The 72,089-nt window shown below is 40.8% G+C and overlaps 4 protein-coding genes and 2 long non-coding RNA genes across 6 annotated transcripts; 3 read left to right on the top strand and 3 right to left on the bottom strand.

Moving 5' to 3' along the window:
* The first annotated feature begins 577 nt into the window (after window positions 1-577).
* LOC144706694 (uncharacterized) lies at window positions 578-1,951 on the top strand. The gene is made up of 3 exons (XR_013582308.1): window positions 578-763; window positions 906-1,506; window positions 1,660-1,951. It is a non-coding gene; the product is annotated as an uncharacterized LOC144706694 (long non-coding RNA).
* Window positions 1,952-19,513: 17,562 nt separating this feature from the next.
* Window positions 19,514-23,302, bottom strand: LOC144706715 (transcription initiation factor IIA large subunit-like). Its single transcript, XM_078579716.1, has 11 exons — window positions 22,974-23,302; window positions 22,127-22,291; window positions 21,861-22,004; window positions 21,714-21,768; window positions 21,554-21,612; window positions 21,185-21,310; window positions 20,523-20,603; window positions 20,372-20,429; window positions 20,141-20,295; window positions 19,976-20,059; window positions 19,514-19,747 (listed from the first exon to the last, which is right to left on the bottom strand). The coding sequence occupies exons 1-11, from the start codon at window positions 23,091-23,093 to the stop codon at window positions 19,724-19,726; spliced, it is 1,071 nt and encodes a 356-aa protein (XP_078435842.1). The 5' UTR covers window positions 23,094-23,302; the 3' UTR covers window positions 19,514-19,723.
* Window positions 23,303-25,047: 1,745 nt separating this feature from the next.
* LOC144706849 (uncharacterized) lies at window positions 25,048-27,059 on the top strand. The gene is made up of 2 exons (XR_013582331.1): window positions 25,048-25,220; window positions 25,870-27,059. It is a non-coding gene; the product is annotated as an uncharacterized LOC144706849 (long non-coding RNA).
* Window positions 27,060-42,368: 15,309 nt separating this feature from the next.
* On the bottom strand, window positions 42,369-43,736 carry RHC2A (RING-H2 finger C2A). Its single transcript, XM_078579421.1, has one exon. The coding sequence runs from the start codon at window positions 43,428-43,430 to the stop codon at window positions 42,507-42,509; it is 924 nt and encodes a 307-aa protein (XP_078435547.1). The 5' UTR covers window positions 43,431-43,736; the 3' UTR covers window positions 42,369-42,506.
* Window positions 43,737-46,610: 2,874 nt separating this feature from the next.
* Window positions 46,611-50,800, top strand: LOC144706893 (hsp70 nucleotide exchange factor fes1-like). The gene is made up of 6 exons (XM_078579976.1): window positions 46,611-46,771; window positions 46,860-47,002; window positions 47,954-48,004; window positions 48,438-48,659; window positions 49,834-49,936; window positions 50,208-50,800. Exons 1-6 carry the CDS (start codon window positions 46,686-46,688, stop codon window positions 50,692-50,694), a joined length of 1,092 nt encoding a protein of 363 aa, XP_078436102.1. The 5' UTR covers window positions 46,611-46,685; the 3' UTR covers window positions 50,695-50,800.
* Window positions 50,801-59,212: 8,412 nt separating this feature from the next.
* TOC75-III (translocon at the outer envelope membrane of chloroplasts 75-III) lies at window positions 59,213-64,453 on the bottom strand. Its single transcript, XM_078579297.1, has 8 exons — window positions 63,489-64,453; window positions 62,709-62,984; window positions 61,632-61,853; window positions 61,400-61,507; window positions 61,121-61,312; window positions 60,027-60,275; window positions 59,696-59,950; window positions 59,213-59,552 (listed from the first exon to the last, which is right to left on the bottom strand). The coding sequence occupies exons 1-8, from the start codon at window positions 64,371-64,373 to the stop codon at window positions 59,313-59,315; spliced, it is 2,427 nt and encodes an 808-aa protein (XP_078435423.1). The 5' UTR covers window positions 64,374-64,453; the 3' UTR covers window positions 59,213-59,312.
* Window positions 64,454-72,089: the final 7,636 nt, after the last annotated feature.

A 72,089-nucleotide genomic window follows, 5' to 3' on the forward strand; every position in this document is an offset into this window, starting at 1 on the left:
AGTGCAGTGCCCGTGCTGTACATACACAAAGGCACACACGGGAGATGATGCGGCAACTCCGAATTAGTTGCCGCTGGTAAAAGCACACATTAAGTTGATGGAGGACCATCCAGTTGATCGCATCCCCACTCGTCATTAGCCACGTCGCAGAGTCCAAGCCGACGTGAAGAACCTGCATTTCTGTTACAAGGTTTGAGAAGCAGTGTTCGCGTCCTCTCGGTACGTGTTGTGATCATTTGTGTTCTTTTCTTTTGATGGCTCAATCCTCATATATGGGCCCATCTTTGGTTGTTTTAGTCTCTTATCCTCGTCTTTGGATTGTAGGGAGGCCCCTCCTGCATGAGTACAGGCCTCCCCCTGGTATGTGTTTGCTTGATTAATGTTTTATTTTGCCTCTTTGGGGAGGGGGAGTCCATGTTTGACTTCCCCCCCCTAAAGAACCCCTTTTAAGGGGGAGCCCAATAAACTCTCTGCCTTAAAAGAGGCCCACTAAGACCCCATAACTGACATCTCTTTCATATAAGAAGAGTAGATGGGGGGTGGATGTGGACGAGGCTTGTCTTTCTTTCCAAAGAATCACAAATACTTTTGAACCGGCAGTTATTGTTATTTGTGTTGAAGTATTGTTGTTGTTTAGAAGAAGAAGATTTCGTAGAAGAAGAATAATATTACGTCCAAGAAGAAAGAAGGGATTGGAGGAGTAATCTCCAGTCAGGTCTTCCTGTTCTGCTTGGTTACAAGGGGGCACTCATCTACAACGAAGGTTTGTGTAATCTTCATCCATTCCCAAAGGAACGACGGTGCCCAAACCTAGTTATTTTCAACAGACGAATTGCGAGCATGAGGTTGCCCCTACCAGGAACGGTTTTCGGTTCAGCTTAGAATCTGTATATTTCCTTTTTCAGCAACGTGGGAATGATTCCCAGGAGTTGGCCTTCGTTGAATGATCAGCATCCAACACTAGTCCAGCCGCTAAGATTTGGTGGTTCTGCCGGTTGAATATTCAGCCAGACGATCGTCCACCTCCTTCTAGAACGAGACGGCGAACGATTTCTAAAGGGGACCACGTTGCTGAAGATCTCGAGAGGGTGTTGACTTGCGACTCTAATGATGATAATCCTTTCTATCAGTGAGACTCGAAGGCCCGGAGGAAATCGCCGTCCCGCTGACTGATTGCGGTGAATCATTACCTCTCTCTCTTGTCGACCGTGGAAATCTTCCTACTTGCCCTCCCTCCCTATCCACTTGTTGGACATCGTTGTTCCCCAAAAGGCTGGTTTTTTGCCATTGCTACGTTGATCACCGCTCTAGATTTGAAGAGTCACGGTGACACTAATCGACGCAGTTGCTCCACTGCAAAGCTGTGGAATCTATTCATGTGATTCCTCTCAGCGTGGTTGTGTGGACGTCTACTCCGGACATAATTGACGACTTCCAGAATTGTTTATCAGCTCAACCGACAGCCACGTCCACGCCCGTCCCGGGTGATTGGATCCCGAACCGCAGGTCATATCCTCTTCTCTTCCTCTTTACAGTATGATTTCCGCTTTCAGTGACAGTCTTCCAATGCTCATCGCCCTGAGAGAATTTAAGAGTGTGAAAGGATTAGAGTGGATTCCTTGACAGTATCCGGATTGCTCATTCACGTCAACGGTGCAGATGCTCTTGGATGAAGATCATCCCCCACTTTGTCAGCCTTCGAGTTGATCACATGGATCATTGGGAGCGTGGTCAAGCCTCGACTCCCGTCAGCGTCGTTGATTGCACTAAGTCTCAGATCATCCAACGTCTGACGTACATCTCGTTAATTTTGTAAAACCATATGCGGCATTTCACATCATCATAGCATCTTTTGTGTTTGATCTTTTGTGGTGTAACACAAGTCAAATGATCCCGGTCGTCGTGTTACATCATAACTGCAGATGGATACGTATTTTGTTTATTTTTTATTCTCTTATTTACAAACCTGGGGTGCGTGGCCCGCTGAGAGAATCTGCCAAAATGCACTTAAACTTCGCTAGTGATAACACCCTAAATTATGAGGTTACCTAAAGTAATTAGCACAATTTTATGCATCAAATAGTTTAAAATAGGGTTGTTACAATATATTTACATGTTAATTAATTTTCAGCTAGTTTATGAATTTTATGGAAATTATTTAAGGCGTGAATAAGTCTATTTAAATAAAAATGGCAGGTTTATAAATTAATGTTAATGTTAACTAATGTGGGGATGAATTACTGATTTTTCTAGATTTTTAAAGGATTTTATCAATTTTTTTGGGACTTTAATTGAGAAATAAATTAATTTTTAAATAGAAAAAGGATATATTTAGAAGGAAAATAGGAGTTTTACAGAAATTTCTGAAGTTTTAAATAAATTTCCAGAAATTTACAAATTTCTAAATTTCTAAATTTTTAGAAATTTCTAAGAAATTTCTAAATTTCTGGAAATATTTTGGTTTGTCAATTTGCCCATAAAACAGCTCTCGCTTGTGTGTTTCAGGCGTAAAAATTCAATACAAATATTTCAAGGATTTTATTGGACTAATCGGAATATTTCTATGATTTGTCTATGGTTTGTCTATGAAATATAGAGAGAAAAAGCAGAGGGTCATATACATAAATACTTTTGGGTGGCGTAATAAGCCTAAAATTGGTGTGTAAAATATGTCGTTGTTTTAGTTTTTAGACTTCTGCAATAAAGTTTATAATAACCCTTAATCACTAAATACTATGTATAGAGCAAGTAAGGGGTCGAACCACAGGGAGGCATCTGTAATAATTTTTATCCTAATTCAAATGAATTAATTCAAGACTAAATTATTTTGCATTTAACGTGCCTTAATTGAGTTTTAATTTTGTTTGTAATTAAGCAAAAGCTTAATTTTGAGCTTAATATTTTCGGTCTAGACACTAAAGATAGGATAATTTTGATTCTTAAATCAGATTTATTTGGATTACCAATATTCCAATAAATAGGATTTATGAAGACAACTTTTATGTATTAAAATTGGGAATTATTAATCAAGAAAGGGATTTTTAAAATTGGACTTGAAGATGGACATATTTTTGGATGAAATTTTGGATTTAAGTTTTTTATATATTGAATTGAATTTTCAAGCAATCAATTTCTAAATCTAGAGTGATAAAGTAGACGAATTAACCTAGAGAGAGAAAATGGACGCATTTGCGAGAAATTGAATTAAAGATGAAATTCAACCCTAATGGAGAAATCTAAGATGCAAGCTAGGATGAAAACCAATGTATAACTAAGATTTAATAGTCATATTTTGAATCAAAATCAAAATCCAATGCTAATTACAATTCAAATCAACTTCAAGGGCATGTACATTTCGCCCATGCCTTGGCGTTTTCAAATTGTTCAAGAAGAAATTCAAAAACAAATTAGATACTTAAAACTTTCAATGAACCAAGATCTGTCGACTTCCAAAGCATCACCTGTGTCCTTCATGGCCAATTCCTTGTGGAGAGCTTTCAAAAGTGAAATTTCCCTTCTTCTCGACCACTATTTAAAAATCCAATTGTGTGGATTGTAAAGGGTGAAAAGACAAACCTAACCCTCAAAATTTGAGCTCAATCGAACAGCTAGATCTCAAGATATCGCTATTTTACTGGCAATTGATAATGGTCGTTTGATATTTTATCTCTTCTCCAAGAAAATATGAAAGGCTCTTTTTTTATTTATTCGCTGCCTTGATTTTTCCGCCCTCAGATCGCGTTCAGACACGTCGTTGTGCGCTTCCACAAGTCACAATCATTGCGAAAAGGAGATGCCTTTTCAGTGTCTAAAAAAGTGCTATGTCACCCTCGTCATTAAAAGAATAAAATAAGGTGAGCTTACCTCGTATTAAACGCACATGGAGTCGATTGCCGCATGCAATCAATGCACGCGGTTAATCGATTCCGCGTGCAAGGATGTGTCCATAATGGCCAACTAGATTTGGGCAAATTTCCAAATTTTTTCCCCCTTGTCCTGGCTTCATTTAGCAATCCACCCATATGGATGAATAGAGGGGAAAAAACACCTTTAAAATTTCAGGTCTATCCGATAGTCAGATCTCAAGATATCATGGTTTCAAAATTGGTCAACCCTGGACATTTGATTTATTTCATTCCTAACTCTTCAAGTCATTCCCAGTTCATCATGCTTTCTGTTCTATGATTCATCCAAACACAGAAACTAATTCCATAGGTGAAAATTGTACAGATACATAGTTTTACAGGATTACATGTTGTTCCGTCACCTATAAGTTGTTAATTATGCATTTACTCTAACCTAAGATTAGTTGATTATGATTAATTTATGACTTTAGCTTTTATAAAAAAGTTCTTTATGACTGATAACATGATAAATGCATGTATATTTCATACATTTTACATGTTTTTGGTATTATTAATTTAGAATTTATCATGTTATCACTTGAACTAATTACATATTTATGTCCTAGCTATAAATTCTAATTTTTCACATTATGGTTATTTTTTAATAAACTCATTGACTTCTTTGAATTCAAGAAATTGTATTACTAATGAGTATTCTATAGTTAAACATGTGCAGATATTTATAGGAATGAAAAGATGGTAACTCTTAAAGAGTTGGAGAATTTATGGGAGCTTAGCGATTCTACAAAGGGGCTTGAAAGGATCAAGCGGAGTTCTGAACCTTCAAAGAGAAATCTGAGGAAGATCGGACACTACCTGACCTGTCCATTGGGCTCCCAAAAGCCTTAAAAAGAAAGAAGCTAAAGATTACAAGGGGAAGCTCTCAGCCAATGGAGAAAAAGAGGCAAAATGACAAGAAAAGAAAATAGAAAATTCCCAAAGGGGTATTTTAGTAATTATCTCAATGTATAAATAGAATTTTTCTCCCTCATTTCCTATTTTTCTGGACATGCTCTAGCAAGTGGCTGGCCAGCAGGACAAGGCATTTTTTAGAACCTAAGTTGTTCGACCAGCTTAATGTAAGTTTTTTCAAGTTTTCTCATGATCCCATCTCTTGTTTGCATAAAAAAATGCCTGATCATGGAAAAATATAAGGATACAGGCTTGAGAGGAAGAAATGAGGGGTCAGTAAACTTGCATTGAGGTTTTAAGAACTTAGATTTCCATTTCCCCATCATTATCCATCCATTTACCCTTAAAATCCATCATTTTTGCACTCTAAACACTCATTTTCTCTATGTTCTCTCTCTAGAATTGGTTATTTCTCTCTCAATACTTTCATCCATATCCTTAGTTACTCCCCAAAAAATTTCATCAAAAATCTTCTTCATTTGCACCTTCAAATTCTCTCTCAAACCCCTTCTACACTCTCTCTTCATTTTCTCTCTCTAACTCCTCATTTCGGCCTTCTCTCTCTAGAATTTTTATTTCCCTCTCTAGATCTTCATCCATATCCCTTTTTCATACCCTCAAAAGTTCATAAAAAGTCTCTTTCATTCACATCTTCAAATTCCCTCCTAAACTCTCTTTACACCATTTCTTCATTTTCTCTCTCAATCTCTTTATTTTCTCTCTTTATCTTCTCATTTCTACCTTTTCTCTCTCTAAAAATGTTTATTTATCTCTCTAAAATCTAAATAGAGATAGGAAGAGATTTTTGAGAGAGAATTAAACATTTTTAGAGAGAGAAAAGGTGGAAATGAGAAGATAGAGAGAGAAAATAAAGGGATTGAGAGAGAAAATAAAATCTCTTCCTATTTCTACCTTTTCTGCCGCCGCCATCGTGCCCTGCCATTGCTGCTACGACCGCCAGCCGTCTGCCACCGCGCCCTGCCGCCACCGTCGTGCCCTGCCATCGCCCCCGGGCCCAGCCGTCGCCACGCCCGTCACTGCACCTGATATTCTCAGTTTTGGGGTGTTTTTACGGGGTATTTATCAATCTAATCGTGTGAGGACTGAGCTTATCTAACACAATTTATAACCTCACAGCTTTAGGGCAACTGGGGTGTCGATCCACAGGGAGCAGGTAATTTTCCTTTTTTTAATTCGAAGTATATTAAAACTCAGACTACTAAGTTCAGTTCTATAATTCAGTTAAATTGTTATTAGTTAGTTTCTACAAGTAAACTTTATAAAATTTAACTGAGTAGGTCAGTCAGCAGAGAATTTATCTGCTGACCGTGTATCTTTGCCCCTTGGGGCAAATAAGCAAGCACCCTGCGTGCAGGTAGGCCTGAACGCAGGCTCTTACTTGCGCGCAGGCTTGCGCGTTGCCACCCAGCGCAAGCGAGCGTTGCTCGCGGCGCTGCTGCGGGCAGGCAAGCCTGCTCGCGGTGACTCAGCGCGCTGGTGAGCCTGCTGCAGCGCTGCTGCGCGATGGTGAGCCTGCTGCAGCGCTGCTGCGCGCAGGCAAGCTCTGCTCGCTGCGCTGCTGCGCGCGGGCGAGCCTGCTCGCGGCGGTGCTGCGCGCGGACGAGCCTGCTCGCGGCGGTGCTGCGCGCGGACGAGCCTGCTCGGGGCGGTGCTGCGCGCGGACGAGCCTGCTCGCGGCGGTGCTGCGCGCGGGTGAGCTCTGCTCGCTGTGCTACTGCGCGCGGGCGAGCCTGCTGCACGCAGCACTGCTGCGTGCGGCGTTGTTCCCCGCGGCTTGGATTGCTGGAAACCTAGGCTGTTGCCTGGGTTGCTAGCTGCTTGGAAGTTCTGCAGGGATGGATTTCACGATCTGATGTGGAGAACGATGGAATTTTTGCTAGAGCAGAATGGAAAACGATTCAATCAACTATGAGATTCGAAATCTAGCATAACCAGAGGAACAACAGAAATTGGAAATGCTGAAGACACAGCTTGTGATCTTCAGCCCAACTCTGATTGTCTTCGAAGGGAGAAGAAGATTGCACTAAAACTGAAACGCTCACGCCTCCTTGTGTCACTCCTTCCGGCAAGGCGACGATCGTCGTGCTCCAGCTACTCCTCAGCTTGCTTCTCTCCCAGCTCCAATGCTCATCAGCTTTGGAGGGTCTACATAAATCCTTTCTCTCCAAGCCCTAGCTTCCTTGAGAGAAATTCTGGACAACCTACAATGAACTCTTAAAAGAGTATTTATAGGTTCTCTTAAAACATGCCCCGGGGGCATTTTTGGAATTTTCTTCTTCCTGATTTCTCGCCAGCTCCCCCTGATCCATTTCATCTTCCTTTGGCTGCCTTACTCTATTTCTGAACTCATTAATCAAAATTGTCAGATATAATCCACTTGATTCAAAGAATCAAGTGGGGTTAATAAATTTATAAAACAATGCATATGGATGGCAACCAACATGAATTAGATGGATACAATTGATGCTTTTATGCTCAAAAAGTCTAAACATTTGATGACGTATTGATAGTCATCAGCACCCGAAGCCGCACTTCGCCACCGTGCTCGTGGCTACAACCATCGTCGCGCCTCACCGTCGCGCCCATCGCCGCCCTACCTTGCCATCGCGCACCTTGCTATGCCTAGCATCTCCTTGTGTTGCCGCGCCTACTTGCACCATTGCACTTACTTGCGCCTCCACACCTACTTGCACCTCAGGGACTAATTGCGCCGCCATGCCTACTTGTACCGCCGCCTCTACCTTCGCCGTCATCTCACCTACGAGTTGCTCGCCTTCCACGATTGCCGAATCAGACACCTCCCGAACCTATCGTTGCTGGTATGCTCTTCGATTCCCTCTCTGCCTTATATTATTTCTTTCAGTGCCTCCGAACGTTTTGTCTACCGCAGGGTTTAGATTGGTGATAGATAGGATTCACGTTCTAAGGATTAGGATTTCATTTAGTACGTCCTTGGTTGAGACCGCCGAAGGCGTGCGCAAAAGCGGGAGTAGCCGAGCTTGCACCATCGGCCTTCAACCCAACGTCCTGATCATCGGGAGCCTAGTGGCATTCCCAGGTCGCACTTACTGTAGTCTAATGGTCATTGGTGTCCATCGATGCCAGATTTTCACTTATCAGTGATTTCATCGTTGCATCATCATCACTCGCATTACGTCCACATTAGTCGTCTCCACTACATGACGTGACTGTTATCACACTACATGACATGACTGTTATCACTTCGGTCGGTCGCGGGTCGCGGGTCGCGGCAGCCACGGGTCGGCCGTAGGGGGGCGGCATCCTTGAGTCAACCGCGAGTGTGCCGGCCTGAGGTCAGCAACCGCTGGCGGCCCTTTGCGCGGCGCCTGGCAGCCTTAGGAACACCAACTGGATCTTCGACGAAGGCAGTGGCAGCGGTGTTTTTCGGCGAAGACGGCGGTGGGTTCTCGCCAAATTTTGGGTTTTTTTTCTCTCCTAACTTTCTAGTGGCATTTTCATAAATATGATGAAAACTCAAAAAATACTAAAAATAATGGAAAATCACTAAAAAATCACATTTTTCAATCTTTTCTATTCTCTTCTCTTCCTATGGCAGGCCCCACCTTTTATAGGGGAAAATATGGGCCTCCCCCCTTAGCAATAAGGGGGGATAAGGCCCAACTAAAAGTAATTAGGATTCCCTTATAGGAGAGAGAGGCACACGAACATGCCCACCTAACACACGCACAAATGTGTAGGTTCGTACACCGGTCAAAACACATGCAACTAAACAAAAAAAAGCAAACACATATGAGGTCAACATACATGGCGTACTAAACAAGGAAAATGCAAGGAAAGATATTGTCAAACCTTTATGGCCCATTGACAAGGCCGGGCTCTCCGAAGGTTGGGTCTCGCATGTGAGCCCTTGCTTGACGAACTGGTTAGACAGGGTTTTCAAAGCTGGATGGTCCCCCATCAAATTCTTTGCATTAAAAATCAAGATTGAAAACTATAAAATTGATCTCTGATGTTTTCATATTAGTACTGTATTAGATTCATAGATGTACTTCAAATTAGCCTTAAATGTTAATCTTCCACAAGTTTTCATTATCTTATCCCTTTGGAACTATGTCCATATTTCTCTCCCTGATTTTTCATTTTATTTTATAAAATTCAATTCCAAATATATCCTATATTTCTTTAAAAGTCCAACATAAATATTTTATAATCAACTTTAATTCCAATTTATATTGTTCTTCGTAAAAATTTTAAAAGGAACCCATTTAAAATTTAATATAATCCCATTCATTTTTCAGTTAGGTGTTGTTTTCAGCTGAAACTGGGCCATAATGGAAATTCTGAATCTTCCATACTAAAGACTAAAATTGAAAATTGATTTATTTCATTAGTTTATTTACTAAAAGGATCCCAGTTATTTCTATATTTTCTTCAAACTTTTTCAACAAGAAATAAATTCAGATTCTTGTAGAAAATTTCTTCCCTAAGGATTGGAGCCTTTGTCATCCTATGCTTTCTAGATTTTGAAAAAGTGAAATCTTATAAACATTATTATAGACGCTTATTGTTGGCAGTGCAGTTTGACAATCACAAATAACATGCCGTTTTTTATTAATTCCATTTATTTTATTTTGTTTTTATTTTAATATACAATCATCACAAATGTATGTTGTCAGGGCGTAAAGTGATTCTTACATGTTAAAATGAAGTACATATTTTCACAATTTTAAGATATTTTTATATAATTATTTAACAATAATTTCAATAATTACATATTTAGATTTATTTGAAAATATTTTGGGGCTTTATTATATTTTAGAAATGAGATTATGACTTTCCTAATGTTCGGGTTTTTTCTAATTTGATCAATATATTCTTATAGAAATAATGTATAAGTCATAAAATACAATTTTGAATTTATAGTAATTAAGGGGCTTTTTATTTATTATCTTTCTCACTTTTTCTATGCAAGCCTTTCACCATATGGATTATAGAGAGAGAAAATCAGATGAGAGCAAAAATCAGAGGAGAGAGAAAATCAAGTGTCTCTAATTGCTCAAACTTCACTTAAAGTTATCTGACAATCCAAATAAATATTTGAGCTGAAATTTCGAAGATAATTACATATTTACCTCCTCTATATCAGTCCTAAAGATAGATGCACAATACTTCTAAAAAAATAACTCTTGTTTTTCTTTCCTGACTGCAATTAGTAGAATGATTTTCTCATTCAAAATCTCATTTGGTTCCATGCTTGCATTCCAAGAATGAAGGATTGGAGGAGTTACATTCATATATATACTTTTAAACAAAGCGTAACACTCATAGTATTGAGCACATGATGATGAGATTAGTGCTATCGTCATCTTTTTTTACTTACATATTCGTCCTTTCATAGGTTATTATCGTCTATGGTTTTGGTTTTCATTATACCGCATGCAACCACCAAGTACGCTGCTCGTCAATTTATATCCATCTCCATCTCGTGGTCACCAGTGACAATAAATCTGAATCACTTGCCCTGCTTCATCACTTGTCGGAGCATATCGGCCACATCTCCATAGCAATCATCATCTCTGTAGGTATGCCTTTCATCCTTCCAATCCACCCATGACCACCATCGACAATTGTCACCAGCAATGCTGAAGCACAAGCTAAGGTATTTAATTAGAATCAACTAGGAGAGAAAACACCACTCGCCCTTGGGGAAAGTGACATTGAGATTTGTGTGATCTTTTCTTTTTAATTTAAATTTTATATTTATTTTCTCTATGCTAGATTCCAAAGTACATCTAGACGTCTAATGCCGGACATCATCAGTGACATCATACGACGGGTAAATTATGATGCAGGACGTGGTCGGTGATGTCGTCCCGAGGGTACTGAGACGATGCTCAGATACCGGTGTGATGCCAGTCCTCGTCTGATCGGGTATCAAGGCGATGCTCCAATACGGGGTGATCGCAGACGTCGTCGAAGACGTCATCCATTGGGTATGGATCTATGGAGATGCAACTACGTGATGCGAAGACTCCTAGGCAGATGTACGTGCTGACCCCGACTCTTGGGGTTCGCCAAGCTCCAGGCTCTGGGGCGGGCAATCGATGATGGTAATGGTGACCACCTGACCCTCGTCGGAGCAACGACGGTGTCTACGGTGCCGAACGGACTGAGTCCGTGGGTGCTCTCACGTAACGGACGGGCTCGGCCTGTACCTTGGGAAAATGCTCGGTAGGTTCTCTCGTGTATGTTTATCCTCTCACCTATTCTAGCCGGAGCGCGGTGGAGTGCAATCGTAAGATATACGACAAAATATAATTTAAGTAACAGGCGAGGGGAGCGATATACCTCTGTGGTGTCGTCGTCCCAAAGTCGTGGTACTTTTCTATGCAGGAACCGGTGGGTGGAGTCGGTAGAGCTGTGCCAGAGTTGGGCACGGCATCGTCTGACTGGCAGCATTGTCGTGGCTCAGGAGTCGTGACACCGATGCAGAGGAGGAAGGGGCGCGAGGCACAGGGCACGGTGATGGTGGCACGGCGATGGTGCAGGGGCAGCGCGGGCGGTGAGGCAGGGCAAGTGGCGGCGCGGCAACGGCGCGGGCAGTGGCGCGGCAACGGCGCGAGCGGTGACGACACAGAAACAGCACAGGCGGCAGTGGCAGTGCGACAGCAGCGGGGGCGGCGATGGTGGCGGCAACAGCGCAGGCGGCAATGGTGGCGGCAACAGCGCAGGCAGCGGCGGTGCCGCGACAATAGCATGGGTGGCGGCAACAGCGTGATGGCAGCACGGGCAGCGGCGACGGCAGCGCGAGCAGCGGTGTGGGTGGTGTGGGCGGTGTGGGCAGTGTGGGTGGTGTGGGCCGTGTGGGCAGTGTGGACGGTGTGGGCGGTGTGGGCGGTGTGGGCGGTGTAGGCGGTGTGGGCGGTGTGAGCAGTGCGGGCGGCGGTGCCAGCGCGACAACAGCGCAGGCGGGCGGGCGATGGCGGCGCAGTGGAGCTATGTGGCGGCGCCACGGCGCTACGTGGGCGGCGAGGTGGCGCTATGCGGGGGCGAGACAGCGCAGGCGACGGCCTGGCGGCGACATGGGCAGCAGCAGCGACATCAATGACGACAGCGCCAGCGGTGGCAGCGATGGCAATGGCAGCGGCAGCATCGGCACGGTGACGGCGGTGGCCACCGCTCCTTCTCCTCTCTTCCTCTTCTCCTTCCTCTCGTCTCTTCTTCTCCATGTTCTTCTTCCTCTTCTTATTCATGATCAGGATTCTTTCCAAAAATTTAATTTTACTTAGGGCACCCATTCATCCCTTATATAGGGATGGTAATGGGCCCCTTAAAATGGGGCCAACAAGGGGGGCCAATAAACATGGGGGGCCCTTAAAAACAAAAAACAAATACAAAATTTAAAAACAAAGGTTTGGGCTCGAGCCGGCAGCTGTTGTCGACGACAGCATGGGCTTCGGCGTCGTCCTTGATGGAGTGGGATCTCCTGCTCCATCAAATTCCCTAAGGGGATGTAACTACGTGACACGATGAACCCTAGGCGGACGTACGTGCATGCCCCTGACTCGTGGGATTCCCTGAGCTCTGAGGTGGGTGATCGATGATGGTGGCGGTGACCCTCAGACCATCATCAGAGCGACGATAGTGACTACGGCGTCGAATAGAATAATTTCTTTTGACGCTCGCACGTAACTGACAGGCTCGACCCGTAACTAGGAATGCACACAAATCGTAGTTCTTTAGATAAATTCACTCACCTAAACTAACCCGAGCGCAGTGGAGTGCAGTCGAAAGATAACTGACGAGTAAGGGAATGACGTACCTCGTCAATGGGGGAGTTCGTCATCAGTGTCTTCTTAGATGCACGGGTCGGTGCAGGCAGGTAAGCGGAGGCGTGCCGGAGACGAGCGCGACTTTGCTCGACAAGCGGCGGATGGGCATCGGATGCGCGGTGCTGGAGTGTAAGGTTGGAGGTCGGAGGCAAGGACAAGAAGACATGGTCGCGATGACAACGGCGCGCGGGCCACGCTGCAATGCAGCAGTGCGCACGGGAAACTAGCGACGACGGCAGTGTATCGCGCGCGGCTCGGCGCTACGCCCGTGAATCGTGCGGTGGGCGTGAAACTGTGTCGGCAGTGCAAAGCGACCGATTTGATAGGGCTGATGGTGAGGACGCCAACACGTTACCATCGGACGCCAACACATCACCATGGGAAGCGTTGCCACTGTCAACCGGAGTCAACACGCCTGCTATGGACCCAACGGCAAAGTCAATCTAAGTCAACATGCCACAGTCAACTGAAGTCAACACCGAAGTCAACACGTCGCAACCATCGTCAAGCATGTCTCCACCCACGCACGTCCCTACGCGCGTCATGACATGTTGCCAGAGGCAGATCTACAACTGTCCTTTGGCGTAGCACGACGTACGTCTTTAATTTCTCGTCTCTAATTTCTCGTTATTTTCTCTTTCTTCCAAGGCCTATCCTTGTTTTCAAGAAACATTAGGCAGTCATAATTTCAAGAATTGAGTTTTGTTTAACTCTTCTTGGAGGACTGCCTAGCCTCCCCTATCCTTCTTAACCCTAGCCATAGCCGCCGCCGTCGCCGGCAACCAACGTCGTCAAGGCCGTCCAATGGTTCATCGTCGACGCCGCCCATGCTTCGAGCCACGCGCGATACGTACGCGCCGGTGCTCCGCGCACCCTACGCACGCTTCGCGCGTGCGGGTATTTGCCTACGCCTGACTCAGCGACCACGACATCAACTCACTACCGGGGCAGTTCAATGCCCGGAACGCCCAGACTCCTTCGTCCAGTGGGCCGCTCAGCGCCCGGATTTGCCCAGCCTAGTCACGATCGGAATTTCCTGCACCCTCCTCACGCACTACAGTGTCGAGGTACACCTGAACCCTTTGGTGTCGAAAGTGTTCTCCGTCCAGTGTTTCTTGAGAAGTTTCCACCGCCGTCAGAATCAGATTTGGTTTGGATTTACCACTAGTTCTCTATCTTTCTCGAGTGTTTCTTCGAGACGCAAATTCGGATATTGATTTCGGTGCTTAGACATCTTCGCAGTGGGGGAAGACAGTACTCTCGTCCTCGATAAGGGTCGGAGCTGCACCACCAGATTTTCATCAGTTTTAAAGTCAGAATCCGACCGTGTGAATTTCTGTGGACTGTTTTATCCCTCCCTACAAACCCGTCTATCACCATTTACCCGTCATCATCCCATCCATCTCCTTAGTCACCCTTTTCCTTAATCGTCCTACGTCAAGGGCAGCTAGATCAAAAATCCGACATCACGATACGATGGTGGGATGCATCCAGGTGGATTGCAGAACAGTGAGACAGCTGTATTGTGCAAGCATGCTGGCGAGGGGAACTCCCGATGTTGACTCAGACACGTAGGGTAGAGGGAAACTATGCGGACAGGTTGGCGTCACTGATGTCGGGTCCCAGCGTGGGGCGAACAGGCGGTCTGCACGGCGGTGAGCCAACCGGATGGTCCGGCCAAACCAGCGAGGATGCACAGCATCCGGCAGGCAAAATGTCTGGCGAGTCACGCAGGCCACCATGTCCGCAGCGCGTACGCAGGGTGACACGACAGAGCGACGTCGCGCGGCGTCCAGTGGGTTTACACAACGGACGTCGTCGGTCGGAGTTTGACCAATGGGTGTAGCCACCAAGGGGAACGTGGCATCCGGGTGGGTGCAATCGGTGAGAATCCTCACCGTTGCATGCTCGAGCAAACGATGACTGAGGCGCGATTGTGGCGAAGCGTCCGACGACCGAAGAGTTGCACGGCCAGACTTCCTATTCCTTCACACCTCCTTCTTCTTCCTCCCTCCTCTTTCCTCCTTTTCTTCTTCTTACGTGAGATCTGAGACGAAGTGTAACTTCAACAATAGACAATACAGATCTGAAACTCTTTGGTGCCCATCATGGCCTTATGTAGGGTCATGATGGGCCCTTACAAAGGTTCCATTATGGGACCCTTATGATTTGGGGCCCCATTAAAAACAAAAATAAATTTCAGAAAGCACTTGACAGATACGAATATGATAAAACGACTCAAAAACGACACAAGCACGACGAATACGAATTCGATAAAATGACGATCATAGTGAACATGTGCAGATGTGCTCTACCCCAGGTATTTGAATCCGCGTGTCTTCACGTGCGCCTTGGCATGCCGGTCGGGCTGGACGTGAACGGGCGGGGCTGTCGATGATGACAATGGAAACTCCGAAGACGTCTCTGGTGGAACGGGTTGGCACGCTCCATCAACGTCAAGCCCTCCCATGCTGCAGTCTACATACAAAGTTTTTTTTGATCTATATATCATGATACAGAGAATTTGCAACACTTATCGACACCACAGTTCACCACCATCAACCACCACAAACTACCACTCAATGCCTTGGAAAACCTACAGCCAGTGGGTGACCTAATCTCGACCGAAGTGATTTGTAGAGATCAGCAATAATGTCTATCCACTCGGATTCACTTGGTACATGTCGGGTCAACTAAGTCAGCTGTGGCCAACCTTCTGCTAAATGGAAACATTATAAACTAATCCAAACCTATCCAAATCAACCCAAATAGAGCCGAATCAAACCAAACATATTTCCATTTAGTTTTCATGATTTTTTGTTCAAGAAAATTCCTCAAAGTTATCCAAAAATTCTTAAAAGTCATAATTTTTATAATTTAATAAAATAAATAAATATTTCTGTTGTGTTTGGAATTATTTAAATATTTATATCAAATTTTTATTTAAATTATACCAGAAAAGTAGTACAAATACAAACAATGTAAAAACAAATCTAAAAAACTAAAAAATATATCTTAATGAAAAGTTTACCGTTTCATTACGTGCTGCTTCTAGATTGAAGTTTTATCCTATACTAAGCAAAAACAAATTAAAATTATTTCTTGATATATCAGAGCCTTAAATGTCACGTTTTAACCCAATTTCTTTTTTATCAATTATGACAGACTTAAGACTGACAGTTATCATTCAAATCACATGGAAGAAGGATTCTACGTACATGGTTACTAATGACAGAAATTTTCCTCCTACGGATTGATGAACCCCTTTTACCTTCTAGAGCATGCATTGTAGCTTGGCACCTCACATGTTGGTGACCCACGCTATTGATGGGATTTAACTGATCCGACAGTATATAATATATACATCGGAGATAGTTAACTAATTATATTATCCAATAAAGAGTTATTTGGGTTATGCATTCCTTAACTAGACTTTTACATTAGGCTAGAGGTCACTGCGCAATATGTTTATTGAACATCAAAAGATATTCTAAAAGTACAAGATATTTTTATGAAAGTCCATGTTAAGTATAAAATGAAAGAAGCCCCAAAAAAATATGCTTATTCCAGCGATTCTTTGGGGAAACCCTCCTACTTCTCTCCTTGAGTGACTTTCCCCTTCAATGCAATTGGAGTGGTGATAATATCATCCTAGGACAAGGGCAGCACTTATCAAGCAGAAGACAAGGATACTTGATATTCTAAGGATTGGAAAGATATGTCTTGAGGGCCTACGCACCTGGGCCTCATGATGATCATAAGAGAAACCAAAGGAATAGAGCATTTTAGTTCATGCAATGTGATTCAATCCTCAATATTTCTTAGTTTTAAAGTTCTGCTTCTATATATTGTGATTTCTGGTGGGACAAAAATACTCAGATCTTTGATCACAACAACACTAATATTCATTACCTCAATTTTAATTTTTTGCATTTTAGGTTTTTCCCATTAAACTTACTTTAAAATCGATTATCTTTATTTAGAACATATTATGTACCAAATTACTTTGTTTTATCTAAAAATCATTTGTTTCATTAACAGAAGATGTATTGTACGTTACATTGATGAATATATCATTGAAATATATGTGATCTATGTCAGATTGAATTCCCTTGAATAATAACTTCGAACAGTCATTCAAATACTAATGTGTTCCGTGTAAATTTTCCAACATGGATCCAATTTTCCTAAATTTTCAAGACAAATTTGGTTTTCAAGTTTTTTAAAAATTTTATTTCCGTTAAAGAACCAAAAGTGAAAACTTAAATTCATAAGCCATGTTTGGTGTTAGGATCTTTATCTAAATCTATTAAATAATTATTATCCAATGGACCCATCTGACCTCACCCAACACCAGCCTATATTTTTATCGAAATTAATAAAAAAATTTAAATTATTTTAAATAAAATATGATATAACAAATTTAAGCACGAAAATTATAAATATGTTACAAAATAGATAATATGTGTGCATTCAACCTACAAAATATTCATTTTACAAAATAGATAATATGTGTGCATTCAACCTACAAAATATGTTACAAAATAGATAATATGTGTGCATTCAACCTACAAAATATTCATTTTAAAATAAATAATAAATGATTTTAAACATTTCTTCTTCAGATCCAACTCATTTTTTTCCATACTACTCATCCTTAAATACAGATTCACTATTTGTTTTACTTGTGATCTAGTCTTACGTGATAGTACATAGGTTAAAATAATCTGCATACTGATCATTGGTTGTGTTATACAGTTCGTGTTTATAAAAAATAAATCCATCAAATAATATATTGAACATCATTTTAAAAAAAGATGCTAATCATTTGGTATGTTTAGAGAAAATTGGAGGATAAGGTATGAATAGGTATATGTACTTAGAAGGATAATGAGAGGGAATCCAAATCAGATTCTCCCCCCAGAAAAAGGGATTTCATGAAATTTTCAAAATTCATGAAAATGTGATTCAAAATTAAATAAATTGAATAATATGTTAAATCTAATATTAAATATAACTATCTAATCCTTCCCCATCTGATACTAGGGAAAGAGACTAGTGATACGAGAATTTGCAAACAACCAGATATTATTGACAGAAAAATCTATCTGGCACAAAATCCAGGATTCTTGCAATTTTTAAATTGGAAGTGCTCCTTTAATTCATATAATGAGCCAATAAAGAGTCCACGAAAGGGTTTCGTTCAGACATATTGATTTGATATTTTAAAATCCTTTTCTAGAAGAGAGAGAAAAATGTAAAAATAGGGGGAGGGAGATAATATGGATTTTTCCGTCAACTCCCAAATATCATCAATGATAAACCTGAAAAAAATGGTTTTCCTTGTTACAAAGTATTAAAAGCGAGAGATATTTAATGAATGAGGAGAGAGGAGGGAAAGAATGAGATTTTATCCATCACTAGATTTCATATAGATGGAAATCCTACGCCTTAGGAGTTTCCATGAAAATCATGCTAATTCAAATAGATTCATGAAAATCCATGAATATAATTATTAGTGCATTATATAAAATATATTTCTAAATTAAATAAGTTAATTACCATATAAATGACATGATAAATTTTATCCTAAGGAATTTTACCATACCATATTAATAGGACCCCAACATAATACCATTTTCTCTTTCCTCTATTTTATTTATTACTGAAAATGGATTCCATCGAATTCCATTTTCGCCTTCTAATTTGTTGTCCCAAATTACTTTTTCCTTTTGGGACATAATATGCCATGTAGTCTTGTTTGTGTTAGAGTTTTACCAGTCTTCTTTATGATTACTGTGATATTTGCTTGCTATAATCTAGTATTCAAATCATCTCAAACCATTTGGGCATATAATAATGTATAGACTTCTTCAAATTTCACGAATAACGATATTCTAAACAAAAGCAATTATTTTATGATTCTTTTACATGAGGCAAAAAGGAATTAATCTCTTCACTAGTCTTTGCTTTTATTCCATTGACAAGTAGTTGATGCTAACACAGCAATCATGTCTCTACCCAAGATTTACCGATATTTCCTCAACAAAGACATTTTTGTTTAAGACTTCAAATAATTGTAACTTCAGCTATGTTAAGGATGACAATTTTAATGATGGTTTAGCATGGCTCATCTATTGCACTTAATGCATGAACATCGACTTAACTAGTTGGCCTCACTGAAGATTACTGAGTAGGACCCAGCAAAGTGATGGGCCATTTTATCCTGCCTGGACCTCTTTTTCAAACACACTCTTAGTTTTTAATCATCAATTAAAATAATGTAAGGCTGGCCTTAATGTGCCCTGTCAAGATAACTAGATAGGGCAAAGATTAATTCAGAAAAAAACTAGATAGGGCCTAGAAAGGTGATGCATTATGACACATATCTATAGTGCACGGCCACGGACGGGACGGTTTTTTCATTCCGGGTACAAAAAAAACCCAGTGATGGGCGGAACATCCAAGGTGTCGGATGTCCGACAAGATGGAAGTTCGTCGGCATGAAGGCAGCCATGGTTTTTTCATCTCGGGACGAGAACCATCCCCTCCACACGCATTGGACAGGACTGCAACAAAACCTGTACTAAATCTTAAAAATAGAGTAAACTTCCATTTTATGATTTTCACTCAAATTTTAAAACTTCTACGAATCAAAATCTCTAATGCTTTACATTCTCAATGTCATACAGAGTCAGGACACCAGGGGTGCGCCCGTTTCCCAACAGGATGGTTCCCGGACGGGACAGTTCCCAGACAAGAAGGTTCTTGACGGGGTGGTTCTGGGACGGGACGGTTTCAGACGATGTGGGACGAAAACTGCCCCATGTGGGATGATCATGCATTTGACATTTCAACCCAGTCCACCCAGGCAACACATTATATCATATAAAACTGAAGGCAATAGCTCGTGACATTTGCATGAAAAATAATTCGAAGTTGGCATGACTAGATACTGAACAAGCTGCGACAGAGAAGGCCATTATCCATCTCATCATCCCTGCCGAAGCAGGATTTCTCTCTTTCTCTCATCTCTCTCTCTTATCTCCTTCGATATGTTCCATGCTCGGTTCAGAACTCAAATTCCCCATTCGCCTGGACATTGAGCACAAATGTTGAAATGATAACTCATGAGAAACCAGGCAGATGACGTCAATATGACAAATTTTCTTGAAGCGTGGACTGTTGACAGTGACGATGTTGACGTTGACAGAGTTGACATTTTAGATATGGAATATTTATGTCAACAGTCAACGTCAATGCAAGATGAAACGGACCTACCGACATCGAGCCCTACCAATGAGAATGAAAGATGAATCTGACCTTGTTGAACAGTATGTCTCGGTTGTTGAGATGCATGATGCCGTTCTTGAGCATGCACTTCCATCTGTTCTTGGCACGTGTCACCTACAACCAGTGAATGGGTATCAGCAGAGAGACGAGAAGAGGGATGAGGGACAGAGAGAGAGAGATGGTGATGCGCCTCGCCTTGTCAAAAAGCGCGAGGACCAGGTGCTGGGTATTGGGCTCCTCCTCTTCCTGGTCAAGATCATCGAAGTCGTCCTCGTCGTCATCATCATCCTCATTCAGGGGAGGCTCATCATCTCCGATTTCTGCACCTTGCGCCATCCTCGGCGTGCCCGCTGAGGAGAGAAAAAGTTTCATCCACCTTCACATTTGAATCATTAAAAAGAATGTCGACGTGGACAGAGCAGTGACCATTCTCCGGTGGCAAGGTATGATAATCCTCCCCCGCATCTCCATGCGGATTATATGGCTTTGATGGTTGCCAGAGGCCAGAGAGATGACATCAGTTTAGTGTTCAAGATTATGATTCACAGTTTAGGATTCAGGGTTTGGAAGAAATTACAGAGCCGTAGTCATCGTTAATGCCATCAAGTTGGGGGAGGCAAAGACTTCGCGCAGAACTGATGTCATCCTTCTTCATATCCTAAACCAATGTCAGAACAAATTGTCAAGTTTATATGCGGAATCAGTAGAGTGTAAACAAAGTGATCGGTAGAAAAACCTGTCGAAACGAAAATAAATAGCAGAGTAGCACTGATCTCATTGATTCAAAAGAATCTGTTTCGCCTTTTTTATTATAAGATCATTTGTTTAATTTATAAATTAGATTACGCAGAGTATTTAAAGCGAAATCTTCAAATTAAAGCTATATAGATTAATTATGACTGAACTCACTGATTCAACGTGATTTTTTTATTTTAAGCTAAATAGATAGATTACCCATCTGACTTGAAGCAAAAATATTAGCAGAAATATCTGTGGCACGGAAGCAAAATAGATGATCATGGTTGATCTCATTAATTCAAAAGGTTTCGGTTTTCATTTTTTTATTTTAACATCATTTATTTGATTGCATAATTAGATTAAGCACTTCACCAAAAAACTAGAGGTACCAAAAACATTTAACATAGTAATATGAAACTAGTATAGCTTTCTTTCTAGGTTTAAAAAGACACGGTTACCAGATTATAGAAAATGCAGTTTAATAAAAGAATAGTGCAACACCTCTTGCAAGGTAAACTCTATAATGACATCAGATGCTCCATCTTGTTGCGGGATAAACCCATCTGGTGGCAATTGCGAAGGGTAGTCGCCCCTTTTGCGTTTACCAGATGACCCCATGAAGAAATCCTGAGAAAAGATTATAAACAGAGAAAATCGTAAAGATCGAAATTCAAAGCGAATGAAAAAATCAAATTTAAGATGCCTGTCGAGTAATTTTTGTATCAATGAACACTTAAACAAGGTCATTTTGTTACATCATCTCTAGTGAAGAATCAGTTTAAAAAAGAACAACGCAGAAGGAAAAACAGAAGATACAAGAAAAAAACAGAAGAAATTAAGAGAGAATTCTTGGTAGAGAGAGTGAGAGACCTGCGTCCTAGGATGACGAGGCACCCCTCTATCCACCTCATCTTGTACTTCATTATATGCTAACAGCAAAAGAGGACCAAAAATCAAGAACAACAAGAAAACAAGGGAATTCTAAAAATAAGAAATGTTCAAAGATAAATATTATAATTTCATTCCTCACCAATATTAACATCAACACCGAGAGGCCTCTGAGACATCCATGGGGAAGGCGGGGGCTGGAGTCCAAGGAAAAGTAAAACAATACTGGCCCAGATTTTGACCAAAATAAACAATTATTCAGAAGGAAAAAAATAAATAAACCATGTACCATGAACGGGTTAGGTCTCAAAGCTTTGGCATCGCCATCTCTAAGATCTTCAGTGTGTTCAAAATCATTAGGAGTACCCGTTTGGTACAATTGATTCTCCAACAGCCCAGGTAGAGGAGTTGGAATGGGAGTTTGCAAAGGAGTCTACACATTACAACAGAAGAAAGAAAGAAAGAAAGTGAGAAAAAGGTTAAACCTCAGGAATGTCACAATGACGGAAATATTTAAAAATATATGAAAGGAAGAACAAGGGCTGTTCATCCGACCGGAGGAAAAAGCATTTCTGCCGTCGGAGTCTCGTACTCTTCAGTTGGACCTTCGTAGGGCACGTTCAAATCATGAACAGGGGCTAAAACACCATTCGCCTTGGAAACCGTTCTTTCGATATTTCCACTGATCGCTCCGCATTGCATCATTTTCATTTCCCAGAGCTGAAACAACGCAAAGAAGCAACAATGCGTAATGAGTAAGTCCAACCAAAGATACCTAGACTAGAACAAGAGAAAGGGTTACGGATCTTCTAAATTTATGAGGATTTAAATGGTTTCATTAATGGAATTTTTTGGGTATAAAGAGTAGATCGCCAATCGAGAATTCTTGATATGGCAATTTATATCATCCATTCATAGTGTTCTGAATTACAGATTTAAAATTCTTCCATGTTGCAGAACTAGCAGATTTACCCATGTTGCTTAGGTAAGAAAATGGAATAAACAAGAGTTTCCCGGTCAATTCTGCTCCACTCAATCTATTTTTCATGCCAACAGATATTTACACCTAAGGAAACGGAAAACTTTCTCCAGTTCATGAATAAAATGGAACATTTCGTACGGGAAAAGCCATCTCTTTCTCAACAATGTCTTTGTCATTTGATCCGATACACTTGAATTAGACAACAGCATATCTGACAAATGCAAACGGTTTGAAAAACAAAGGGAAATCTTTAATTCCTGTCTCATTTAATCCCACTTCAACCATCTCATTCTCAACAATGTCATCGTCATTCGACCCAACACCCTTCCGTCAGATAAGAACAAATTTTAATAAATACCAACGATTCAAAAACGGAAAATCCAAGCAACGATCAAAGAATCAGCAGAGAACGGGAGCTACCCCTTGGAGCTCGTTGAGGATGTTCTCTCCGACGCCGTAATTCAGAAAATCCTCGCGGACTTTGTTGATAACGTCGTCGACGACGTGGAGATAGACGGAAGCCACGCTGGTAGTCGCCATCGCCTACTACTTGCGAAAGTAGATCGGCGCCTCGTAAATCAACAATCGAGCCAAAAACAGCGTGATCTACAGAAGAAATGCCACTGAAACAGTGGAATCTGGCGCCACGAAAGATCTTCTAGGTATCGAAGAGCGTCGAGATCATGGATCGGAGACGAAGCTTGAGAAGGAGAGGAGAAGAGCGAAAAGAGGGCGGACACGAGAGAAATCGAATTAAGAAGGGAATATAAATAGTTTTGCATCCGTCCGTCTGACGGGGACACGTGTCCTCCCCTACCCGCGCCGCCTCTGGTACGGAAAATCTGGCCCGTTCGTCTTCTTACGAGTGGCCTTACAACCGTCCGATGGACCGCCAGCATAAGTCATCTGTGTATCTCGATCAATCGGCACCGTCCATTCAATAGTCCCCCTTGAAGATATAGTGCTCGGACGCAGACGGGACGGTGATTTCGCCTGTGGACGAAAAGGTCGTCCCGTTCAGGAGTTCGGACGATTGACGGGACGAATAATCGTCTACCTGTCTGCATACAGGACGATTGATTCGTCCATGGACGAAACAACCGTCCCGTCCGGGGCCTTGTAAGGTTGACCGGATGGTTTTTTCGGGGGAGTCATGTATACGCCTGAGAGCTCCAGCTGGAATTTGACATGTGCTGTGCCACGTGTCAAATTCTGAATGGCCTAATGCACTGCCTTGTCCTAGACGTGGGTCGGGACGAGAATGCCTTAGATGGATGGTTTTTGGACGGGATGGAACGAGGCAGGATGTAGATGAAAATATTTGGGACGGGAAGAAGTCTGGACTAGACGATTCGGACGAACTTCAAATAATTAGGATGTAGGACTAACGATCTTCGTCCCATCCTGTCCTTTGTCCACGTCCTGGACGCTCGTGCACCATAGTTGAAGTAGATCCATTTTCTAGGAGCAGCGGCGGTATCAATTATTATCCATCAATTTATCATTCAACATTTGTTGGAATACTTAAATTTTCTAACAATTAAAAATTCTGCTCACCTATGGTCTAAATTCATGAGAAAACTCATAAATTATATTTTCCGATAGTAGTTTAATGACTTTACAAGATCATGCATCGAAAGTATATCGCATGTTGAAATGACGTGAGAAAGGTATTCGGCTAAGTGTAAGTTTGGACTGTTTAATGTGCCTTTGAGATATGGATTAAACAAGTTTAATAAGTTTTATGTAGAGGGATATTTGAAAAGTGCCAAAGGAGGGTTCGCTTCATTGCATTTCATAGTTGTTTTCACACAGATTTGTTTCCTATTTTCAACTTCTATTTTTTTGTTTAGTGTGAAAAAATGTGCAGCAATTGAGTACACAATATTTGAAACAATGTTGAGAGACATGGATAGTGTAAGGGCATAGTTGTGATAGATTACATAAACGAAGCTAAAGAAAAGGAAATCATATAAGATCCTTCAATGGAATGTATATTTTTGACCTGGCTACAGTCATGGGATTTACTGAAAATAAGAAAAACCCTTAATCATGAATTACCATCAGTGGAATTTTTTCTTTGTGGCAACCAATAAATTATTATGGTAAATAAATATATAGTCAAAATTATCTGTATTATTGTACCATTTATTATTATGTTCATCATAAAAAACTACATTTTGTATTTACTTCATTTATACATATACTGGAAAATGAGAAAATAGAAAACTATAATTATAGTGCAGGGACGCGGACGGGACGGGGATGGTTCGGGATGAAATTTGTCCCGTCCTACGTCCAATGTCAGCGTAGGGACGAAGGACTGGACAGTTATTCGTCCACCGACAAGAAAACGTCCCGTCTAATAATCTCGGGACAGTTTTTCGTCCTGTCCAGGCTCAAAACCATTCCCTCCGTCCCGGATGAAAAGTTATAATATAGTAATAATTTTAATTATAAGTTAAAATTATTACTTCTTTGAAATGTACCTCTTTGAAACATATAGTTCCCCGCGCGGCGCAGGACGATCCTCCAAAGGAAGGAAGAAGAAGAAGATTTAGGGCATCCTGTGGAACTCCAAAGGAAGAAGAAGACGGTGAGGTAACCTTACTGAGGTTCTTCTAGGGTTTGGACTGAGGGCGAGATCTTGCATCGGCGTGTGTTCTGGTAAATCTTGTTGCTTAAACCTCTGTTGTTTCGCTGTCTTCTAGTAATCCGGCTGCTTGATAAGGTTTGGGGAAATTTTCAGATGAGTTCTCACGCTAGAAGCTACTGTTTTCTCTTGTTCTCTTTTGGTTTTTACATAATTTTTTGTTTTCATTGGTCTGAACGTATCTACTCTATGGGTCTGAGCTGAAAAGGCATGAGCTCTAGTGTGTTTTTGTTCCTTTTGCGCGGGCTTTTTTACTTTTTCTTCTTCGGATGACCAGTTGCGAGTTCTTATGTCGGACGATGTGGTTCTGTACCGGCCCCAGATGCCAGTTGCGTTCTTAAGCTTTAATGTGGTTCTGTAGGCAGCATCTAGTGGTTATTTTCATGGGTCATCACTAATTCTTTTATTCTCGTTCTCTCTTTCTCAAAGGTTTTCACTCGATCAATTATGGGGATTTTGATAGGGGCGACTGATTAATGACAGGTTTCGTTGGAAGAACATATTTTTTGTTAAATAAAAGGTGTTTGTGAATTTCAGGAGGCATTTAGTCCCTATTCTCATCTGTTTGATCCGCCATTCACTTTTAATTTTCTCTCAGTCATCTAACATTTGTAATCTCTCACCCCGACACCAATTCATTCACTCGATTTGTTTCTGATGCAGGACGGGCGTCTAAGACGGCGTCCCGTCGTCGCCGAGTATGATGGCTCGGTGACGATAAAAGATAATGTATCGGGAGACGGTGGTGTCGTCGTCTGACGGTTAGCCTAACGGCTATGTAACTACGATGCGGGATGACGTCCTACGTGTCGTACGTGCAGGCTCCGACTCGAGGGAGGCGCCGAGCTCCAAGCTTGGACGGGAGTCGCCGGGTGACGGCGACAGGGGGCCTCTCGAACCTCGTCGGAGTGACCAAGGCATCTACGACCGAACGGACTCAGTCCGTAGGGCTCGCACGTAACGTAAAGATTGGTTGTTGAGGAGGGCGACAATGGCGGCAGCGTCGCGGGTTCAACCGGAGGGCGGATCCGCCGGCAGCAAGGACAGGGCAGCGCCAACAAAGGGGCGGCCAATTCAGTCGGATCGGTCAAATGGATCGTCGGACCGGACAGTTCGATTGGCCAGAGTCGGGCAGGCCGGTTGGCTGGGTCGACCGGCTAAGATCCGCGAAGTCGGTCGGTCGGATCTGAGGACCGATCGGATCGGTCGAACGGGTCGGGTCGAACCGGCTAGGCTCGATCGACCAGTCTTCTTAAAAGGATGGGTCGGTCGGGGGGGTCGTTCGATCACGATCGGTCGGCGCGATCGTTCGGCGAGGGGTCAACCGACCGTGAGGTCAGTCGGACCGCGGGCTCTGGCGGCAGCCGGTCAGGGAGGGCGATTCGGGAGGAGGAGCCATCGCCGGTCAGAGGGGCCGACGGGCGGCGTCAGGGCCCTCACGGCGTCGGTGCTAGCGGCGGCGATTGCGGGCGCACGGCCATCGAAGCGGCGGTAGCCGGCGGCGGTCGTGATTGAGCGAGCGGCGGCGGGCGGTGTCGGCTTCCGTGGGGTGCGGCGGCGGCGTCGGCTGCGCTGGCGACGAGGTCTTCTTTCCTCTCCTTCTTGCTCCTCTCTTCTTCTTCTCTCCTCTTCTTCCTTCTCTTTCTTTTCTTCTCAAAACGAGGAAGGAGACCAGCCTTCTGTTCGATAAAATGCTTCAATGTAAAAAACTGGTCTAAACTTTCTTAGGGCGCCGTCTCTTCCCTTATAAGGGGGAAAGGATGGGCCCTAAGTGGGCTACAAAGGTCCCTTTGGGGAACCCTTATAAGTGGGCTCCCCCCATTACAAATAAAAGGGAAAACGCATGAGTAAAAGGGGGAAATTAAGGGGGGAAAAGAGAGGGGAAAGGGCCAAGGGGGGAGGAAGGGTCAACGGTCCGCTCCCCCTTGACGACAAAACATGGACGAACGAAGGCGTCGCGTGCGCGACAAAACATGACAAAAATGAGACGACGAGAACAGAAAAGACAAAACACGAGAGAGAAATAGAGACGAGAAAACAGAGTGGATAACTGAGCACGATCACCAGGTCTTCGACATCGCGGGCGCGAGGCGCGGATGACGTCGATGACGGTCTTTGATGGCGTGCGCCATCAGTTTCTTTTAACATTTGGTTCTTGCTAGTAGAACTTTTGATTGGTTCATTTTTCCCCATGTCACCCAGTTTTTTTGTCAGTTTTTTGTAATATTTGAATTGGTAATCCGAAAAGGAGAAAAAAAAGTTGCAAAACACCTGGGATGATTCTCTCCCGATGCCTTTCGCTTACATATTTATTAACATTGCTCCAACTGATAATTCCTTTCGCTCTCGGACATTTTGTATTAAAATCTTCACTCTCTATATATCTTTCGTTCTGAGATTATCCAGCTCTTCTGCATTTCTGACAAATGACCAAGTTTTTCTCAACTTTCCCCGTACGTGATAGTTCTTCATCAGTCTGAATGCAATTCTCTAATTGATACAATTCGCTATGACTGATTCTGATATGTCCAAACATCTTTCTATCCAACTTATTCTCTACGGAAACAGTTTTATATTGCACTAGATTAGGTTTATTCCCACTATCTTGAGTTCCCATATTCATTTAAACCCCATTTTCTGAGTCAACCTGACTTGTGGACAAAGAGTTCCCCCGATCAACATCACCAACTTCACCCTTTTTTCAGTACTGGCTCCTTGTTCAAAGCTTGTTTTAACTTTGATTTAATTTATAAATTCAGTAAAATAAATGTACCGATGTTGGTTTTATTAGGAAAAAACACAGAGTCTTATGATTTTTATAAGCAATGAGAAATATAGAGTTATCGTGTGTTTGTAATGTGCAATAGGGATGATGAAACAAAGTAATTGGTCATTGGGTATGTGATTACGTACTTGTTGACTGATTATGAAGCTTGGGATAGGAATAATGAAAATTGTTGACTGATTATGTACTTTTCATGGATTTATTTACTTTGGAGAATTGTGTTGTTTAATTTTGATACTATTAGATTTGTTATTCATTGTGGTGTTCTGAAATTTTGAGTTGCATCTATTATCATGAGAAGGAATCTTCAAAATATTTTCTGAAATTCCAGTTTGACAGATTTTAATGTAAGTGACACGTATTTTACAAATGATTGCGTCTTGTTAATTACATTGGTAGAGTAATGGAGTCTAAATGTCGTCGATGTCCGCGGAGTGCATCCATGTAGAGGTTGATGGCAACCTATCAACTTGTAGCGTAAGACACAATCGGTCGAAAGTTTTAGATCAATTTCTTGAAGTTTCCCCGGACGAGTATCAATGCACGCTATGTCAGGCAGAAAACCCCATCCTTAAGGTCATCATAAAGAGGAATAAAGATAAGGGCACAAACATATTTTGGAGACATCTAGAGAGAGTGCATCGTAAATTTCACGAAAAAATTAAGGGACTCAAGCTTAACCAGAGAACCATTCTCCAATACGAACTACTCTCCCACAAGTTGTACTTACGTGGCATCACCATGGAGCAAACGAAAGAATAGTTTGTGAGGTTCATCTGCGACAATGATCTTCCTTGGCTTCTTGTGAAGAAGAAGTCTTACACAAGACTGTGGTTCTACGGGACACAGGTGGTCGGGGACATCCCTGATCCGGATGCGGTGAAGGCAACGACTGAAAGGATGTATAGAGAAGTCCAAGGGAAACTGGTGGAGATGTTTGCCGATGTCTCCAGTGTCTCACTTACCGTGGATGCTTGGACATCCCAAAATAACCTCGCCCTTCTAAGAATCACAGCCCATGGGATCAACAATGACTGGAAGTTATGTGAGTTTCTTCTTGGATTGCGACATATCAAGGGACCCCATAGCAGCTTGAACCTAGCGTTGATTGTCGTGGAAGTTGCATATCAATACGGCATCGAGTCGAAGCTATGTGCCATCACCACAGACAATGTGTCCAACAACAGAACAATGATGGCCTCCATTGTGGATCAACTGAGGACAGTAAACCCCCAATTCACCATGGACTGACATGTACCATGCGTTACCCATGTACTGAACCTCGTAGTCCAGGCCGGACTCAAGGTCATTCGCAATCCAAAACCTCCTAGAGCTAATACGCTACGTGTCCGAGATCTTCACTCAATAGCACCGTTTGACATGGATGACCCAACCGATTCACAGGTCAACAAAGATACTGCGACAACAGCTGCATGTTTGGGAGAAGCAGTTTCATGCGTGAGAGCCATTGTCAATGCCATTCAGGGATCCACACAGCGTTTAGAAAAATATGTTGATATGTGCAAGATGTTTGACCTACCGGATTCGAACAAGATAAAGATCAACTGCCCAAAGCGCTGGAACTCCACTTTCACGATGTTAGAGGGTGCTCTTAATAAGAAAGATGTTTCTGGACCACATGGCTATGAGGTTCCTTTTGACGTCCAACAGAGATTACAGCCTATGTCAGGAGGACTGGGAGTTGTTAGACGAATACATGTGCATCCTTGGCCCACTGTGCCAGGGAACAGACTTTGTGTGCTAGGCGAAGAAATTGCCAATAACTGAAGTAACGTCATTCGTCACGGAGGTGAAGAATCGCCTTAAGCATGCTACGAACAATGCAAGGGGAGCATTGGATGCTAAGCGACGGAATGCCCAGCGGTCAGCATGTGGTGCTATGCATAACAAATTGATACAGTATGCAACAATACTTTGGGGGAATAATACCGTCGCAACAGCGGCAACATTGGATCCATTCTCAAAATTAGAGGTTGTCGATCCGTCATGTTGACAAAGTGTGCTTTCCTATGTTGGTAATCTATTGGATTATGCAGCTATGACAAAAGCAGCTAAATGTGACTCAGAGCAGGGAGTGTTGTCAGTAAGTCGCCGTTTGATACAATATTCGTCCAAGCGGCAATGTACGCGTCCGTGCAATCGTCAACAGCCATGGTCAAAGCCAAGGGAAGAGCTGGATAAGTATCTTAACATCCTATGTAGTGAGGAGGAGGAAAACCCTCTAGGTTGGTGGCAGGATGTCGGGATGCAGTAGTTGCCGAATTCGACAGTAATTGCTTGCTAATTTCTCGTCGTGAGTCCGACTAGCGCACCAGTGGAGTGGCTTTTTTCAGTCGGCCGAGGCATCACAACGTACTGAAGATCACGCCTCTATGAAGAGAGCATTGAGATGTTGATGATGCTCTGCGCATGTTCCGTCGTGTAGAGCGAGACTCCTCCAACTCCGATGATGACTCCAACGATGATAACAGCTTGGGTGCTGGTGTGTTACGTGCTATTGCTTTCCACCTTTTCAGAAACATGATTCTTTTTACTGACTCTCTATATTCCATGTTACAGAGTAACGGCGGGACAACATGATCGAAGTGGACGGGTTTCATTCGCTCATACACTTTAACGTTCATTGTAAGTTACTCTTCTTCGTTCCTCTCTCTCTATTTCAATTATTGTTTCAATTTTGATTAAAAATGAAGACTAAGATAAGGAATTTTCTTCCTTCGTCTGCTCTTGAATGCACCTAAGATGTACCTATTTCACTTTAACTTGAGATAAACTTGATGGCACAACAAAGATAAGTTTATTGCAGTCCCTGGATATTTTATATGAATTTAATGGACATGACGTAAAAATTATTACTCCCTTAAAACTCTCAGGTTACCTACTGACCCTCTCTATTGAACTCTCAAAGTAATCGAGTCCAATCAAGATGATAAACTTGAGATAAACTTGACTCAGATTTTGTTCTTCGAACTTTGACAATCAAGATGATTAGATTGGTTTATGTATCAACAGTTTTTTATACATAAAGATGATTATAAATGGCCGTTCAGAAATAAGGAATCCAATGTTTAAGAAATACGGGGTTTCGTTTCATTTTTATAGAACAATTCGCTGATATATGTTGATGCGTCGACAGTTTTTTATATCTCAAAATTATAAATGGCCATTCAGAAATAAGGAATCTAAGGTTTAAGAAATACAGGGTTTCTTTTGGTTTTTATTGGACAATTAGTTGAGATGGTGTGAGGGATTAGCTGTTTTTCAATTTCAAAATGGTGATCTAAATGGCCATTCAGAATTAAGGAATCTAAGGTTTAAGAATCAAGGAATCACAGAGTTAGTCGTTCAAGTTCTTCAATTTTTTCAGATTTTGTTCTTCGAACTTTGACAATCAGGCTACAATTTCTAATTCTTGGTCTTCAATTTATTGTGAATATTAATATTTACTTTTACCGACTATTTATGCCGCTCTGGACTTCAAAAAGATTGTAGTTTGTTACCTTCTAGAGTTACTTTCAATTATTTGCATGATAAAACTAAATTGAGTGGTAATTAAGTCTCACATCGATCACTCTATTTACCTTTAGGAAGTGGCCGGCCTTTGGTCGTGGGGGAGGCGGCTACGGTGCTTACTGGCCTTGTACTGAAAATACCTATTATTAAAGTAATCAGCAAGATTTTCTGTTCCCTTCTCCGTCGTATTGTTTGTCTAATTTCCTCGTACTGAAAATACTTGTTTCACAGGGTGTTAAGCATCTTTTGTTAGTTATGTTTCTTACTCTTCTTAAATATCATTCAAAATCATTTACTCATAATCTGAAGTCAGGTATATTCTCAAGAGCAATACCAGAAAAGATTTGACATCTCTGTGACTCTCGCATTGCAGTATTTAAAGGGACTGCATGAACATTTAAGTAAGTTGATGTCTACAAATAAATTAATTTGAAAAATTAAAAGTATGACATTTTTATATTTTTTTAAATACTCAGATCAAGTAATTAACCTCTAGAAAAGCAATATTCAATTTCCTAAAGAGGGAACCAATTTTTTAGGTCTCGGTTTTCCCTATTCATTGATTTAAGTAATCAAAATTGAACCATAAACATAATATTTTAATAAATAGCGCAATATAATAATAAGTAATTGCACAATTTCTTGTTATCTTCAGGGATGCTAGAATTAATTTCTCCATATCTAAAATTAAGAAATCAGAATTCAACCCATACACATAATATTTCTCCATATCTATAATTAATTTTGATTTATTAAACTCCCCAAGTAAATTTGATTAAGTAAATTGGAAATGGACTCAACAGTAATAAAAAAATACTTACCCTGAAGTGGGGATTTTAATTTATTTGAAAATCCATACATTTTTTTGGGAATTAAATAAAAATTTTGCCAATTTTTTTCGTCCACATTCGTCCGTCCACCACCTTGGACTATCAAACACATGAATTTTTCGTCCAACATGACAAAAATTGTCCCATCCCATCGTCCGGTGGACGCTTTTTCATCCACAAGTTCGTCTGACCCCCTTGGACGGGACAATTTTTTCGTCTCAGGATGAAAAAACCATCCCGTCCACGTCCCTGAACTATATTTGTGTTCAACATGAGGAGGAAATTGGCTTCTTCTATTCTTGGGTGGGAGAAAAGCTAATGGAGAGACAAGTACCAGGTGGTCGCCACCCCGTGAGAGAGTGATCTTGCTTGCAAGAGATGTGAGGTCAGTATCAAATGAGTGCAGCGAGATTACCTTAAGAGTATAGTGTCACACCTAGAAACAAGTACACTCCCTTTTCATCTACTTAGGCATCCAAACCAAGGAGAAAGGAATCCACATTCCTGAAAAGGTCGAAGCTCAAATTGTCACTTAATGTTTCGTCTCACCTTGTTATTGATATGTCTACCACTTCCACACTTGTTTTCTTTCCCTTACTGGATGAAAAATGAAAATTTTGCAAACTACTTAGATTTTGCTACGGGACTAACAATGTTTAAATAGGGGGGTACATGATATCCTAAATTTGGTATTTCTTTCAAGAAATTAGCACAATTTATGCATTTAAAGAGTTTAAAATGGGTTTGTTATCATATATTTACATGTAATGAATGTTTCCAAGTGATTTCTGATTTTTCGCTAATTTTCTGTTAATTTTATGAATTTTCTTGGATTTATTTAAGCTTGAAATAATTATTTTTAAATGAAAATGGCAGGTTTAAATTTTAATTTTGAGGTTAATTAGTGTGGGGATGAATTACTGAATTTTCTAGAATTTCCTGGAATTTTCTAGGATTTTTTAGGATTTTATTAGATTTTTCTGGGATTTTATTTGAGGAGGAAAGGAATTTTTAAAGAGGAAAAGGACATAATTATAAGGAGAAAATAAGTTTTAAAGTAATTTCAAACTTCTAGGGGCTTTTTGTAAATATGTGTTGCAATTATACCCCTAAAACAGCTCTCGATCGTGGTTGTAAGCAATTAAATAGTTTTAAGGTTTTAATGCAATGAATCTTGATTTATTTAATGGTTTTAAGAAAAAAATGAAGGAGAGAGAAAGCAAAAAGGATATCTGCATAATTAATTTTTGGGCGGCGTAGTTTTGTGCGTGTGTATTTAATTGGGAGCTGTTTTGAAAAATTGTAGGACATTCTCTGTCCGAAGGTAAGTTCACCTCCCGTGTTGTGCATACAAAGCGCACGCACGGGAGATGACGTGGCACTCTGTGATTGGATCAAAGTATGAAGGGCACATAGGTAAATGAAAATTGCTACATTTTATGTTTATTTTTATTATTTTTTCTTTATTTTTGATTTCAGGACAGGGGTTACATGGCCCAACGAGATTGAACCCGATTTTTAAAGTTTAAATGTGTTGGCTAATCAGGGAATGGCACGACATTACGTGTATAAAATAAATTAAATTAAATAAATGGAAATTGATCAACGGCTACGATTGGTCAATTTTCATTTATTAACTTTTGGTCCTGAAGTTCGATTGAGATGATTTTTTCTTGGATTTTCTCATCTTGACCTCCTCTATCTATGTATAGTTGGATCATTCAGATCCAGCCTACATTGATGGATAAAAATTAATTACTCAATAGGGGTAAAATGGTAATTTTCACAATTTAACCTAAGTATAAAAGTTGAATTTCGAGAGGAGGGGGTCATTCTGGATGGTTCTCTATCACAACTACAAGACAGAGAGGAGCTCTAGCTTGGATCAACCTATTTAGTACCTTTTTTCTTCTTTGTATTTGAACTTTGTGTATTTTGGATGATTTTTTAGTTAAATTTCTTCTTCATTCTTCTTGATCTTGGTTGATAAGTCCAATTTTCGGGGTTTTATGTCGTTGTTTTGATTCAGACTTAGCCAACAATATTTATGAAAAATTTTCACTTAAATTCTCTATAATTAATATAGGGCAAGTATGGGGTCGATCCATAGAGAGGCAGAAATTTAATTTCAGAATTCTTTCTCAAGCTTGGGATGAAGAAAATGATTTTAAACGTCAAAATTACTATTTTTTTGGGATGTTTCTGGATTTGTTGGTAATTTTCAAAATTCCCTATGATTTAAATTAAGCCAAAGTACAAGGAGAAACATAAAATATATCTCTAAACTAATTTTTCTGTTTTCTCTTAGCAAATTAATCAGAAATAAATATTTTTAGAATTTTCTGGAATTAATTTACATACAAAAAACAACTATAAGTATTAAAAACGAGTAAATAGAGATTTTTTTTGAAATGTTTTAGGTGTTAAAATAACTTTAAATAACGTATATTAATTTTCTAGATTGTTTCCAAAAATTTTTGGATTTTTTTCAATGCAGAAAATAATTTTTCCGATTTTTCAGATTTTTTTTCTGTTTTTTAAATAATTTTAAAAACGAAAAAAATATAAAATTTACCTACTCCGGCAATCGCCGGAGCGGAGGCGGCGGCGGCGGCGACGGAGCGGCGGCGGCGGCGGATTGGGCCGGCGGGCCTGGGTTGGCCCGTAGAGGGCAGGCCTCTTAGTGGGTCAGCCCACTAAGACTTAACCCAATGGCCAGGACTAAGCCGATTTGGCTAAGTCCTGCACAGGGCTACCCTGTGCCCTGCGGTCTTGTGCGCTGGCTGCGCACGGACCGGCAGGCAGAGGGCTGTCTCTGTCGCACAGGCACGGCACCACACGGTTATGGCTAGAAGACAAAAACTAGTGTTTTGAAAAGATAAGAAATGATATTTCAATGTGATTTTTTTTGGGATTCTAAGTAGGGAATGCTTGAGGATCTAGATAGATATAGGGAGATATTTTATAGTGAGAGAAAAATATTTCTAGAGAGATAAAATGTCGAGATGAGAGGATAGAGAGAAAATGAAGAGATAGAGAGAGAAAATGAAGAGAGAGTGTAGAAGGAGTTTGAGATAGAATTTGGATGTGCAAATGAAGGAGATTTTTTATGAAATTTTTAGGGGAGTAACTATGGATATAGATGAAGGTCTAGTGAGAGAAAAAACTATTTTAGAGAGAGAAAGTGGAGAAAATTAGTGTTTAGAGTGAGAAAGTGATGGATTTTAAGGGTAAATGGATGGGAAATGATGGAGAAGGTAGAAATCTAAGATCCTAAAGCCTCAATGCAAGTTTACTGAGCCCTCAATGCTTCCTCTCAAGTATGGATCCTTATATTTCATCAGGATCAGGCATTTTTCAATGCAAACAAGAGACGAGATTAAGAGAAAACTTCAATAAACTTACATTAAGCAGGTTGAACAACCTGGATTCTGAAGAATGCCAGCCACTTGCAAGAGCACGTCCAGAATGAGGGAAAATGAGGGAGAAAAAGTCTATTTATACATTGTGAGAATTACTAAAATACCCCTTTGGGCATTATCTATTCTCTTTTCTTGCCATTTTGCCTCTTTTTCTCCATGGGTTGAGAGCTTTGCCTTGTAATTTCCAGTTTGTTTCTTTTGTAATGTGTTTGCAGGCTCAATAGGTAGTTCAGGTCGTGGTCCAAACCCCTCTGATCTCTCCTTTACAAGCCTACAATACCGTTTCATCATTTGTAGCCCATTTTGATAGTCACTAAGCTCCCAAAATCCTCCAATTTTTCTCAGAATGATATCTTCTAATTCCTGTAAATTTTTGCACATTTGGAACTATAAAATACTCATCAGAAATCAAACTGATTGACTTCATAGAAGTCACTAAAGTTAGTGAAAAATAATCATAATGTGCAAAAGTTGGAATTATTAGCTAATGCATAAATATTTGGTTAATTCAAACAATAACATGATAAATTATAAATTAATAATACTAAAAACATCTAAAATTTATACAAATATAGGTTCATTTATCATGTTATCATTGGTCTGAACTTCTAAATTTCTAGGCTTGAGCGAAATGTACAAGCCCTTACGAAGCTTGAGAGGAGAGATTGAGAGAATTACCTAGCTATTCCAAGTGCACATTAAGGAAACCATAAAAAAACTTCAATTTCTAGGAGATTAAATTTCCCTTTCTGTTATCTAATAGTGTAGTTATTTCTGAATTATCAAACCTACAAAACCAACCAAACCTAATCATAATTTCCCTCTCAACCTTTCTAATTGACCCCTTTGACCCTTCTCTTTGGATCAAAGAAGCCAATCTAGAGCCCCTTATTTCTTCTACTCTCATCTCTTCTACCCCCTTTTCTAACTGTCTTGTCTAATTAGGTTGATTTTATCTTCATTGAAGATCAAATTAAATCTAATTAGGGTGAAAGTACTCAAGTAGTTCATCAAATTGGATTCCTTACTAGCTTCCCTTGGAAGATACCTCTACTTATCATTATACATTTTAAATAAGGTTTTATAAATTTTATTGTACAAGCCAAAATTGACAACGACAAGGGATTCAAATTGGTAAAATTGACCCCTATTTTTGGCTTATCACCTATCAATTGGGTTAAATTAATTCTTATTTAATTAATCTATATGTTGCTATAGTTAATTAATAAGGTTAGCCACTAATTATTATTTGGCCATTAAAATTATTAACTAGAATGATACATGGGCCTATAATATCACACACATAATATCATAAGGGCATTGGTGAATATATTATACTCTATGGGTTTTTGAGAAAAACTTAAGTAAAACATAAATATGGAAGCGGCAATCATTTTAAGCACCAAGAGTAGCCAGATTTGAGAGCCCACCTTTTTCTCCACTCTCTTCTCCACTCAACCAAGGAGAGTGTCTTCATGGTGAGAAGATCTTCAAGATTATATAGAAGAGTTGAAGAAGACGAGATGGAGATCCAAGCGCCAAATGATCGCATCGATACTTCTAGAGGCCAGACACATGAACAGCTTCAGAACAATCTCAGAGCAACAAATTCAACGGTGTAACAAGTTCTCCATAAGGTACATTTGATATATATTCCAAAGATCAATTGGGAATCGATTAACATGCTTCCGCATCCGTATAATCATATTTTCCATGAATGAACCAAGGCACACAACCCAATAATGGTATCAAGGCCAGGTTTTGAGTGCTTTGGTTCAAATAGGATGGAAAACCATCCAAAAAGACATTGAAAATGATGACTTCTTACGTCTTTATGGATGTTTTTCATCACAAGCGACACCCAATCCCGACGCGGTGCACAACGCTGGGCATCAGACCCGGTGTTGATCGCACACGTGTGCCCACGGCCCACCTAGGGCCGCATTCGAACGCTATAACTGTGCGCAGGTGCGTGCACGACCCCGTAGGGGCGTCGCGACCGCCCGCGGGCCCAACTGCCAGTGGCTACTAGTGGCCACCGCGTGGGACCGGCAGCAACCTCCGGCAACCGCAAACTAAGACTGTTTAGAATCCCATGATTAGATACTCGTAGATCATAGTCAAAGTACGATTGGCTGTCCACAATACATGTTTTGGGTCTCAAGACTAAGGGCCACTTACACAAATATGATGTGAATTAACATAATTGATAGTTTGGTATAATACCATTCAGGATTCTTGTGGATGAATTCAGTGAACTTTTCCACTAAAGAGCATCCATTATCTATTCTTCATGTCTCCACACTAATGGTTAGGGGACTGGGAGTACTCAGCATATGAGTGAGGGTAGATAGTGTTATTCTATTGAGATACTTCAATGTCCTTCTAGAGTATCCTTTCAACAGGAATATTTAGAACACATGCTTAAAGACTAGAGATATGCGTATTACAATATCAATATAATTTACCAAGTCTAGTCATATATTCATGGACTTCATTATAAGCATTATACATGCACTATAATGAATATGTTCTATTAATAAACATGAAAAGAGATGTGGAGTATGTGCTTGGCTTGCCGACCACATATATTTCCATCAAAGACGTCCTCCAATGATTCCCATTATGTATGAGTACAAACTGAATGACAAATTAGGGCTCAACAACTAATCGTACCCTAAGACAATTGGGAGTCTCGCACAAATAAAGGATTATACATATATGATAACCAATGAAATTAAAGTACCACAATAGCGTTCAGACACTACTATGTATCTTCTAGAGCACGAGGCGTGGTTTGGCACTGCATGGGTAGAAACTCCACCTACCGATTGAGTTTAATAAATCATTGATTAATTAATCCATTTGTCGATATAGTTAATTAATAATGCTGGCCAATAATTTATTAGGCCATTAAAGTTCTTAACTAGATTTATACATCGCATTAGAGGGTTACACACGTAATATTGAAATGACGTTAGTGGATATACTTTTCTCGTAAGGACTCTTGTGAAAAGTTGACTAAGTATAAATATATGGCACCCATTTTAGGTGCCCAGGCCAGCCAGACCACAGAACCCCCTCTTTTCTTCTTCCTTCCGCACTCCACTCGTTACACTTGAAGCCTTTGATGGTAAGAAGATCAACCAGATCTTACAAAAGGTTTGGAGGAGAAGAGGATATCAAAGAGTAATTTGATTGCATGGACATGTAGAGAGACCATGCACGTGAATCCTTGAAAGCACTCACCCAAGGATCAAGTCAAAGGCAGAACAAGTTACTCACAATTTACTTTTTTCATTGATGAATTATGGATTAATGACCTTTCCACTACATAGAGAAATAATTTTCAAGCTACAAATCAATAGCCTAATAACCCAAAAACACTCTCGGTGAGAAATAAACAATTGAGTTATATATAGTTATATCTCACATATTTTTCACTAGTAAACTAGATCTTTTACAATTACACCTTTCCATGTATCTGAAGTGTTTAACAGATATCAAACTATCTCCATGTGGAAACCAATGATGACATGGTGAAATACATTGATTAGAAAATTATATTACTTGTGCAATGAATATTATAATTTAAACCAATTAATATATTAACAGATTACAAAGAAATATGATGTTTCTTTGGTTCTTCATGGACATCAAGTCTTTTATAAGAAATTGCATAAATAAAATTTTTATATTTAAAATTATTAATTTTTTTTTGAGAAGTATACCATCATTTCATGAACAGAGGGACATTCAGGTCTTATTTGCTATTTTTTTACATTTTAAAAGGTTTATTACACACTTTAAATGCATACTTGTGTATTTTAATCTAACTTTTTTAAAAAAGAGACGTATACTTTAAAACGAAATGTACCATCTACTAGATTGACATTGACATTTTTAGTGTCCCCTCTATTTTACGTGGCACAACAAATATTCTGCCAATTTTTTTATTTTCCATTGATACAATCAGAAATGAATTGAGGTCCCCTAATAGGTTTATATGGGAGAAGGAATTGAACTAGTTGAATTTTTTGTTGTTGTCCTTTGCAGGTTTATTGTCTTGGTCACTGTCTCTAGTCCAAGAGGGTAGATCGTTGTCTCTTGTCCAAGATTCTGGACTTTATATCATATATGGACACCTAATTAGTTTCTTCTATCTATTTTTATCCTTTAAAAGGAAGATAACCTTAAGCAAATGTTTCACTATAACTCCTTCAAGCGACTTGTCAAAAAACTAATTAAACTAAATAAAATATAAAAAGTTACATCAGATATTCATAAGGTTTCATTAAGTAATGTAGATATTTGAAATAAATTCAAGACTTTCTACTTCCATTTCATATTATTTTAGTGGACAGATATTCTAGCTTAACTAAAGCTCATTAAAGACCAAATCACTTTGTCATCATTAACTTACCATCATCCGTGTGATTAGCTTTATTGTCCATTGAAAGTTAAAATTAGCAAAAGGCTTTCCACAAATTTTGGTGCATTCACGAGCAATCAGATAGTTCCTCAAACTCCGTTAAATAAATCTAAAATATATGAAAGGTTGGTGTGAATAGACGACCAATAATCAGTTAACACAACATTTAAATATCCTGCTAAAAATTACTCTATAAGTCACCTTTTTTATAAAGCTATGTAATTATAATAATGTCAGAATAAATATACAATAAAACTATGTCGAATCAACAAGATTTCAACTTTGATAGTTAATTTATTCAATTCCAGTTATGCATTATTGAATTTATATCAGTATCTAACAATATGAGTCATTGGAGATATTTAGATACCTAACATGTATTCTAACTATATAATTAGATTTATGGCTCGTATCTAATAGTGCTAATATAGATAGAGGGAAAATAAGATTCTGATGAAGAACCAATATTAGGATAAAGGAAATAGGAACTCTCTACTATAAAAACACAAGGTTGGATATTTGTATGAAAAAGATAACGGCTCTTAAGTATTCCATAAAATTATTATGTTGAGGCAATGCTCTTATAAATTATCTATAAATTCATATATAGATCAAATAACAATTATTTATGCAACAGGTCACACTTCAGCATCAAAATAACAATTTCTTAAAACAAGTCACACTTTATGCAACGACCCAATCCTGAAGAATCAACTGGGCCCTTTGGCACCTTGATAAATTATTTTCATCATCAAAATTACAGCTATCTACTTGTTTAAAAAGCCAATCACTTTGCTATCCACAATTTCTCAAGTAGATTCTCATCGGTAGTTTTTGTGTTTCACCATTCGATGTTTTTAGGAATCTTCTTTCTTATGTATCTTACCTTAGTTAGCCAATGCACAAGCATTTTTATTGACAAAGCAGGCTGTCACTATGTCAGAAGTTTTAGTTTATCCTATTGTTAGTTTATCCGCGTTTGTCACATGTAAATACCTTTAGTTAATCTAACTTGACGTTAATTTGATTTTCATAGAAAGTCCTTACAAAATGATACTAGCTTGCTAGTCTCTGTTCGAAGGATCGATACGTTAAATTAATAAAAGGGATGAAAATTAATTTAGAGGTCCAAGAAGACTGCCATCAGATTTTTGAGAAGCCGACAAACTGAGGGACGGTCTACTAATTCTTCCAATAAATAAATAAATAAATGAATTGAAGGGTAGAGAATGAGGATTTAGTATGTTCCATGTTGACCACCCATTTTTATGAAGGCCAAATACTTCTGCCAATTCTAGCTCTGCCTCTAACTAGGTAAAAATTCCTTGGGGCTTTTCACAACTAGCTATTTTCCATTATGAAATACCCTCATCCCACGGTTCAATAAATGAATTAATATATGCGTTTAATCGAATGCGATAAAAAAAAAATGGGATGAAATTATCAATTTTACTTTCTTTTTTCCCCTTCCATCCCCTCATTGTCAAACAACATTTCATTTGCAAACTGTCTGACCCAAAATAATCAAATCCCCCATCTTTTCACTGCGAGTTAAACGTGCAACAAGCATATTGCACGCTTGTCTCACATGAATACTCTCAGAAACCAATAAAAAATAAAAAAATGACACCTACCCAGATCAGGATATGTAACCGAATGCAACCCCTATTAACAATACTCTAAATTCCCACAAGGAAGAAACGTTGGGGATGTTGAAAGCTGCCTTGAAAGCGCGGCTAAAGCCGTGCAGCTGGCTTGCCACAAAGGCAGGGACTTTCCAGTTGAGCTCTTCCAGTCTTCATCCTCTTGGTCTCCTCCATGGCAAGAGTTTCTTCCCAGATGGGAAAAAAATGTGCAACGAGCTTCTCGCACCAAAAAAGAAGACAAAGTCAATGAATCCCAACCCATTTCTCTAATACTTGCAAATTCCATAGCCAAGAACTTTGGAGCAGCCGAAAGCTGCCTAGAAACCACTAAAACTCACTAAGCCTGCAACTGGCTCTCCCCCATCTTCTTCTACTTAGGGCCTCTGCAGAAAAGCGCACACAATTGACTTCTGCCTGCCTTCATCTTCTTGGTCTCCTCCATGGCATGAGTTTCTTCCCAGATGGGAAAAAGAAATGTACAACGAGCTTCTTGCACCAAAAAAGAGGACAAAGTCAATGAATCCCAACCCATTTCTCTAATACTTGCAAATTCCATAGCCAAGAACTTTGGAGCAGCCAAAAGCTGCCTTGAAACCGCTAAAGCTCACTATGCATGTACCATCTTCTTCCACAATTGAGGTCTGCCAGCCTTCATATTCTTGCTCCAGAGGAAGAGGAGGACCGCCAGAGGCGGCCGAGGAAGGCGGCGGCGCCTCGAATTGCTCTTGAGACGCTGCGGCGGCGGTCGCCCCGGCCGCCGCCCGTGCTCCACGCCACCCGCCGCGGCGGCCCGCCGGCGTTCGCCCCGCCGTCGACCTCGGTGTAGACTGCAGGGAGCTCCCTCTCGGCGGCGAAGCGGCCGACGGCGAAGCCGCCGCCGGGCAGGCGCCAGATGGTCAGCCCGACGGCGGCGGCGTCTTCGTCCTCGTCCCGGGGCTCGGCGGGCATCTCGTGGCGGCAGACCGGGCAGGAATTCCTCACCGCCAGCCAGGGGAAGATGCACCCCTCGTGGTAGAGGTGCCGGCACGGCATCTCCCTGGCGGGGCAGCCCAGCTCGAAGGCCTCCTTGCACACGGCGCAGTGGGCCTCCGCCGCGACGTGGCCGTCCCCAATTTCCACGGTCGGCATGGACTCGACCGCGGCCTTGGCCGCGGGCGGGTGGTCGAACCCCCGCGGCGCGCCGTGGAGCTCCAGAAGCGCGAGCTGGTCCAGCAGCCGGTCGAACCCCGAGCCCATCAGGAGCTCGGACATGGCCGCCGGCAGGGGGCGGAGCCCGGCGCCGGACCCGTCGTCGTAGAAGAGCTCGAGCCCGCCCGCGCCGGCCGGCCCGCGGAGCACGATCACGGGATTGAACGGCGCGCGGGCCGCGCCGCGCCGCGGGCTGCTCAGCATGTACATGGCGGCGGCCGCCGGGCGGCGCCGCCGGGGCGCTGCCGGCGGCGGCTCCACCCGCTCCACGAACCCCGACTCGCAGTCCGGGCACACCACCGCGCCCCCCGCCGGAACCCTAACGAACCGGCTACATCTGTAGCACCAGTACGGCGTCGCCGCGGCGCTGACGGCGGCGGCAGCCATGGCTCGAGGTCGAGATCGAGATCGAGATCTCCCCCCAAAAATCAAGAACTCCGACGAAGAAGACGATGAAATCGCCGATGGAGAAGATTCAAGATCGAAGAAGAGGATTCGAGATTGAGGAAGATGATGAAATCGACGATGAAGAAGACTGAAGATTGAAGATTGAAGATGGAGAAGATTGAAGAACTGGGTTCGAGATCGGGAGCGCCGAGGAAGACGAAGCCGTGCTTCTCCGAGCTTTAAAAAACCGCCCCCTTGTTCAAGAAAGAACCGCGTTCTCTCTCTATACCATCTCTCTCTCTCTCTACAGTTTCTCTCTCTATCTCTACGTCGGAGGTCTGACAGCACGTTTGCACACGAGAAGGATGCCGTCTTCTTCATACGTGGCGGATGAATGCACACCGGGACTGGGGGCCCGTTGACCGGTCTCACCCACGTGGCCTTTATCTAGCCGTTGAATCTTGAATCGACGGATGTAAGCCTCCCTGACCCAGATTCCTGGAGTTTACGTTAATGCCTATCCTTTTCACGTCATTATTTGATACCTGATAGGGTTACAAATGTCATTTTTTCTCCCCCCTGAATTCTTGATGTTAATAGCTAGTCATAGGGTGCGAGCCAATGGCTTTGTGCCACGTCGAGGGACAAATATGACTTTTCATTGTTGGATAAAATGGGGGCCGGAAATTATTATTTTCCAAGTTAGATTGATATTTGCCAGACTGTTTGGGGAAGTAACGCGGATGGTCGATCGAAGCCCGCACGTGGGAATCGGGATTCTAGAAGACCCACGATGACGTCATAGCTGGTACGGCTGCAGCGGCTTTATGTAAATTAAAATATTTATTTTTTCAAAAGAATTTGCTGGCCCGCGTGGAAAAAAAGGCCATTTGACCGTCGAGAACTCACTGCCCGCCTGCGTTGACCGGAGGCACCGCCAACTGTTTTGCGCTTGACTGAGGTTAAACGACGTGCTGTTAATGGGCCGGCCCAATAGCAGGGAAAGCTGTAGAAGAGTATAGAAAGATGGGCCTTGTACTCGTCATCGAGATGCTTCAGAAAGGTAAAGTGCACGATCATCCAGGACGGGTGGTTTTTGTCGTCGTCTCGCCTCCCAATTTCAGGTTATCCCAATTATATAACAACATTTTAGGTCCCAATTGCATAATTTATCCATAATCATTTCGGGTCCGTGCATGTTGGAGATATTATTAAATTAATTGAACCTAAAATTGACAAACCACCTGATAGATGAAGAATATAAATTTCTGAATCAACCGCTCCTCCAGAATGGTGGTAATACAACTTATTAGGGCATAGAACATCCACCCACTTGTAATACGGCTGGGATTAATCATAGCAAGAGATTTGGTGGCAACAACCAGAATATTGTATTATTTAATCTAGCAAAATACCACATCAGGTGCACCTATCAGAATTGGAACAGACCAATTACCAGATCCACCTATCATCGCGGTCATAACCATAAAAGAATCATTAAAAAAGCGTGAGCCATAAATTATAACATCTCGAAACTGGATGCTATAATATCTCTAATACCCTCTGACTTCTGCTCTCGCCATCGCTGAACTCGCCAAGAGCAGTTAGATGTGTGTTGATTTTTTCTGCTAACATGAGTACCACTGCTGGTAAGAACACCAATCGTCACCTTAGTCGTTTCTCCTATTTTATTTCTCTCGAAGAAATACAAATTAACAAGTTTCGTGCATCATTAGCCGTGAATCTTAAACAGCATCTGTCTTTTTCATAATTATACTGAGCTGATTTATCAATAACGATTTATCTATTTATTATTTTATTTTTGTGTGCTTTAGATATAGTGCAGGGCCGCGGACAGAACGGTTTTTTTGTCCCAGGATGAAAAAATCATCCTGTCGGCGAGATTGGATGAAACCGGGACGGAAATTCCTCCCAGTACGAACGGATCAGATGGTTTTTCTATCGTTGGACGAAAAAACCGTCCCGTCCGGAAGTCTCGGACGATGGACGGTAGGGATGGACGAAAATCCGTCGGATTCGCTTTTTACGTTGAGATATTGCCATGTGGCATCGCTATATCAACTCCTTGACATTTTGAGTCAAAGTCCCTGCTTTTTTTTGGGCGTGCAAACTGAAGCCACCCAAAAGTAATTGTACATATGTCCTTCTGCGTTCGCTCTCCTCCATATTTCCCTAAAAAAACTTAGAAAACTCCATATTAAAAGTATATTAAAATTTTAAAACATGATTTTTTTAGTCCGGGATGAGGGACGGGACGGTTTTTATCTAAACGGGACGAAATGGCAAAGTCGGGACGCGGACGATTTTTTTCTTCAATGGACGAATCCCTGGACGGGACGGTTTGGACGAAGGTGAAATATCCGGACGTCGGACGGAACGTTCTTCATCCCATCCTGTCCTCATCCATGTCCCGGACGATCCGGAATAGGGAACGACAGCCGTCATCCGTCACTTCACACGTCACAGTGACGGCAACATGACGGATGATGTGACTGTGACGAAATTAGGGGCCCGTGACGGTGACGTGACGGGACAGCCGTCACAGATGACAACCGTGACAGATTTTTAAAAATGACCAAAAAAGCTTTAAAATCGTTAGATTTAAGCTTTTCGACGACCTAGATTTTACCACGTAGTGTCGCTAACTAGATTTCTTGGCATTTTGCAGAAAAGTACCTGCATTAATTCACGCGCGCAAAAGTATGCCACTCAAAGATAATTTGTGATATACCCCTCTTATTCTCTCTCATCCGCATGGTTGTTTTTTGTGTCACACATGACGGTGATGCCGTCCGGTGACAGGGACGTGATGGGGATGCCGTAAACCATGACGGTGACGCAAAACGTGACGGATTTTTCTAAAATCCTCGGACGTGTGATGGGACGGTGACATGATGAAGCTTTCGTCACCGTCCGTCACTGATAGTGTGCCGTCCCATCACGTCGGGGTGTCACGTCTCGGTCCTGCCGTTCCCTATTTCCGGAACTACAGCTCTAAATAATTCCTTCAAGTTTCGTCCATACGTCATCGTCTGCTGTCCCGGGACGGGAAAACCGTCTCGACCGCGTCCGTGCAGTCTACTTAATGGGCCGACCCAATAGTATAAGAAATGGTATATGGGCCGTTGAATGGGGGGAAAGCTGTGGAAGAGTCCAGAAGGATCTGTTCTAACCGTCGTGGAGATGCTTAAGTAGGTCAGTCTGAGAGAGGAGAAACGGAGGGAAAATCGAGAAATGTCGAAGGACGTATCAAAGTTGGAGGGGCTGCTCAAATGGAGCCTGGCGCAGACGGATGGAACTGGATCGGCTCGCAATCTCAGGTTTTGAAATTGTTTCTTCGTCGCTGGAATTTGTGTCGGTTTTTTTTTCTGTAAAGTTTATCGTTACACTCTGATTTGTTTTGCTCAGCGAGGAGGAGCGGCAATGGTTCATGGATGCAATGCAAGCTCAGACGGTGGACGTTGTGAAGCGGATGAAGGAAATTACTCTCCTGATGAAGACTCCCGAGGATGTTTTGCAGGCACAGGGAGTGACTGCATCCGACATAGAAGGTAGTTTTTTTTTCTCGTCTGTTGTTCTTTGGAAATCTCCGTGTGCTCTATTTTTTATGTTTGAATTTTTTTTTTACTTTGACCTATATGATTAGAGATTCTTATTTATGGACATCCGCGTTCCATCTTTGCGTATTAGTTCACTTGGATATATGGATCTCTCTCCTATTTGATCAGGGAAAAGAATATAAGCTCGATTATGCAGTCATCGAACTTTAACTGGTTTCCGAATAGGCAGTGACCGAATCGGCTCGTTGGGATAGCTTGTTTATTGTGTTTTGTCCTTTCGAAATTTCGTGAAGGATTCCTACATTATGGATAAGCGCAGTGTTCCCAGTTACTGGATAATGATCGACTGCTCTAGGGTTAGTCAAACCGTAGTGTGCAGGCCGGATTAGTAGTAATGCTGAACAAGAATTATAACATCATCTTTCTAAAAAAATCGAGCTTTTGAGATCACTCGGAGTAGTTTTTTGAGCAAAGTTGCTCCTGGAGACCATCTGGGAAACGACTATCGAGAAGCTACTATATGATTACTTCAACATCTATTACTCGGAAGCAGAAGGGTGTTTGCGGCTTTGAGACCTGTTCTGACGTTAAAAATTAGTTTCCAATGTTTCCCTGTTTAGTAGGTTATTTTTTTCCTGAATCCTTGGGGATTTTTTTTTATCTCTGGGCGTTTTTCTCTCTTTTCTTTTCGTGGCGGAGTATTTGAGAGAGTATCTACATTTTTCGATCCCTGTATGAACTAAGCTTTTAGCTCGATATTGATCTCTGTCTATTGCCGTTACTAAGGATTCAATTTTTATTTCGGAAGTATTATCCATTCAGAAACTGTTTTCCTTTACGATTAGCTCAACTATGATTAATCACGTTCGAATTATAGTTTCCGCTGTCTCTTTTAAATCATACTTGTCTGTCTCGCTAATGGCGAACTTGATGTTTATGCAGGCTTGTTGGATGAATTAATGGAGCATGTTGAATCCATTGACATGGCGAATGGTATATTCATTTTGAAACGTATTCCGGTTCTATGTATTTTCATTATTTTCTTGGGGTCTTGTTTAAGTAATGAATAATTGTGCAGATGTTTGACTCGTCGATTGATCTTTGATAATAGAACAGTTATTGTGTATATTCTATTGAACTATGGTGAAAACATTCTATCGATATTGTTCGAAGTGCTATTATTATGATCGGCTCAATGCCAAATATGTCCATGATAAAGGGACGATGACGATGATGATTACGATGAAATGTGTGGATTATGATGATGATGGCGAATGCATGGACATATAATATGATATTTGTTTTCCAATTTCGTGTGAGAAACCTTAAAATCTAATGAAGAGGTTTGCAGTTAGATGATTACAAATAGACATACAATTCCTCACAAGAGAATCGATTTTTACTCACATTTAATAATGCGTAACAGATCTTCATTCGATTGGGGGCCTCGTCCCTCTCCTTGGGTTCCTGAAGAACTCCGACGCTGGGATTCGAGCCAAGGCGGCTGAAGTGGTGACCACTATTGTCCAGAACAACCCGAAGTGCCAGCAGCTGGTCATAGACTCGAATGGCATGGATCCTCTCCTCTCCAACTTCACCTCCGACCCTGACATCATCGTCCGTACCAAAGCCCTCGGCACCATTTCTTGTAAGAACCTTTCCCTGAACCCTTGTTTCATGTGTTTTAGATATATTTTTTTTGAAGAAAACACGTGTTTATTATATAAATGATTTTATGTTTTAAAAAAAAGGTTATATACATGGTTTTACCCAAGACAAATTATAAGCTTCGTATGTGTCTCTACATGGGACGAACGTCTGCGGCAAGCATGATGAGGATGAAGTCATCATCCTCATTGTCATTCTAGCCACAGATGAGCGATGAGGGTGATCTTGACATCAGAAAGAATATAAGTAGAGAAAATGATTAGACGATGATAGTAACGAACATGATACCTTCATTGTTATCTCCGTGAAAACAAATGATAAGGACGATTGGGAGTCTTCTTCATCGTCCTCTAGGTCTGTCGACAAATATTCTGTTTTGCATTTTTCTCTACCTCCTGAATTAAATATGACTTGAAATTCTGAGTTCAATTTTAAACTATTGTAACTTGTAGAGTAATAGCCTTTTATTGTCCTTGTTTTCTCCTAAATTGGCTGAAAAAATATTTTATTTTGGTATCAAGAGATTATAAAATAAGTTAACGATGTTAATTTTGATCCTGTCTATTTTGCCTTTACCTTAATCGGTTGATCAACACAGAATGTGTCCTACATTTTTTTCTGCCCCCGAGATCCGAATGAAATTTGAAATACTCAACTAACTGTGAAATCAGATGAAGTATAAAAAAAAGAAAACCCCTTTAGTCTGTCTTCTCCATTTATTGGCTGATAAATAGTATCTTATTTTGGAATCAAAGGAAGTGACTAGAAAGTTTACAAGTGATACAAGCTTTGAATGTTTCTCTTTCTACTTCAGCTTTAGTTGGTGGATAAAAGATTTGCTGCCTTGTGCACTTCTATCTTACCCCCAATTCAGAATCAAATTTGAAATGATAGACTCATTAATATTTATTGGTAAACTAGAAAGGGAATACCCTTTACTGGATTTGTTGTCTATTGAATTGGCTGAATAATAATTCCTTATTTTGGTATCAAAGAAAGAGATTGAAAATTTTCATTATGAAAGATATCATCTCGGGGAAATTAATAGCAATTGATACGTGCGTAGAAAGAATGTCGGATTTTTGGGATATCGACAAATTCTGTGATTTATTTTTAAACTTCCATTGAAAAATCAATTTTCGATGGATTTCCAGCTCTAATTCGGAACTTCAAGCCGGGCCTTGTGGTGTTCAAGCTGGCCAATGGCTTTGCGGGGCTGAGAGACGCGTTGGGATCTGACGACGTACGTTTCCAGAGGTAAATTTGATCCAAACACTTTTTTTTCAAGAAAAATAAGAAGCAAACACATTCAGAGACACAGATTTCATTTATGTTGAACTGCTGATTCTCACATTGCATTTTTGCATTTATCCACGCTTATGAAATATCCCTGCTTATTCTTTAGGACGAGATCAAATGTCAGATTTTTAGCCTTTAATAATTATTTTTATTAAGAACTGGGATTTTGAGACATTTACCAACGTTCATTGAATAAATAGCTCAGTTGATTATTTTTTCCTTGGAGCAGGAAGGCGTTGAACCTCACTCAATACCTGCTTGAGGAGAGCGAGTCGGGCCGGGACGCCGCCACTGACTTGGGCCTGGGCCGGCAGATGCTTCACCTCGCAGGCAGCCACGATGCCGATGTTCGTGAGGCGGCGCTGCGGGCCCTGCTTGGGCTGGCCCGGGAGCCCGCCAAGCCCACTTTTGACACCGAGGACACGAAGAAGCTACGTCAGTTGTTGGAGGGCCGGGCCGTCTCCATTGCCCAAATGGGCCCGGAAGACCTCAGCGCCGCACGCGAAGAGCACCACCTCGTCCACGACCTCTGGGCTGCCTTCTTCCCTGGCCCCTCGTCCCTGCCTCACCCTGGTCCAGAGGCTTGCTCGCCGCTGGCACACGACACGTTAACGCCCTCGGCCCTTCCCCAGCCTGGCTCTACAGCCCACCCGCCGCCACCGGCCGATATCAAGTCCTCGCCTCCCTTACTCCTCTCTGGACCCCCTCAAACTTAGTTTTCTGATTTTCCTATTAAAATACCAAATAACTATTGAGATCAACATAAATCTGAGTATTTCTATTTGATTTGATCAATAAAAGTGGTTTATAAAGTGCATGAAACCTGTATTAAGCTTATACTTCCCCATCTTAAAAAAATTATAGAAGTTTCTACAGCACTACTTATTTGGGATTCTTTCAAAAAAAATTAATATTTCACAAGGGTTCTTGGAAATCTAGACTTGACTATGTAGTTCAACATCTGAATCAATATGGATACAAATAAATATATGCATAAAGGCTTTATTTTTATGAAAATAAAATATAAATCATGTATGTATGTATTTATGAACTTTATATTTCAGTTGCATGTAATTTATTGGGGAAACAACACAATCGTAAAAAGGATATAAGGGTAGATGGTAATAATGGAAAGAACGATAAATGGATATGAGTACAGAATCATTGAACCATACATAGATTTAATAAATACTTGGATAAAACGATAACTATTCATAGTACAACACATAAATAGATGATCAGAACAAAATGATTACACATATGCATACAAAACATTAGATAGGTAGAAATCAAGAACAAAGGACAAACAAATAGATGAACTGATAAACCACACATTGATCGATTACTAGAATAATAAAACATGAGATAGTAGAGTTTGCATGTTTGAGTGTGATATCAAACAACCGATATTCAATGTGCGTATGAATTTGATGGTGGGATTTTGTGGCTATAGTTGACACGATTTGTACTTAATTGTGAAATGGAATATCAAATTGAATACTGATCTGAAAACCAAAAATATCACCTTCGCACGGGTCGAGTCCATGACTTCTTGGTTCCTTGTGTTAGCATCTTCAAGCCATTTAGATGTCCAACCTTTAGACGTATCCACGTGATCTTCATTACATAGGATCTCCTCTTCTTCCTTCAAAATCTGTTGCTGGAAATCAGATTTCCACTTCTTCCAATCTTACCAGATTGAACACTTGGAAAGAGATAGAGAAAAGAGGGGGGGGGGTTTACTCAAACTAACTCGCATGGGTACCAAATAAGGGTGCTCCCTCTATTCATACTGTAAGGGAAAATATTTATAACAATTCACGTCTCTTAAACATTTTATAAAACATCCAAACATAAAGTATATCTGCCAAAATCCAAAAACCTTATACAAGTGACTCTCATGGTCTATGTATTAGTCTAGTTAATAAAGTTTCTAATGACCTTTATTGATATATTTATTAACTATATCATATATATAATAAATAATTAAATATTGATTTAACACAATCAATCGACTAAGTTGTCAGCTCGTGGGTTGATAACCTACACCTTATTGCTGAAAAGATACAAAGGAGTATGTCAATTTTCTAATCAAATCTCTACCGTCATAGCTTATTGGTTTTGTATAATGATTCATTTGTATGAAAGTCCAGAATAACATAGATATGGTTGATCATGAAACCCAAATCATTTATTTTGGCTAGTGGATACACTTTACATAGGAAATTATTTATTTACATGGGAAATCATTTATTTACATAGGAAATCATTTATCTACATAGGAAATCATTTATTTTTAGCATCTTCGTTGAATAATCATTTATTTCAAATCATTTATCGTGGTGAAATCATTCGAGAACACATTTTTTGATATTTACAGTGCCCTGATCAGGATTTAACTACATCAGCTTTGTTGAATCAATCTCCCCTAATACCAAGGGCAAACAAATCCATTTTGGCCAAACAATGACCTTTTTGGACTTGTTTCTGCATCTGAGTTAGGAGAATTAGAATCCCTGATTAACAGTCATAAGTCATAGTTAATATACAATTCATCCACCGATGAAGTATCTTTAGTGTTTCATCCTGAAAGACCACTGTCAAAAATATGACATGAATCAACGAGATAACAGTTTGATATTATACCATTCAGGAATCTGTACATATCAATCTAGTAAACTATTTCCATCAAATACAAACAGTTGTCTATCCTTAGTGTCTCTACACTAATGTCTACAATATTAGCCATACTCATCATATAAGTGGGAATAGAAAGTGTTATTTTTTTTGGTTATTTTGATGTACTTCTCAAGTATCCTTCAAATAGAAATATTTAGTACATACATTTAAATACTAGTGATCATCATATTATGATCACATCATAATTCACTTATATCATTCCATATATTTATGGACTAGAACAATAAATCATTACGTGTGCAATACTTTGCCAAAAGGACTTGGTACATGTATCAATGTAGTTAATGACTCTAAGAATCCAATATTATTTATCAGTCATATTTATTATTTTACTTTATTAAAATATAAATTAATTAATCAAAGATTGATTTAGTACAATAAATATTTTTAGTTGTCAGCTCATGGGGTGCCAAGCTCCACCTCATTCGTGTAAGATAGATAGGAGTATATAAAGTCTCTCAAGGAACATTTAATGTCATTCATTATAATGTTCATATAATCCTCCACAAATGTGAGACTCATAAATAAATCAGAGTATGGTTAACCATCAATCAATCTCATATTATACCTAGGGTGGATTATCTCATATTGACCATCTGATCAACTTCATGATTAAAATTGCCTCTGAGCTAACACTTAGTCTAATCATATGATTAGGTACTCTCAATTCATAGTCAAACATAACTTGATGGAAATATATGTGGTGGCCAAGCCAATCACACATTCCATATCTGGTTCAATGTGTGTAATTCACACGTGAAGTCTATTATGTGGACTTCTGATGAAGCCATTGAATACATTATCTGGGAAGAGAAATATGATGAGATCATCACGTAAATATTCTTTAAATATTTCCAAATGCATCAACCCTGATATGGATGAACGATCGGTTTTGACAATATTCCATACTGTAAGTCATCCTTGGAGTGTCAAGCAGATAACAAACTATACATAAATAATAGTTGATAGTAGTGTGGTTCCATGAGAGAGCCATTATACTACTTTATATGTTCTAGAACACGAGGTGTAGCTTTCGCCCCCCGCAAGCTAGAAACTTAATTAGGTTAGCAAATAAAAGTTATTGGAGTCATTGATTGGACTGATACACGGGCCTTGATCGTCACACACAAATGGTCCTTCTAAGGAAAGATATCATTAAAGTGTAGGGTATGTTCATGAAAAACCTCATTAAGTATAAATAGGAGAAAACCCAGAATTAAGTTAACTCATTCCACAATTTCTTAGTAACCATCCTTGTTTTTCATTTTCTTCCTAATTCCCTTCCACTACTGAGGCGATCAAAATGATGAAATGACAATGACGGAGTGTGCTAATGGGGATCATCAAGGAGGAGGTTTAATGTGCCATGGATTGCAGTGATACATATAAAGGCTAGATAAAGAAACAGGTCAACACATCTCTCCTAAGGGATCGATAAATCATAGACCCAATCTGTGCCAAGGTGACTTTATCAGTAGGTTTCAACATTTGTTTGTTTTCTAGTGTGCATTTTTTTTTAAGTTTCAGCTTCATCAAGGCCCCAAAATCCAACATACACTCAAAGAGAAATATTAGGTGAGTATGGGCTTTTTTCTTACATACGGGTGATCTGACTTACCTTGGCTTGATGAGGTTTTAATGATGTGTTATTGTCTATTGCATTCCCTATCTAATTAGATGTTCACTCATAAAAAAACATCAAATATTTTAATTTGAAATTTTATACTTACACCATGTATATTCATGCAACAAATTTTTTTTTGTGATTTTAGTCTTCGTTTGCTTCATATCCCAACATACAAAAACCAAAGAAATTGATGGAAATATATATGTGGCAGGCAAGCCAATCACACATTCCACATCTCGTTCCATATTTATTAATAGAACATATTCATTATAGTGCACGTGTGATGCGTATAATGAAGTCCATGAATACATGATCGGGCTTAGTGAATTATGATGAGATCGTAATACAGAGATCACTAGTCTTTAAGCATGTGTTCTAAACATTCCTATTCAAAGGATACGCGAGAAGGACATCAACGTATCCGGATAGAATAGCACTATCTAGCCTCATTCATATGATGAGTATGGCCGGTCCCGTAGCCATTAGTGTGGCGACACTAAGGATAGATAGTGGGTGCTCTTTAGCAGAAAGAGTTCACTGAATTGATCCGTACGAATCCTTGAATGGTATTATACCAAACTGTCAATCAGGTTGATTCACGTCACGGTTGTGTAAGTGGTCCTTAGACTTGAGACACCAAAGACATCTTGTGGACGGACGGTTGTACTTTGGCTATGGCCAACGAGTCTCTAATCATGGGATTCTAAATGGTCTTAGTTCGGGTGCATCAATAAGTACACGAAGGCGATTGAGTGGTCAAGATGGGATCGCCAACCCTCGGTATAAGAGGTGAAAGCTCAAGGAAGACGATGCAACGAAGTCCTTGGCCAAGGCAGTGAAATATCGGAGAAGAGTTCTCCGATGATTTTCGAATGCATCAGTACTAACTCGGATGACCGATTAGGGTTTGACAGTTGACCATACCCTAAGTCGTCCAAGGAGCGTCAAGTGGATGAGGGATTATACATACACGGTAACTGATGATGAACAGGTTCCATGAGTGAGTCGATACACACTCCTTTGTATCTTCTGGGACACGAGGTGTAGCTTGGCACCCCACGTGTTGGAGTCTCGACCTATCGATTGGGTTAAATCGATTCGACGTTAATTAATCTATATTATGATATAGTTAATTAATTTGGAAGGCCAATAAAGGTTATTGGGCCGTTGGAGTCGTTAACTAGACTGATACATGGGCCTAGAGGGTCACACGCAAATGGTCTTTTAGACGTTAGAAGATATACTTAAGTTTTGGGGGTTTTTATGAAAAATACCCACTTAGTATAAATAGGGGAAGGCCCTGAACGAAATTCACCCAGGCCAGAATTGTTCAGGGGCCTTTCCCCTTCTTCTCCACTCTCCCCACACCCCCTCTCCATCCCTGATGTGATCGGGATGACGTAACGACGCCGACGGAGAAAGAACGGAGCTCATCAATGAGAAGGAGGAGATCCGACGTGCCGAGGACCGCGTGGATACGTCTAGAGGCTGAACACTTGAGCAGTTTGACTCGTCTCGCTCTGGGATTGAAGAAATCACAAATGAGATTCGTGCAAAGGTAACTTGTTTTAATGTTTTTTGTTGATGCTGTTCGATTGTCAAAAGTCTTCTGCTGCGCATCATTTTTGATTTGTTCATCCAAGTCAAGGCCTATAGAACCCAACAGAAATGTCTATTCTTGCTTGGTGTATTATAGCATCGTAATTGGTGATGCCCTGGTGGGACTATCAATGGAAATATATGTGGCCCACAAGCCAATCACACATTCCATGTCTCGTTCCATCTTAACTAATAGAACATACTCATTATAGTGCACATGTGATGCTTTTAATGAAGTCCATGAATACATGATCAGACTAAGTGAATTATGATGAGATCATAATATGGACATCTTTAGTCTTTAAGCATGTGTTCTAAATATTCCTATTCGAAGAATACACGAGAAGGACATCACAGTATCCGGATAGAATAACACTACTAGCCTCACTCATATGGTGAGTACGGCCGTTCTCGTGGTCATTAGTGTGGAGACACTAAGGATAGATAGTGGGTGCTATTTAGTGGAAAGAGTTTACTGAATTGATCAATATGAACCCCTGAATGGTATTATACTGAAGTATCAATCAGGTTGATTCACATCACAATTTTTTAAGTGGTCCTTAGACTTAAGACACCAAAGACGTCTTGTGGATAAACGTTTGTACTTTGACAATGACCAACATGTCTCTAATCATAGGATTCTAAACGATCTTAGTTCGGGTACATCAAGAAGTTCACGAATACGATTGTGTGGTCAAGATGGGATCGTCCACCGTTAGTATAAGAGGTGACAACTCAAGGAAGATGATGCGATGAAGTCCTTGGCCAAGGCAGTGAAATATTGGAGAAGAGTTCTCTAATGATTTTCGAGCGCATTAGTACTAACTCGGATGACCGATTAGGTTATTTGACAGTTGACCATACCCTAAGTCGTCCAAGGAGCGTCAAGTGGATGAGGGACTACACATACATAGTAACTGATGACGAATAGGTTCCCTGAGTGAGTCGATACACACTCCTTTGTATTTTCTAGAACACAAGGTGTAGCTTGGCACCCCACGTGTTGGAAACTCAACCTATCGATTGGGTTACATAGATCCGACGTCAATTAATCTACATGTCGATATAGTTAATTAATTTGGAAGGCCAATAAAGGTAATTGGGCCATTGGATTCGTTAACTAGACTGATACATGGGCCTAGAGGGTCACACGCAAATGGTCTTTTGGTCGTCGGAAGATATACTTTAAGTTTTGGGGGGTTTTATGAAAAATATCCCCTTAATATAAATAGGGGAAGGCCCTCAATGAAATTCACCCATGATAGAATTGTTCAGTGGTCTTTCCCCTTCTTCTCCCTTCTCCCCACACCCCCTCTCCATCCCCAACGCGATCAGGACGGCGTAACGATGACGGTGGAGGTAGAACGGGGCTCGTCAATGAGAAGGAGGATATTTGACGTGTCGAGGATCGCATGGATACATCTAGAGGCTGCACACTTTGAGCAGATTGACTTGTCTGACTCTGGGATCCAAGAAATCATGGATGCGATCCGTGCAAAGGTACTTCGTTTCATGATTTCATCAATGCCGTGAGATTTCACAAAAGTCTTCCGCTATGGATGGTTTCCATTTCTTCATCCAAATCTAGGTCTCTAGAATACAACTGTTTCACAATCAATCTTATATTTAATCATGGTCACAGCTATAGATTGGGTGCACGAATGATTAGCTACAATCTGAACAATCAGATTGTGAAATGTGGCAAAATGACATTTTAGTTTAAAATGATATAAAATTCATATGTTTATTTTAATATAGAGTGTTATAAATCCTTAAGATAAATAACTTTTTATTCTAATTCTTATTTTTTATCAATCCTATCGAATCTAAAAACATTATCTCTTGCTCAATGTATTATTCCAAAATATTTTCTATGCTTTCAAGTTTTTAGGTTGTAAGGCTTTGGAGACTTGTCCAGTTCCTTTTTACTTCTCTCTTAATTTATAACACGGAAGGAGAAATCTAGCAGCAACCATGGATATTTCTAGAATACAGATCTAGTCTCAATGTCCTGTCTTCATTGCATTGATCTATCCTGCTACCACATGAGAAAGCCGAAGCCAAACTTTGACAGATTCCCCACAACTTTTTTCGAGTTGGCTACTCCTACAATGCCTAGACAAGAAACCCAGAGATTCTAGTGCAAACGTCATCAAATCAGATTCTGAATTTGATGAAGACAACATTGGCATACTAGACACAATGTCTAACGACACTACCCTGAAAGCAAATGCTACTAACACAGACCTAATCCTTGATCCATTGGGTGAAAAATCTCTTGTTCTCACAAGGGCAAATTTCATTTATCTGGGTGACCCCCTGTTTTTTTCCACCTATCCTTTTTAACCCTGTGGCTGAGTTCCACATCTGAGTCAGCTACTATATGTACATCTACTAGAGGTGCTACCACTTTTCCCAAATGGTGATTGTGTGGGACCAGCATCAGATTTGATGCATCCTCTATGTTAGAGAGTCCACAAAATCTGTTGTCACCATTATGGCAGCCCAATAGCCATCCCCACCCCAGTTATGGATGGCTTGTGGAATGAATCACTTTGTGCAGAAATCGCTGCTAGGAGGCCCACATTTGCTTCCCATTTGCACCTGCCATGTTTTACTTACTGTCTTTATTTTTGTTCATTCTGTTCAAGGATTAAAGTTAGGATGAAACCTCCTACAACAGCCACAGATGAATTGTCTTTATGGGTTAAAAACCTATCCTTTTCGTGCTAGTTCTCTCATCTCTTTTCCAACCTAGCATTTTCTCATGCCTTTTGTAGCTAAGCATCCTCACCATCTGGACTGAGCCCTATTACTTTGTCACTAATTGATTAATGTCTTTGTGCTGCATCATGTTGGCATCATTAGAAGAATATATCATGATATAAGAGCTGGATCAGTTACTTTAAACTCTGAAAAAATATTATACATCTTTTGTATGTATTTCCATACATTCAATTGTCAGAATCCTACATTATAATTATACAATAATTAAATTCAGTGCCATGAAATGTAGAAAAATTTAGACCAACTTTATTAAAGATAGTTGTTTCAAAATAGGTTTATATTCATGTTATCTCTTATCCTTTCTGTTATCAAAATTGTAGTTTTAATGTTATCATTATCCTAGTCTTGTTACGAGACTTATGATATCCATTAGTATTATTTTCTGATATCCACTCTAGAAACAATACCAGATTTGATGTCAGGAGTCTGTGTTTAAGGATGACATATATTGCAATATCTGATACTAGATAAATATCATTATAGTAGCACCCTACCCCTTAGTGTCAATCCATATCCACTCGTGCCCCAATCAGATGTACCAAATAAATGGGCCAAAATTCCAAGCCAAGAATGCAAACCAAAATCTCAGTTTTTTAATCTAATTTTATTTGGGAAGCAGCTCTAGAAGCGCTCTCCAAAGCGGAAGAAGACTGCGCCGGTGCCCGCGTTGTGATCAACAGCGTACTCTGCACGGATGAGGCCGAGCTTGACACCAACACCATATGAGGAGCCTTGCCCGGCTCTCCGGAAGAACTCTGTTGGGTTCCCCTTCACGTCCTTGGAACTCCCCAGGTCATTTCCATGCTCCGCAAACACGTACACATGCGTGTTCTTAACTGGCACTCGCAGCTCTGCTGCTAGCTGCAGTTCCAAAAATGGAAAAAAGGTCAAACACCAAATATGGTAAGGTCAAAAGTTATAATATAACCCAACCCTAAATAGTAAGAACTCAATAACCCTAAACCCTGAATCCTAAAAAGAGAATGGACTCAGTCCAGTCCAACCTCGAGGAGGCTGCGGCAAGCTCCCAGCTCTCCCATGTTATAACCTCTGACGGAGTAGGGGCCACCGAGGGTGAAGGCATCATAGGAGGGCAGGTCACCCACGCAGCCACCATAGTGGCCATGTAGGACCAACACTGGTGGTGGTGGCTTCCCAGCCCCCTCTGGCACCTCCTTCAGCTGGAGGAACCGGGTTATCGTCAGCTGGTGTCGGTTGAAGAAGGGGAAAGCACTGCCAATGCCTAGACCCTGGTCCACCTGCCAATACACCAAATCCTTAGAAACAACTCCTTCCAAGTTTCTAGGATTCAAGAAGGAATTTTTTTTTATTTACCTGGAAGACATTTCTGTCACCGATAATGGCACCGTTGACGAACCGGGTGTTGTCGCGGGTTATGTTGGCCTGGGCGAAGGCCATGCGGTCAACGCCAGTGCCGCTGAGGGTGGTTGGTGGGCCGTTCATATTCAGGCCGCCAGAAGGGAGGCCACGGGTGCCATTGGTGCAAATGCTGCTAGTCTCGTCCCTCGTCGTGATCTCCTCCATCACCAGCCCGTAGGTGAACTTGCTCTGACGAGTGAGGTTCTGCAACCAAACAAAATATCCCAATTTTCAAAGTCTCAGAATGAAAAGACTTAAATTATCAAAAACCCAGGAAAAATTCCTAAAAAAAGACCCAGGAGAAAGAACCCAAAGTTTCAAAGACCCAGATGAGAAAATATGCAAAATTTCAAAGATCCAGGAGAAAAGGACAAGTTTCAAAGTCCGAGGGGAAAAAGATCCAAAATTTTAAAGGCCCACCAAGGAAAAACGATCGACAAGTTTCAATGACCGGAAGATTACAAGATGCAAAAATTCAAAGACCCTGGAAGGAAAAATATCTATAAATCTCAGTGGCCTGGAAGGTAAAAAATGTAAAATTTCAAGGACCTGGAAGGAAGAAAGATCTAAAAGATTCAGTCCCACGAAAGATGAATAAAGAAAGATTCAATGTTGCAGAGGAAAAAGATTTAAAAGTTTCAATGACCCAGAAGAGAGGGTCCAATTTTTCAAAGACCAGGAAGGAACAAATATCTAAGAGTTCAAAATTTCAATGATCCAGAAAGAAAAAAGGTCTAATTCAAAGACCAGGAAGGAAAAAAAAAGTATCAAAGAGCCAGAAGAAAAAAATGCAAAGCTTCAAAGACAAGAAAAAAAGGATCCAAAGATCCAAAGACCCCAAAGAAAAAAATGCTAAATTACAAAGACTCGGGAACAACAGAGGAGGCAAAGGTTCAAAGACCCAGAAGAAAACAGTCACAAACTTTCAATGAGTCAGAAATAAAGATTCAGTTTCAAAGACTTAAAAAGAAAAGCTCAAAGTTTCAAAGACCCAGAAGAAAAGGACCCCAAGCTTCAAAAACCCATAAAAAACAAGTAAAGAATGATACCTCAGTTATGTTGGCTTTGACCCCGACCCGGTCGATCCAGATTGGGGGAACTTCATCCATTCCGGGCCCGCCAGTGAAGACTGGACTCAGCTTCCGGCTATTGAAGCAGCTTGTTCGGAAGGTTCGGTTCCGGGAGCTGAAGATGCCATCCAGATACGGATGAACATACTCCAGCTTAAAAGACAGATCATCCTGAAAAACATGGCCCAATCAATCAAAGTCTTGCTCGAAGGAGAAAAAGACGACAGAAGTTTCTGCTCTTATGAGTCATGTTCTCACCTGGGGGTTTAAGAGATTGCTGGAAGTTACAGAACCCAAGATAGACCTGTTCAAGCCATTGATATTCCGGTGCTCAAAAGAAACAGTTCCCCCCGGCTGTATTGAAGCCTGGAACACCCAATTTTCAGCCCAAAAGTTAATTGAAAAGTAAGAAACAAATTCTCAGTTCCAGTCAAAGGATACATTGTGTAGTCCATCCATCACGCAGCAAATGAAAGATGGATTATCGTACCAGAGTGGGCCTCCCTTGTCGGCCCGGAACGATGCTCCACTCTGTGCTGACTTCAGCAGACTTTTGCTCGAGCTCTTTCAGCTTAATCTCCACGATGATTCCTCCTTCGTTTTTCTCGTCTGGACGTGGGTTCACCTCAATGTTGGAGAAAAGACCCAGAGAGTTGATGTTTCTCAGTGCCTGCTTCCCTGCCTCAATATTGAACACATGCCCTCTTTGCAACTGCAAATTACCATCAAGAAAAACAAACATTTCTTAGATCTTCATCAGCGATCGGACACAATTAGTAAAGACGTTTTTTGAGATTGTGAAGATGACATTGACATTAACAAACGTTTGACAATTCAATGATGATGGAGGCAACTTTAATGTCATTGTCAACCACATAAAACAACCCTCAACATCAACAAAGGTCGATGGCATTGACGGTTAAGGAGTGCCGAACCCAACCATGAACCTAATAATTCATCAAGATGCAAAGGGTGAAGAAGGGTCTGTTGTCACCATGGACATCGATGAGAGGACAATGATGTGTTTGTCATCGTCCTTGTCATTTGCTTTCATTATGAGAACAAGAAAGATGGATGATGAATGACGACTAGAGGATAATTCCATTTATTACTCTTTCAGATGACAAGGGTTTGTTGTCCCGATTATCCTTGTCATTTTTTCTACTGGGCTTGTTGCATTCTTACAACATCGACGACAATTAATACCTAATCAATGACATTGGCAGATATCAACGATGTCGCCATTCTCCATGCTTAAGGAAAATTTACCAAGCTGGTTGACAGGGTTCACGCTTTTTTATACCAGAATTATACAAAGTCGACTGGCTGACAAGGGGCATAACCCGTCCATGATCCCCATCATCATCATCAACTTCTACATCATTGCCAACAGCCTAAAAATTGGTCCACATCAATGACATTGACGATGCCATTGGAGAGGACACTGATGACGTCATCGACGACGACATTGACGCCAACATTGACAATGATGACAATTGAAACCAATTTGAATGGATGAATGGATGAATGAATGAATGAATGAATGAATGATGGATGGATGAGCGACCTGAGAGGGCAATTCCCTGCGAACAACACCAAGCTGGGTGTTCCCCTCGCAGACGTTGCCGAGCTTATCCTGGAACTGGATAACCAGCTGCGTAACATCCCCCTCCACCACCTCACAGACAACCTCCTTGGTATTCAAATTCCCAAAATTCACCACCTGCGCGCAGGCATACCCTTCATCGTGGTACCACCTCTGCACCCTGTCCCTTATCCTCTGCAGCAGCCTCGCGCTCACCTTCCCCTGCTCCCTCAACATCTGCCTGACCTCCTTCTTAACCTGGTCAGACCAAAACACAAAATTCCCTTAAAAATAAACCAACCCACTTGCTCTAACCCTTCTGGGCAGGGCTGGATCGATTCCCAGCACGAAAATTACACCAAAAAATGAAGAAAAATGAAGAAAATAAACCAACCCAATTGCTCTAACCCTTCTGGGCAGGGCTGGAACGATTCCCAGCACCAAAATTACACCAAAAAATGAAGAAAAATGAAGCAAATAAACCAACCCACTTGCTCTAACCCTTCTGGGCAGGGCTGGATCGATTCCCAGCACCAAAATTACACCAAAAAATGAAGAAAATAAACCAACCCATTTGCTCTAACCCTTCTGGGCAGGGCTGGAACGATTCCCAGAACCAAAATTACACCAAAATATGAAGAAAAATGAAGAAAATAAACCAACCCACTTGCTCTTACCCTTCTGGGCACGGCTGGATCGATTCCCAGCACCAAAAAATGAAGTAAAATGAAGGAAAATATGAAGAAAAATGAAGAAAGAAACCTGGTCAGGAAGAAGGCAAGGCCTGGACCGCTCAATCCTCCTCCTGTACTCCCTCTCCTGGCCTCGGAAGTAGTCCAGCTTCTCCCTATCAGTCATGTCCGGGTCCATCTCCACCACCTTGGACTGCGGCAGCAGACCCACGTTGATGCAGCGAAACGAGTCGGCGGACTGCCAAGTACTCTCCACGAAGGAGACGGTCACGGCCACAGTTCCGTCGGGCTTGGTCTTCCCGTCGAGGTCCACCTTCTCGAACATCCCGCAGGTGGCGAGCGTGTCGAGCTCGGCCTGAAGCTGCGCCCTGGTATAGACCCCCCCCGGCCGGAGCGAGACCATCTCAAAGAAGGAGTCGTCCGCTCCGGCCGTGCTATTCCCCCTTCGCCGGTCGAGGAAGAGGATCTCGGAGACCTTGTAGCGCTTCAAGCTGCTGAGCTTCGCCAAGGGGATGACGAGATTGGCGGGCAGGCCGTGGGAGTCCCAATCCGCGCCCTCTTGCTCGTCGTCCTTGGCCATGGCGGGGGAGGAGGAGAAAACCCACGACCAGAAACCCTCTCCGCCGCTGCCTCCGCCGCCTCCGCCGCCGCCGCCGCCGCCGCCGCCGCCGCCGCCTCCGCCGCTGCCGAAGCCGCCGGAGTCGCCGATTCCGCCGGCGGGGAGGAGGGAGGAGAGGGGGGAGAGGTGGAAGATGAGGCCGGCGCCGAGGGCTCCGGAGGAGAGGGCCAGGAATTTGTTGCGCAGGGAGGAGGAGGAGGAGGAAGAGGAAGAAGAAGACGGAGAAGACGAGGAAGATGAAGACATCATGGCTATGGTGGGGTGGCGGGGGGGCTTGGGAGGGCCGGAGATGGGCCGAGCTCCGGCCATGGCCTGGTTCTTGAAGGGCATCGCCATGGCGGAGATTGGTGGGAAGGGGGGGGGCGGCGAGAAGAGGATCAGGTGCGGCGGAGAGGATGCCCGAGAAGATAGAAAAAAAAATCGAGGTTTTGGGGGGTTTTCTTTTCTCTTTTTACTAGTAGGGTGTCTCTGCTACTACCCGTTGTCTCGGATCCGATATCTGTTATCGGATAGTGCAATTTGATCTTGAACTTAATGCTTAATTTAAGATTGGACTGATAATTTTAATTCTTCGGGAACTTATCTTTCAGTTCTTGAAGAAAGAACCAAATCTTCACGCTGCTAAATTCGCCCCTGAATCTAAATCTTCATTAGACATGGACGTTCTGTTCTCTTTGTGCCAATTTGTGCGAATTGTTCGTTCTATTCGGATTTCCGAACAGAACAAAAACAAATTCGAACAGAACATCGCACAGATCCGTGTGCGGTTCTTTTGTTCGCTTTGTGCGATTTTTGTTCGTTTTTGAAAAGGCCCTGTGCGGTTTTTTTGTGCGAATTTTTTGTTCGTTTAAAATGAACAAAACAGAACGACCATGTCTACTTCGTAACATGAAGATGCCTTTCCGTTAAGATTAATCTTAATAATTTTGATTTGGCTGTTTTTTTCAACCAGTTTTAAAGGATTTTGATTCAGCATTTGATTTGATGTGCGGCAAGATTTTCAATACAGTAATTGGTTTTTTTAGTAGGGCACCACTATCAAATATTGAAATTGATCATCAAGATAATGCTTACTTTAATATTAGAATGACAATTTTGATTGAGCTGTTGATTTGAGGCGCTGCAAGATTTTCGATCAAGTCATTGTTTTTTTGTACGTTGGGTGCTACTGTCAAATATTGAAATTGATCATCAAGATAATAATCTTTAATATTTCCAATAATGTGATAAAAAACAAGGCTTATCAATATTATAATCATAGCTTTTGTTGAACTGTTTTTTTATTATCCTGGTTGGAATATTTTTGGTGAGGACTATGAACTTAAAATTTGAATCATATACGTTATAAGGAGGTAATAATTATCAGGCAACTCCATGAGGGAATCATTCGTGATGGTTGGCCGGCTATTGATTTGATATACGATAAGATTTTCAATAAGATTTGCATCATTCTTAAAGAGTATTAGAATAATAATTGAAATAGCGTGATCATCAAAATAATGATTAATTCAATATTAGAATAATAATTTGGATTGACCTGTTTTACAAGATCATGTTTGAATGCTTTTTGATGAGGATTATGAGCTTGAATTTTTAACCATAAACGTTAGAAAGAGTTACTGATTATGGGGTAACTCCATGAGGAAACCATTCTGCATGGTTGGCCGGATGTTGATTTGCTATACAATAAGGTTTGCAATAAAGTTATAATTTAGAATTCCATAAAATTGCACTCAATGTTATTATAATAAAATAAGGAGCTCTACACTCCTCAAACTGAAAATGTACACTCGAACCTCCAGTCTCTTGATAACCTACCTTTGTGTAAATCATATGGTTACTTATTATTTTTTTATTATATTCGATAAAATTAATTAAGGTCTATCTTGAATTTTAGTACAAAAAAATTCTGATGTTAAATTAAAGTTACACATTGAAATAAATATAGGAGACAACCAAACACGTAATCTAAATGTAAATATGGTAAGTAAAGACAACTGGCTTGTTCAGGTGTGAGGTCACATAATGTTTCATTCCACATGCCATCCATTGCCACTGTGCTCTTCTTTGGGATGGTGGGGATGGCCATTAAAAGTGGATATAGGCGACTTGACTCAATCAAAATTGGGGAGAAGTTGTATTGGATCCAATAAATGTGACTGCTTCACATATCAAAGTAAGTCTCGTGACTATCTAAGATTTGTGTCTCTATTGAGGGGTCAACTGGATCAAGTGTAAGGCTAGTGAGGATTTTTTTTGTTCTAGTTATATTTGCTCCCTTGAGAATTGAAGAACATTTGATGTGCTGGCATCTCAAATTGATTCTCCCTTTCAATTGTTGTCATCTTAAGATTCAGAACCTGAGCTTATAACTCTCACTCTCTGTTGGGTTTTTGGGCCTTGATCTGGATCAAAACTTAGAATGATTCCAGTACTAGACTTGGACAGAATCAAAACAACATCAACAGAACTAATGATCGAATCACTCGACATGTTAAGCTACTATGTTAAGTTGATCGCACATAATTGAGTTAAACATGTTGAGTTGCTCATGTGTGCAGACTCTAGATATATCCACTCGATTATTGACACATGAAATCTCCTCCTTTTCCTTGATGAGCTCCATTCACCCTCTATTGTCATTGTTATGCCGTTCTGATTACATTGGGAATGAATTGGAGCTAAGGGGAGAAGGGAGAATAAGGGGAAGATCCCTCCTATTATTTATATTAAATGTGTATTTTTATTAAAAAACCCAAATTTTAAGTATATATTCCTACGCCCAAAAGACCATTTGTATGTGACCCTATAGGCATGTGTATCAATCTATTTAATGACTCCAATGGCACAATAATATTTATTGGCCTTCCAAATTCATCAACTATTTAACCCAATCTACAAGTTGAATCTCCAACATGTGGGGTGCTAAGCTACACTTCATGCTCTAAAAGACACGAAGGAGTGTATGTCGACTCACTCATGAAATATGTCCATAATTGGTTATCGTGTACATATACTCCCTCATTCAAGTTAGTATGGTCAACTTTCAAACCCTAATTGGTCATCCAAGTTAGTACTGATGTGTTCAGATATTATTATATAACTCTTTTCAAATCACTATTTATCCAAAGTGTCTCCATACTAGTGGCTATCGGACTGGCCTTACTCGTCATATGAGTGAGGCTTGATAATGCTACTCTATCTGAATACTTAAATATCCTTATAGAGTATCCTTTGAATAGAGATATTTGAGAAACATGCTTGAAGACTGGTGATCTCCGTATTACAATCTCATCATAATTCACTAAATTTGATCATATATTCACAGACTTCATTATAAGCATCACACATGCACTATAATGAATACAATGTAGTAATGAATTTGGAATGAGCTATCAAATGTGTGATTTGGTTGCCATCCACGTGTATTTCCATCATACTGGGGTATTCAGATTACTTGACTAGATAATGTAGAAGTAGTCACACAATCTTGTGCGGTATGCATCAAGGTTGGGCTTTTACATTCTTATGGTCGAGCATTACTGATGTCTATAATAAACTCCATGGTACATGTTAGATTTGACATCGCATTTTCAATGTAAAATTTCTATAGAGAAACAAAGGTCATAACTTTGTGCAATAAAAAGATCCAATATATTCCAGCTTTAAAGAGTAAAAAATATTCTGAGACTATACAATTGACAAAATAGAATGTTTTGAGGTGTTGCACGGGTAATTGAAATTGTGAATTGGATGTGTTGTTGCATCTCCAATACGAGGCTTTGGGGACTAAATGAACACATTCTTCCTCTCCTACAAGCTCTATCACCCATTAAGCTCGGTGACATCTGAAATTATAGAGGTACAAAAAAATTAATATGGGAATTTATGCACTATCTATATGACGAACATTAATGATAAAGGTGACTAATACATAATGTTTCTGGTTGGGCATTGATGTCATTGACAAGATAAACATCATAGCATTTTTTCCGCTCAAGACCAATACTTAACACAAATGAGAACCTTGATTCTCAGTCCCTCCAATTGAGATTAGTTGTAGGTTACAAGTGCATTATGTAGCCAAAAACAATAGCTCTGATGGAGCACTTGCAAAAACTGATAGAAATTCACATCCAATCTTTGTTCGCACAGGGTGGATGAAAAAATTTTTACTACCCCACCAGTTGCGCTCAGTTTCACCCTCTCCTTGGTTTATAATATGTTGGAAGGTTTCAAATTCCTCTAGAGGAGAAGCTGGTGATCCCTAATAGCAGGTTCATTTATAAGGGCATGATTGACTTAGGCCCTTGATAGTTGTTGTTGACGTATATTTTTATATCACATCTATCATGTGCCCCTTCTAGTGCAATAGGGATAATACGTCAAAAATATAGGAGATTACCTTTGAGTGGGATGCCTCATTAAACATTTCCCTCTTGTAAAATGGGTAAAGTAGTACAACAACAAGGATTGAATCATTGCTCTAGAGGAAATTCTCATATTCGGCCATTTTTTATTGCATGGCGAGGCACACAACTGTCAATGAATCATGCTCATCCTGAGGTCATCTCTTGCCTGTGAAAAAATGGATTCAATAACCCACTTTTTGACATCCTCCATATGCCACGATAATGCTTGCACTAGGAGAAGGACATCTCCAGCAATTAACTCTATCAACTGGCTTACATTATCTGTTGGGTGCGCAAATAGACCAATAATAAGGTAAAGCCTGTTGGGTTCTAGAGGCCTTGACTTGGATGAACAGAACAAAACGATGCGCAGCGGACGACTCTTTGCGAATCGAACAACATCAACAAAAACATTGAAACGGCGTACCTTTGCACGAATCTGATTCGTGATTTCTTCGATCCCGGAGCGAGACAAGTAGAGCTGCTCAAGTGTGCAGCCTCTAGACGTATCCACGCGGTCCTTGACACGTCGGATCTCCTCCTTCTCGTTGACGAGCTCCGTTCTTTCTCCGTCGGCGTTGTTACGTCATCCCGATCACATCGGGGAGAGAGAGGGGGTGTGGGGAGAGTGGAGAAGAAGGGGAAAGGCCCCTGAACAATTCTGGCCTGGGTGAATTTCGTTCAGGGCCTTCCCCTATTTATACTAAGTGGGTATTTTTCATAAAAACCTCCAAAACTTAAGTATATCTTCCAACGTCTAAAAGACCATTTGCGTGTGACCCTCTAGGCCCATGTATCAGTCTAGTTAACGACTCCAACGGCCCAATAACCTTTATTGGCCTTCCAAATTAATTAACTATATCATCATATAGATTAATTAACGTCGGATCGATTTAACCTAATCGATAGGTCGAGACTCCAACACGTGGGGTGCCAAGCTACACCTCGTGTCCTAGAAGATACAAAGGAGCGTGTATCGACTCACTCATGGAACCTGTTCATCATCAGTTACCGTGTATGTATAATCCCTCATCCACTTGACGCTCCTTAGACGATTTAGGGTATGGTCAACTGTCAAACTCTAGTCGGTCATCCGAGCAAGTATTGATGCATTCGATAATCATCGGAGAACTCTTCTCCGATATTTCACTGCCTTGGCCAAGGACTTCATTGCATCGTCTTCCTTGAGCTGTCACCTCTTATACCGAGGGTGGACGATCCCATCTTGACCACTCAATCGCCTTCGTGTACTTCTTGATGCACCCGAACTAAGACCGTTTAGAATCCCATGATTAGAGACTCGTTGGCCATAGCCAAAGTACAACCGTTTGTCCACAAGACGTCTTTGGTGTCTCAGGTCTAAGGACCACTTACACAACCGTGACGTGAATCAACCTGATTGACAGTTCGGTATAATACCATTCAGGGATTCGTACGGATCAATTCAGAGAACTATCTATCCTTAGTGTCGCCACACTAATGGCTACGGGACCGGCCATACTCATCATATGAGTGAGGCTAGATAGTGCTATTCTATCCGGATACTTTGATGTCCTTCTCGCGTATCCTTTGAATAGGAATGTTTAGAACACATGCTTAAAGACTAGTGATCTCCGTAATTCACTAAGTCAGATCATGTATTCATGGACTTCATTATGAGCATCACACGTGCACTATAATGAATATGTTCTATTAATGAATATGGAACGAGATGCGGAATGTGTGATTGGCTTGCCGGCCACATATATTTCCATCAAAGCCCTTGAGCATATCCCATTCTTTGCAAGAGACCTTTTTTTGGTTACCCCGATATGAAGAATGCAACCCCTGCATTCATCGCATCTTGCTTTATAATTACTTCCACTTGCATCTCGCGAGTGCTACTCCACCATGTCGAGCAGACAAGCGATCCATAATAGGTAACCTTGGCTTAAAATTTGAGTCCTAATGAGATCCACATTATATATTTCATGCTTTGTTATTCGACAAATAGCCTGAACTACTATTCTCACTTTAGTTCCCATGTCGCCTATAGAATAGTGTATCTCAACGATGAGATGTCCTTATCTAGTCTCTCTACCTTTAAATCGCTATCATAAAAGGTTGGTAGTCATGTTGACATCACTCTCTTCCTCCATTATGTGCGCCCCCATAGGGATAAAAAGCTCTCTAGTGATGCATGTATGAAAATGCTCACTATGAGTGCAAACTTATGGAATTTGTCAAAAAACATTGAACCCCATGTTTCTAGTGCATACTTTTCTATCTAATATGTCCATCATTATTTTTTTAGTTGATACATTTTAATCATCACTGTGAAAACCTGCAATGGAAATCATGTTATTTTTTTATCGTACAAGTAAACACTCCATTACAAAGCAATACACTTAACATTATTCACCTTTGACTCCTTACCAAATTCCTCTAGCATGCGACAAGAGTCTTTGCAATAGACTCCCCATAATGCCTCCCATAGAGCTTGTGAACGATTTGGACATGCTCATGATAGGTCTAATAAGCATCAATCCGATGAATAGTTACCCCCAACAGGCAACTATCATTCTCTACTGTCCACATGTCTACTATGATAGATACACGATCGACACTAGATAGCATACGCGGGATTGAGATCTTCATCTTCTTAAATGACTTTATCATCCATGTCTTGATGACTAGTGCACTAGGAGAGACCTCCTGAGTCTGCATCACTTATCTCCGCATCTCCTTCCACACATCAATATCAATCCAATGCCATGGCAAGTCAGTGGAATGGACAGAGTCAGATGATCTCATGATGCCCTTCGTATCCTTTGATGTTTGATCTTCAAGGGTCACTTTCAGCCAAAGGGACCTGATGGCCCCCCATCCATGAGATCCTCTATACACCTCTTCCTACTAATAGTGCCCTTCAACTCATGATGTCATATAGGATTGACAAATCTGAAATGGCTCTATAAGACACTTGTACTGCCGTCTGATGGTCACTTCACTTGGATGACCCTTTGCAAAAAAAATTTATACTAATATGTAAAATCCCCATCAAGTGTAAAGTATTTAGTATTAGGAACCGTTTGACTCGTCCTTGCAGCCCCGATGCATTACATGTTTGCTCTATTGGTAATTCCATGTAGCCAAGTCCTCCATTTGGGGTAAAGAACTCTCCGACATTGACATGGTAGCTGATTGGTGAAGATTAAGTTCTACAAGTAAAAAGTTATGAATGCAACACTGATGAATTCTTTTCATGTGGAAGTAAAAATTATCTCTTAAGAACAATAATGCAAAAATAAGAGAAACCAAAAACACAAAATGCTTCCAAGAAAATATCACAAACACCAATTGAGCTTTCTTTCAAATAGATGTCTATCTAATATACCCTGATGTTATGACATATACTTTGGCTCAAGAGATTGTCGTGCCTAGGACCAAATCCTGTATGTCATTCGATATTAAAAATAAAAGAACCCCCAATGTCTATCTTTTCATCTAAAAAATAAAAATTCAAAAAGTACAAAAAGGGGCATTTTCCTTTTCTATAAAATATTCAAAAGTAAGTCATACAACTAATTCTTACTATTTTGATTTTTTTATTGAGAAAATAATTGTTTATTTGTTCTAGGATAAGTACATTCATTGATAG

Source organism: Wolffia australiana, chromosome 8, assembly GCF_029677425.1.
Source record: "Wolffia australiana isolate 7733 chromosome 8, ASM2967742v1".
NCBI lineage: Eukaryota > Viridiplantae > Streptophyta > Magnoliopsida > Alismatales > Araceae > Wolffia > Wolffia australiana.

Excerpts from the sequence above, each read along its gene's own strand:
- TOC75-III (XM_078579297.1), bottom strand. The coding sequence starts at position 64,373 with ATGGCGATGCCCTTCAAGAACCAGGCCATGGCCGGAGCTCGGCCCATC. Across the intron at positions 61,508-61,631 it reads GACAAGGGAGGCCCACTCTG|GCTTCAATACAGCCGGGGGG; the intron begins GTACGATAATCC and ends TGGGTGTTCCAG. Across the intron at positions 59,553-59,695 it reads CTTGCCGCAGCCTCCTCGAG|CTAGCAGCAGAGCTGCGAGT; the intron begins GTTGGACTGGAC and ends TTGGAACTGCAG.
- LOC144706715 (XM_078579716.1), bottom strand. The coding sequence starts at position 23,093 with ATGGCGACTACCAGCGTGGCTTCCGTCTATCTCCACGTCGTCGACGAC. Across the intron at positions 21,311-21,553 it reads CTCGTCATCCTAGGACGCAG|GATTTCTTCATGGGGTCATC; the intron begins GTCTCTCACTCT and ends ATCTTTTCTCAG. Across the intron at positions 20,604-21,184 it reads TAGAGTTTACCTTGCAAGAG|GATATGAAGAAGGATGACAT; the intron begins GTGTTGCACTAT and ends ACATTGGTTTAG.
- RHC2A (XM_078579421.1), bottom strand. The coding sequence starts at position 43,430 with ATGGCTGCCGCCGCCGTCAGCGCCGCGGCGACGCCGTACTGGTGCTAC.
- LOC144706893 (XM_078579976.1), top strand. The coding sequence starts at position 46,686 with ATGTCGAAGGACGTATCAAAGTTGGAGGGGCTGCTCAAATGGAGCCTG. Across the intron at positions 48,005-48,437 it reads ATCCATTGACATGGCGAATG|ATCTTCATTCGATTGGGGGC; the intron begins GTATATTCATTT and ends AATGCGTAACAG. Across the intron at positions 48,660-49,833 it reads AGCCCTCGGCACCATTTCTT|CTCTAATTCGGAACTTCAAG; the intron begins GTAAGAACCTTT and ends ATGGATTTCCAG.